The 70,114-nt window shown below is 47.9% G+C and overlaps 4 protein-coding genes across 4 annotated transcripts; 2 read left to right on the top strand and 2 right to left on the bottom strand.

Moving 5' to 3' along the window:
• The first annotated feature begins 14,347 nt into the window (after positions 1–14,347).
• On the top strand, positions 14,348–22,025 carry LOC120692258 (filament-like plant protein 4). Its single transcript, XM_039975518.1, has 6 exons — positions 14,348–15,024; positions 17,290–17,390; positions 18,001–18,196; positions 18,442–20,758; positions 20,834–20,894; positions 21,188–22,025. The coding sequence occupies exons 2-6, from the start codon at positions 17,304–17,306 to the stop codon at positions 21,614–21,616; spliced, it is 3,090 nt and encodes a 1,029-aa protein (XP_039831452.1). The 5' UTR covers positions 14,348–15,024; positions 17,290–17,303; the 3' UTR covers positions 21,617–22,025.
• Positions 22,026–22,469: 444 nt separating this feature from the next.
• Positions 22,470–39,490, top strand: LOC120692985 (homeobox-DDT domain protein RLT3-like). Its single transcript, XM_039976390.1, has 18 exons — positions 22,470–22,752; positions 23,517–23,607; positions 23,690–24,091; positions 24,811–24,863; positions 30,335–30,559; positions 30,657–30,719; positions 30,909–31,125; positions 31,209–31,309; positions 33,605–33,691; positions 33,773–33,904; positions 34,540–34,680; positions 34,810–34,932; positions 35,056–35,514; positions 35,981–36,355; positions 36,449–37,099; positions 37,925–38,029; positions 38,209–38,433; positions 38,788–39,490. The coding sequence occupies exons 1-18, from the start codon at positions 22,738–22,740 to the stop codon at positions 38,812–38,814; spliced, it is 3,492 nt and encodes a 1,163-aa protein (XP_039832324.1). The 5' UTR covers positions 22,470–22,737; the 3' UTR covers positions 38,815–39,490.
• A 1,046-nt stretch (positions 39,491–40,536) lies between these two features.
• Positions 40,537–49,616, bottom strand: LOC120690879 (brefeldin A-inhibited guanine nucleotide-exchange protein 2-like). Its single transcript, XM_039973745.1, has 11 exons — positions 48,173–49,616; positions 46,621–46,938; positions 46,174–46,519; positions 45,608–46,030; positions 45,249–45,535; positions 44,831–45,104; positions 43,871–44,349; positions 43,451–43,772; positions 42,968–43,343; positions 42,176–42,861; positions 40,537–41,491 (listed from the first exon to the last, which is right to left on the bottom strand). The coding sequence occupies exons 1-11, from the start codon at positions 49,438–49,440 to the stop codon at positions 40,880–40,882; spliced, it is 5,391 nt and encodes a 1,796-aa protein (XP_039829679.1). The 5' UTR covers positions 49,441–49,616; the 3' UTR covers positions 40,537–40,879.
• Positions 49,617–67,478: 17,862 nt separating this feature from the next.
• Positions 67,479–69,710, bottom strand: LOC120687832 (LOB domain-containing protein 18-like). Its single transcript, XM_039969872.1, has 2 exons — positions 69,056–69,710; positions 67,479–68,231 (listed from the first exon to the last, which is right to left on the bottom strand). The coding sequence occupies exons 1-2, from the start codon at positions 69,419–69,421 to the stop codon at positions 67,818–67,820; spliced, it is 780 nt and encodes a 259-aa protein (XP_039825806.1). The 5' UTR covers positions 69,422–69,710; the 3' UTR covers positions 67,479–67,817.
• Positions 69,711–70,114: the final 404 nt, after the last annotated feature.

The following is a 70,114-nucleotide window of genomic DNA, read 5'->3' as shown; positions in this document are numbered from 1 at the left end:
TCCTCGTGGCCCTCCCGCTACAGTAGTATTGCGAGATGGTGTATATAGTGACAACTCATTAGTTCGGCTAGGGGCAGCCGAACCTGGAATTATCTCGAGAGGCGTCGGTGACGGTACTGAGTAACTGGTCTGACCGGTCTATGGGACCGGTCCGGTAGGTGCAGTGTGCATGGTCGATGGTGATGGGGTTTGCCCTGCGAACGGGTTCGACGGCATACCATAGAGTGGTTCAGGTGTGAACTCAAGGGTAGCCGAACTCGGATCTGATGAATTAGGATCTGACATGGGTTGTTTACCTTTAAGCGCGTCAACATCACTGCTCAATTTAATTAAAACGTCACCCGCAACAGCTTGTGCAGCAATAATCTTTTGATCCATCATGGATAACATTCTATCAAATATATCAGAGGGAGAGGGACTTACATTGGGGATCTCCTCAATCTTATCCTTGATAAGCTTGAGAGATGGCAGTACGAACTCCTCCACCCTCTTGACGAGGCCACCACGATCCTTCTTGAAGCTCTTCAAGAATTGTGCCTTGACGTGCTCCTCCACAAGAAGGTAGGCCTTGCACTCCTCTTCGGTGAGCTCCTCCATTGTAGTCGTGATGATGTTTTCCTTGTCGATCTCTGAAGAGCCCATCTTCTTTAAGGAGTAGATTAGATCAGTTTTAAAACCAGATTAATCTTTCCCCAACGGAGTCGCCAAAAAGTGTGTTGACACAGAATCGCGCCAACACACTCGAATGCGCTAAAACGCGCAGGAGATTGTCAAAACGATCTGAACCAGCGATGCCCTGGCGGACCGGTCTGACCAGTTCCGCAGACCGTCTAACCGGTGTGGAGTAGAGAACCGCGAAGACCTAGAAACACGAGCTCGGGAGGGACCCCGTCGGAGCTTGCGCGGCTAGGGTTGCTCTGAGGTCGGCAGGCCACTCAGAACGTCGTCAAACGTCGTCGAGACGAAAGAAGAAAGCAATCTAGGGTTGGAAAAGTCTAGGGTTTGAGAGATAAAAAGTAATGCGATATTTTGATTGATTCGATTGGGAATACCTCAATCGGCCTTAGCCTTTACATTTATAGGCCAGGGAAATTGTACCCCTCTTCAAGTCGGTTTATACAAGAATTTCCAAAATAAAACGAAGCCTAATCGAATTACAACTGGACAGACCGGTCTGACCGGTCGACCCGACCGGTCAGACCGATTGGCCTCTGAACTATCAGAATTGGCTGTCAACAAGTATATTCTGCGACGAACGACACGAAGCGTTCACGTCCTTATCGTGCACCGCGGTGCACTGGCAGTCACGATGGGGGCGTCCCCAAATACTGGCCGTCCATTGCAAGCTTATTCCTCTCCGCAGGAGCTGTGCTGTACCTGTACAGCTGTGGGACAACTGGGAAAGAAATCGACATGGGCACACGTACGAGTACATCAATAGGAGCATGACGCAGACGCCTACATCTATCACATCATAAATACGAAATGATAGCTGTCGTACGCGTATACGGGTATCGAGCTCGTGTACGTACGAACACCGTTTTTTCGTCAGGATATATTCAGGACCACAGGGGATAACCTCAGGTAGCGCGGGCCGCGGGAGCGCGTCTCGTCCCGCACGGCCGCACCCGTGCCAGTTTCTGGTTCGTCCTTGTACGGTATGAATGCACGGCACCAAGCTAAAGAGACCCAGTGACCCACACGAAACTCTCCGTCGATTCCTCCCCGCTCGACCATGCAAACTAACCGACCGACCGACCCGGCGAGATCGATCGATCGCTAAACCGAACACAGCACACACAGAGTAGCGTCGGTCGAGCCATACCGTACCGGATCGCCAGCCACCCGTCACGTCCCCGTACAGACACACTGCCCGTTGCCTTCGCACCTGTGTCTGCGTATGCTTGGGCCGCGCGCGACTGGTGGTCCAGGCGCCCGGCGAGCGCACGGCGGTCGGCGTCGACGCCGAGGCGGAGAAACGACAGCAGGGAGGGAGGCGTGCTGGAGAGCTACCGGCGACCTAACGGCGGCGGCGCGCGCGCCAATGGTTGCGCGAGGAGGCGGGCCGGGGGAGGATCGTGGTGGTGTGACAAGTTAACAACGCGAGCGAGCGAGAGAATGGCCGGATAAAGGTGGCGGGGACGGCGACGCGGCAACCGACTCGCTCCATTTTCCTCTGCCTGCCAATGCGCCATGGCCGCGGTGCTGCGTCGCGGCCTCGCGGGGAATCTGAAAAGGGGAAAGGGACGCGGCCGCCGGGGGCGAGGGGAGGCCGGAGGGGACCCCCTCGCGCAGTCGCGCTCGTCTCCTTCGGCTCATTCCGCGCGCACGCATGCACGCCGTTGCTCCCGGCTTTGGGTGATGGCCTGATGGGCGTGAAGGGATAAAGGCTCATCAGCCGGGTAGCCGCGTAGGAGTGACTAGGACAAGGGTAGAGTAGTAGACTAGTAGGTTTCATTGGAGCGCTAGAGCTCTAGCTAAATTTCCTACTATTGCAGACGGGCTGATAGCCCGGTGGTGTGGTCGCCCGGCTGGGAACCCACCCGCCCGCGTTCGAATCCCATCGGGATCGACCGGGTGCTGCGCCGATCCCCAGTGGAGACTGAGCAGTGTGTGCGTGTGTTTAGGTGGGTTAGGGAGTGAATTGCTCAGTAGGCGCGTTCCAGACAGCTGGACAGCCTCACCTGCGTTCGAGCGTGCGGTCGGCGTGGGTGCTCATTGTCGAGTCTTATATGATGGGCCAGTGCTCCTGGCATAGTTCAAAAAAAAACAAAAAAAAATTTCCTACTATCCGGCTAGAGCAAAATGAAAACCAAAGAGTTGGAAAGATGGATCGACGTGTTCCAGAGAGGAGAGAACGCTGGAACGAAATGAAAGCAGAGAGCCAAGAGGAGGCGATAAAGCTGTAGACCTCACCTTCACGACGATGTACTACTAGTTGGCAAGCTGTTACATCGGGGAGCCATCCATGCCGGATTCTATTCTGAGACCGGCATCGACTCGAGCTCCTCATACGCACTAGTACACATCTACGAGAAATTTAGTAGGAGTGCCACCACCTATCACGGGGAGGCCATGCCGGGTACCCCACAGATTTGGCCATGCGTCATTCGGTCGAGCAACTCACCTTCGTGCCCAGGTTCCAAATCATCAGTGAGTGCGCGAGAGCGCAGTATGGTCATGCCTTCCGGTTTCAGCTAGACCAAGCTCTACGCGCACTACGCTTGACCACCGCAGACGCTCGTCAGTTTCGTGCCGTCGCTGTCGACACGCTGCCCTGTAGACTGTTCACGCATACCCTTCCGCTGCTTACACACAGCGTGCTCCCCAGGTTCAGGGCTATACTAGGAACTCACCCCTGCCGTCCAGATTCTTCACTCGTCAGCCATCCGTTCGCCTGTAGAGAGAAAGGTACGCCAAGGCCAAGCAACCGCCCACTGCAACGGTTTACTTACTGTTCGGTCTCAATCCTCGATGGTAGCTAGTGAATGGCGGAGGATGACAGCTAAAAAAAGCGCCGAAGCTGCTTGTGTGCGCGGTAGGCCGTAGTGCCTTGCTTGCATAAGTGCTTGCGGATGGAAGTGGCCACCCAACCAAAAGATATTCTTGTAAAAAAGACCAAAAATATTATATCAGCAAAGGACGAGCATGGCATAAATGGAGATGGAAAATAAAGCAATTGCCCTGGCCTCACATTCGATTTTGGAAATGATACAGACCCTTTACTTTTCTTCACGGATTCGGCACTTAGCTTTCGTTGGCTGGTATATATATCTTCACTCTTTATTTAGAAAAAAATCAATCTATTGACAATTGTTGCTTTTTTTAGTTGCCTTGCTATTTTAGTTAAGTCGACTTATTTGACACTCAAACATTATAATTGTGGAAACTGCAAGTGATGCAGTACCACTATGAATGCATAGTAACACATTATGAAATAAAAGTATCAATGGTACTACAGTTCAATAGTTTTCACTGTACCTTGGTTTAAATTCCTTTGGGGAACGATGTGATGAAATTCTGAAATATCTTGATTATAAGAAAACTCAATTTGGAATATACTAATACACCCCCACCCCCAACCCCCCAAAAGTAGAGGAATCTTGATTTTTAAAAGGCAATCTTCATGTATTTTGGCCAACAACTAGTCAAATTATATGCTTCTTAATCTATAAAGCAATAAAATTTTTGAATTCTGGTATCGTACAACATTTATTTAAGTGTACCGTACTATACTGTAAAAGAAATCTGTGAGCCTATCAAAGATGATACAATAATCCACATATTGTCCTTAGTTTCGACGTTCTCCGTCTAATTAATTAGGCTATGTCATATAAAAAATAATCAATATTTTTCAGAAATCGCTATACTTTTTGTATGGAAATGCAGATACTTCGTTGAAACAAGGCAACTAGCCAGTAGTATTGTTCCCTCATACTAAATCAGCATCAGCCACCAGCTACCAGCCAGTCAGCAGTACTGTTCTCTCATAACAAATCAGCACCAGTCATCAGCCACAGCTAAGCAAACACATGAGTACTCCCTCCGTCTCCAAATATAAAGTATTCTGAGATTTAAAATTTATCCACAAATATAAGACATCCTGAGTTAAGAGTGGATCCAATTTTAATTGTGCATTGTTTCTGAATCTTTTCCAACAGAAAAAACGTGCATGCCTCACTGTAGAAGGAGGTGCATGAAAAAAGGAATACTACTTTAATTAGCTTATATTTAGTTACTCAAATAGAGTTTCAATATTTAATAATTTAGGGTAGAAAAATCTTTTCTACACAACCATAATCTGTTTAAAAATTCCAAAACGCATTATATCTGGGGACGGATGGAGTATAGGAGTAATCTAAAGGGACTGCAGCGTGTATGTATTTAAAAAGAATTAGGCTTTGTTTAGATGCGAAAAGTTTTGAGTGTAAAATATTGTATCACTTTTGTTTGTATTTGGTAATTATTATCTCGCTATGGATTAATTAGGCTCAAAATATTCATCTCGCAAATTATAGATAAACTGTAATTAGTTATTTTATTTAATTATATTTAATATTTAATGCATGTGTTTAAATGTTCGATGTGACTGAGAATCTTGTAAAATTTTGGAATTTTAAGTGCATCTAGACAAAATCCCAGTATGAAAAAAAGTTAATTTAATCGGCGCTATATCATCACCGGACATTCATTCACGTCCGTTTGAAAGTCTGGGCTACTGCGAGTCTGCGATGCAGCTGTACACCGCTGCACATTCTGCCGCTTGTCCCCCACTAAAAATAGAGCGGTAAACTACTGGCCTTGCAGTCAAAGCCTGTCCTTGGCAGTTCTTTTAATCACTTGGTTTAATGAAGCTGACTACGGGCTTTTTACAGCTAAGCTTTTGATGCCCTGGCCGGTTGTCAGCAGTGGGCAGTGGCGGTGCGAAACTGTTTCTTGGGACCTCCTGGAAATCTTCTTTCTAGGACGCACGGAAAAAAAAACAATTATTCCGAATGTAGGTCGACCGCCCGGGCAACAGCGCGATGCCCGTGGCCGTGTTTGGTTTTTTTCACGGAATTACTGTAGCACGCTTTGACCGCTAATTTAGAGTATCAAATGAAGTCTAATTACAAAACCACCTCCACAACCCCCCGTGTAAATCGCGAGACGAATCTAATGAAGCCTTTGACCGCGTGATTCGAGGATGGTTACTGTAGTATCACTGTAGTAAATCATCGATTAATTACCGTCATTAGATTCGTCTCGGAAAGTTACACTCATCCCTGAAAAGTTTTTGCAAATAGACTTCATTTAGTACTTCATGCGGACGTTCGTCTTTTTGTGTAAAGTTGATTTGTGCAAAGGAGGTGAACTGAACGTGATATAGTAGCGCTTACTACGATTCAGAGAACAAAGCAGATCAGAGTTTTGTGTTGTTTTTTTTGCAGGGGTCTCACAAACGTGCCCATGATCAGAGTTCAGGGAAACTAACATGCTTACGATCAAGGAGCACACATGACAGAAGCAGACAAGGGGTGCAGGATAACATCTCATTCTCATCGAGTACCAGGCACTCCATTGCATTTGGCCAGGCTATAGAAAGGAGCAACAACACTTGGGGCGACCCCCGCGGTTTCCGCCCAATCGGCGCCAAATCTTTCGGCCGTAGCCCCACGAACGCACGCCCCCAGCCATGATTACGCAGGATGGCTTCGGGCACGGCCGGCCACGGAGTACCTCGCATCCTACAGCTCTGCTCATCTCCCACGGGCGGCGAGCAGATCGCCTCGGTTCGCCATGCTCTCGAGGCAGAAATCGTTGCGGCGTCGGGGCGGCGGTCGGGCGCACCGCTTGCGTCGGGGCCGTCGATTCCGCCGCGCAACGGCGCGGCAGGTGCGTCTCGGGCCCTGTTTGGTTTAGCGAGTAACATGATGGCAGTCTCAATGCAGACTCTATTTATAGACTCTAAGTCTCAAAGACTATCATAAAAAAATTATACTTCTCAATACAAAATGTGTTATTTTAATTTATATGGTCCACTTGCCTCTCTCACATTCATTCTTGATTTGCGTAAAGACTTGGAGTCTAAATAAAACTTGGAGTCTTGATTTCTCTTCCTCTCTCTTCCATAAATATACTGCCACGTCAGCAAAACACAATAAAAAAAGACTTAGACCGCGAATCCATTCTGGCCATCGTGCGTTACTTGGCTTCCCAACAATCGATCCGACAGGTGCGGGAGCCCTCCGCCTTCCCCTTCCTTCCGGTTCGTTTTTTATTCTTTTCGGCCTAGTTTGCTGCTCGTGGTGCGGCCCGTTATGCCAGGTGGCTCCTGGCGCGCGACGTGACCATGGAGAAGCTGTCTCCGGTCACCAACATGGACTACCCACGTATTCCATTGTTTTCTTTTTCTCATTTCTATTTTCCCATTACGTGGTGTAAGCGCTATTATTTTTTTCTTTTCAGATTTTTTAACGTTCTATTATGTGTTGAAGTTCTCTTGACAAATTTTTTCATAAAAATCTACCAAAAAAATATACCGACGATTTGTACTCCCAAGTTGTGTGATGAACTTGTGCGTAAAAAATTTGTACCATTTTTTTCTGATAAAGATAACATCATACAAGTTGTGGTAAAAAATTATCCTCCATATTTGTCTGAAAAATGTATGCATTAAAATTGTATGTATCACAAAAATTATGCTAAAAAGTTATTTTTTCAAAGAGTTGCTAAGAAAGAATTATCGGCAAAAGTTGTATGTATCGTAAAGTTATGATGCAAAGTTGTATGATGCAAAGTTATCTTTCAGAAGATGTGTGTAAAAATTTTTATGTAAAAGTTGTAATTAGAAATTATAATTTTCCAAAAAAATTAAAATATTTGCAGAAAAGGAAACAAACATGCTGTCTCAAATCCCGCGCTGGAAGTCTCTCCTGACGCGTGCTCTAATCAGCTGCCCCACAAGCGGGGCCTCTTGCGCAGACTATGCAGAAGACTAGTACGAGAATCCAATCGCGCAATCGCGCACTAATTGAGTTCTTAGCAATCGATCCAACAGGGGCTTCTCCTTCCTTTTATGATGCCGCGCACCCAAGTGAGTGACGTGACCGTCCATATATTTTTTTTCTCTTTTCATCTTTTTGTTTTCCCATTCTTTTTTAAGTGTTATCATGGCTGTCCTTTCCAGTTTTGTCCTTTTACTTTTTTTATGTCTGAAGTTTTAATGATAACTTTTATATAAAAATTATAATAAAAAGTTATATCGAGACTTGGGCTTAGAAGTTGCACGATACACTTTGTGCGTAAGATATTGTGTGAGAAATCTTCCACATAGTATCGTCATACAATTTGTGCTAAAAAAATTATCCGCTATAAGTTATTTGATTAAGTTTTGTATGTACCGTAAAAGTTATGATAAAAATTTATTATTTCAAGTTGTTAAGAAAGAGTTATGTGTAAAAGTTATGTACATTGTAAAAGTTATGATGAAAATTTATCTTTAGTGAAGATGTGCAAAAGTTATACTTAAAAATTATATTTACAAATCATAAATTTCCAAAATTAGAAAATTAGGTGGAATAAAAATTTACTTGAAAAGGAAAAAAACCTCCTATCGGAGATCGAGCGCCACGAAAGCTACTGGGGCGCGCGCGGACTAGCATGCCCCGGCTTAGACTCCATGGTAGAGTCTAGGTTGGGACTGTCCTGAGTAGCACAAATTTTGACCAATAATTAGAGGTATTAAATAAAGACAGTTTGCAAAACTAATTTCACAACCCCTGTGCTACTTCGCGAGACGAATCTAATAAGGTCTTTGACACACGATTAGAGGATGGTTACTGTAGCATCACTGTAGCCAATCATTAATTAATTACCGTCATTAGATTCATCGCGAAAAGTTACACCCATCCCTGAAAAGGTTTTGTAAATAGACTTTATTTAATAATTCATGCATGCAAAATTCTTTTGTTCGGAAAACGTGCTAGCACAATCCAAACACGGCCTCGCGCGCGTGGACGGCAGACCAGTAGCGCTCGCTGACTTGCTGGTAGCTCGGGTGGCGCTGTTAGCCGGTGGTAACACGCGCCACCTACTGCGACCGAGCCTTGTTTGCTTGCGCTTGGACAGTTGCCCGAGCCCGGCTAATCGTCGCCATCGCGGCTGTAGCCGTTCGCTCCAACCGCTACTAGTTCCTCTCCCCTATCCCCATCTGATGTGATTAGAAGATTGGGTAATTTTGCTCCTGGACATTCTACAATGTTGATTTTTGCCACAGGACATTACTCAATCTTCTATTTGATGATGGACACTATTTAAGTTTGCATATTTGCTCATGGACATTTTAGATAATATAATATTCATTTTTAGAAAAGAGGAGGGAGACAAAAATTCAAAATGCCCAAAACACCCCTTCCTCCTAACCGTATCTGTTCAACACAGTACCGATTCCCATGCCGTAAAAAAATCCTCTCAGCTCCTCCCACCCATCCGCCTCGCCAAACCCATCCCCATGCCGCCGCCGCCGGCCCTCCTGCCCGAACTCCCTCGGCGGCCGCGGCCCTCCTCCCTGGCCTTTCTCGCCGGCCGCAGCAGAGATGGCTCGCGCACGGCGGCTTCAGCAGGTGGTGCCCCTCCTCCTCCCACGCGGTACGGCGGCCATGAGCTCTGGCCATGGAGGCGACCTTGAGCTCCGGTGAAGGCCGCGCGGGGCCATTGTGGAGCAGAGTCTCCGGCGCCCATCCTCCTCCCTTGTCGGCCTCAGCCCTGGCCGGCGCGCCCCTCCTGCGCCGGATTTGTGAGCGGCGGCGACCGGATTCCCCTCCATCCTCCCTGTTCCTTCCCTCGTTGGCCATGGCGGCCTCAACGCGGGGTGGAGGCGCGGCCGTGGCGCCGGATCCCCCTCCTCCTCCCTCGATTTGCAACGGCGGCGGCCGGACCCCTCTCTCTTTCCCCGGCGGGCGGCCTCGGCGGCCAAGACGGCCCCGGAGGGCGGCGAGTTCGGCTCGGCTTCTATGCGCCCCGCACCTCCATCGTCCCTCTTCCCTCCTCCTGCCGTGGCGGCGGAGACCGCGGCTCGCAAGCGCCGGGCGCGGTGGCGGGCTCGAGCTCTCGCGCGCTGGCCGCAGCGGCGGGGCACCAGCATACTCGCACGCGTGGCGTGCGGGTGCTGGGCGAGCGCTGGCGTGCAGGGGGGAGGAGCGCGTCGCAGTTGGTCGGTGGCCGGTCGAGCGCCCTGACTAATCAGGCTCGCGGTGCGGTTTGATTCTTAGGTTGCCGGCAAGCTCTGCTCACGGGGAGAAAGAAACAGGGGAGAGACAAAAAGGAGAGAGAAAGAGAAAGGGAAGTCAAATAGCGTTTGGGTGTTGATTTTCTTGAGTTCTGTGAACAACCTGGTATTGCAGGGGTATTTTGGTCATGTTATTTGTTCTCTCTATTCTCTAAATCAGAAAATTATTATTTTAATTACTATAATGTTTTGTAGCAAAGATACATATTTAAAAAGTGTCCAGCAGCAAAGATAAAATTGAGTAGTGTTCACTAACAAAAATCAACATTATAAAGTGTCCAGAGCAAAATTACCGTAGAAGATTAGACGGACGCCGATAATGCTTGCCTCGCCACGAGTATTCTATGCGATGTGGCGGTGACATGTCAGTAAGAGCAACTCTAGTGAAATGACTAAATTTGTTCACTTTTAAAATTTAATTATTTAAAATATAGTCTCTACTCTAACAGCATCAATTAAATAAACTAAAAACTAATAGGCTCTACTTTTGGTAGCCTAATTAGAGGGTGACTAAATTGAGGAGGTGGGAGAAGAAATTTAGTCACCCCTCATTTTAGTCACTTAAATAGGAGCTTTACTGGAGATGGAAATTTAAACAAAATAACTAAAATGTGAGTTTAGTCACTTAAATAGAGACATGCTGGAGTTGCTCTAAACCCCTGTGCCACTGATGATGGACCCGCCGTCTGACACGAGTTGGAAACTTCTGAACTTGGCAGCAGCATACTGCATACGTGATCATAGTAAAATGTCATTAGGGTGTGTTTAGTTGGTAAAAAAATTTGAATTTGGTACTGTAGTACGTTTCGTTGTTACTTGATAATTAATATCCGATCATAGATTCATTAATATCGTTAGATTCATCTCGTGGGAATCAGTCAGATTGTGTAATTAGTTATTTTTTAACTACATTTAATATTTTATTCATGTGTCTAAAAATTCGATGTGATAGGTACTGTTAAAAAATTTAGAAACGAGGCCTTACGTGGTCATAGTAAAATGTCATGGGCACATGCGCAGGCCTAGAAGGCTAGTACACAGGCTATTGGAACAAGACCTTGTTTAGTTGCGTAAAAATTTGGGTGTAAAACACTGTAGCACTTTCGTTTGTATTTGATAATTATTGTCCCGTCATGAGTTAACTAGACTCAAAAGATTCGTCTCGCAAATTACAATCTAACTATGTAATTAGTTATTTTATTTAGCTATATTTAGTACCTCATGCATGCGTTGAAACATTCGATATGATGATGAATCTTGTAAAGTTTTGGAATTTTGAAAGGAACTAAACAGGGCCCAAGCTTGGTCCCGATGAGTGATGACGGAGGGAGAACGAGGGAGAGACGGAGAGTAGCTGTGCACTGTGCTGCCGCCGCCGCTGCCACTGGTGCCAGGAGCTGGATTTGATATGAACGAGCTTACCTTTCCATGGCATCCCCACATACCTAACCTTCCGGGCTCACACATGCGAAAAATAACCAAGGAACAGAGCAGTCAATGTAGAGGAAAAGCTCAACGGCGTTGTGGGCGGCGTCAAGTTGGAATCTTTGGCTGGTTTCCAAAGGAACCAAATGACAAGCCTGATTGAGGCGTTAGCGTTGCTTAAGAGGAAGATCTTCGCGGGCTGTCATGGTTTCTTCAGAAAAAAGGAGAAATCAGGAGGTGTGTTAGGGGGACTGAATTTTGCGGTCAGTCACTGTTTCATGGAAATGCCCTTGGGTGCGCCTACTAATTCCTCATTTTTCTAAAGCTTCTTTTCCTTCATATCCTTTTCGATCTACACACTCTAGAGGCCTTTCTGTTTACGACCATAGGTAGTAGTAGGTGGTGAGCTGTGCAAGTTCAACCGATCAGATTTGTAAAATGGTCCATTTTTTTTACCAGCAGCAGCGACCAGCAAGCGTCAAGAACCCTTGTTTTTTTTGGCTCCCAACAAAAGCAAGGCATCTGCCACGAATGCTAAGGCCTATACCAATCTTTTCCTTTTGAGATCGATAAACAATTGGGCAGGGCTGGTGCTGGTGGTACCGGCTGATTGGAAATTGCCAAGGATCGGACGAATGCGACAACAATGCATCAATTCGGCTTTCAGTTGAGTTCCGTGCATCATCCAATGCGCTTTCAAAAGCTGATGCTGAATGAGCCTTTGGAGGCTAGCGATGTTCCAACTGACCGCCCTTTTTGGTTATATTGGTCTTGTTTGGGTTGGCGCTAGAAAAGAATATTTCCCGCATAAAGAACTGAATGAAGTCTATTTGCAAAATCTTTTTAAGGATGGGTGTAACTTTTCGCGACGAATCTAATGACGGTAATTAATCGATGATTTGCTACAGTAACCATCCTGTAATCGCGCGGTCAAAAACTTCATTAGAATCTTTAGGGTCACTAATACGGAGGTTCTATAGTTGGTTTTGTAAACTGATTTTGTTTAACACCGTAATTAGCAGTCAAACTATCACTATTTACTGACATGCTGCAAACAGGCCATTCGCCTTGATTAGTGCTCTCCTGCCCCGTGCCAGGTTTTATAAGAAAAAAAAAATGGCTCGGTTGAGTTGTTGCTAGCAGATTGGAATGAATGATACAGATGTTAGAAGATCAGGGACAAGTGTCGTAGATGCATACTGAATGTGCACATCTCACCTACCGATTCGTTCCCAGCTGCTGTCTGCTACTCAGTATTAGTGGTCCTTTTTTTTTCCACACCAGACATGGGCATCGGAGATACGACCGGATGCGGAGAGGAGAGTAACCGTGTGAGGACGAAGCAGGCGGCGCGCCTTGTGGGCGGCGGTTTGCTCGCATGATTTGCATGGGCAATGTGGCGCTGCCCTCCGCGTCTCGGGCTCTCGGTTGTTGTGGACGCGGCGGCGGTGGCGCCGGGCTCCAGCCCCGTCAGCGCAACTCCGCAAGGAACCTTCCCGCGAACGCATAAGATCAGATTACTACGCATGCTAGCAGCACTGATAAAAAACTAACCGTCCCTTCATTTTACCATGGGTTTCAATTGAAAACCGCAGAACAGCAAATTACGTGTTTGTACAGAGTATACAACGCAGACTATAGCGAAGAACAGCTCATGTTAGCAGACAGCCCGAGCGGTGACGTGTGATCATTTAGTACCAGTTGTAGAGTACTGGTATGACTTTCAGTAGGCAAAATGATTCCGGACTACCGGTGCAGGATGGAAAAAATTTCCTGGTTTGAATCTCATGTGTTTGGTTGGAACAGTATGGAAAGTGGACCCAGGGGATGGGGCCGGAGCCGGGACCCATGGCCGAACGCATTAGGCGTCCCCGGTCGGCTGCCTCCAGCGCAAACGATGCGGCCTCCTCCCACCCGCAGAACTCATCCGCCAACGCCTCCCCCGGCCAAACTTCGCGTCCACGCTCCGCCGAAATCCGCCGTCGCCCGCCGCCGTATTGCCGGCCATTCGACGGATCCGGTGGCCGCCACCCTCCACGCCCTGGATCGGCGGTCGGCAGGCGTTCCGCCGCCTTAGAAGGAGCACGAGCGCCGCCGCACGGTCGGCGCCGGACCGGCGGGCGCCGGGCCGTGTTCGACCCCCCTCCGCCGTGCCGGCGGCCGGATCCGCCGACGTCCGCTCCCCATCGGTGTCCTCCCCTGCCGCGGCATCGTCCCCTCGGTTGCGAGGCCTCCTCCGCCCACGGTCCGAGCTCCCCTTTTCCACCGCCGCCACCTGCGTTGGTCTGATGTGCCGGCCGGCCTCGGTCCTTGACCCGTGCCACGGCGCGCGCCTCCCTCGGGGGATCCATCGTTGTGCGGGAAGGAGAAGGAATGAGGGCAGAAGACGACTGCTCCATGGGGCGCGGGCGCGGAGCCGAACACCGGCCGGGGGCCGGCGGTCCGGCCCCAATCTTGACGCCGCCCGCTCGCGACGCCGGCGGGAGGGGGGGCAAATCCGGCGTCTCCTGGCTCAAGGCCGGCGGATCCGTCGATTCGCGGGTCGGCGGCCGGCCGGCAGCGGCTCCTTGCGGCGGCGGGTCAGCGCGCAGCGGCGGTGCCCGTGCGAGCGGGGCATTTGCGCTTGCGGGATTGGGGGCGGGTTTGCCCTGGGGAGCCTCATGGGGCAGCGTAACGCGGTGGGCGTGGGTCCCGCCTGTCACCCCTCCACTTCCAACCAAACACATAGAAATGTTTCCATGAATTTTTTTCCCACCCCACAACCAAACAGGGCGCGAAAGGTAACCGTGTGTCCTGGAGCAAAAATTGATGCTCTTTTGAAAAAAACAAACAAACAATAATCTTGCTTGAAATAGTATATCTTAAAAACAGAACCCCTACAAAGTTAGTATTAAAACAAAACTCTGTTTTATCACTGTTCCAAGATAGTAGTGTTACTGTTGCTGTCAATTTCTCTCTCTCTTTTGAGGTGATGTGTAATTCTCTGCTGGCCTCGCTCCCTCCCATTTCCCCCCATCATCAGAGCAGCAGCAGTCAGCAGAACTCCCCTCCCAGCTTTTTTCCCCACCCCACTCCCCCCACTTTCTTCCCTCACCTCCTCCCCCCTGCCATCGCCCCCGCTTTTTAGCCCACCTACTGGCAGCAGCCGCAGGCCGCAGCGCCCCCATAACAAAAAGCACCCGCACCTCCATCCCCACCTCTCGCTGCCCCTCCCCTCCCTCCTCTCACCCCTTCAAACCAAAACCCAAACACCACCACCGCCTCCACCGCTCATCGCCGCGGCAGAGAGCCGAGAGGAGAACCGCATTGCCCAAACCAGGCGAGCCGCAGTGCCGCACGCGCCCGCCCCACACCGCGCACGCGACGGCCGCACCGAGCCGGGGTGAGGCGCCAGCGCCGCCAGCTACACCAGCCGCCTACGCGCTTTGGCCTGGCTCTAGCGCTCGCAAGTCCTAGCGGGGCTAGCAGCGGGGGGCGGGCGAGATTCCAAAGGGAAAAGGCCCCGGGAGCAAAAGGGAGGCGAGGTGCGGAGGGAGGGGGAAAAGCGGCGGGAGTGGCCAGTGTGGAGGGGAGGGAGTCCAGTCCAATCCAATCCAGCCGGACCCCGACCGACGCGGCTGCCGCACCGGTGACTGGCTGGAAGGGAAGTGTGCGCGGCAAGCGACGCACGCCACAGACACCGGCACCGACACCCCCGCGCCGATCGGAGCCGCGCGCCAGATCCGACGCCCCGCCGGAATCGCGGCGGGTTCCAGTGCCCGCGGCGCCGCCTCGGATCTGCATTCCGTTCAGGGCCTCCTCCTGATCGCCTTGCGCCCTCGCCTCCCCAAGTAAGCGCCCGCTTCCGTTCGCCTTGTGCCCTTGTGCTTGCTTGGTATGTTTTCTGTATTTTCCGTTCGTTGCTATGATGCAGTTGCTCTTCCCGTTCGTTCGTGCAATGCGTGCACCTATTTTTACTACGTCTTGTTCGTATTTTTTTTCATGATCACGACGGCAGAGCCTTAGCCTTGAAACGGAGTTCCTCTGTTCATGTCGAGGCCTCTCTGAAGTTTTACTGTGCAGTTTAAACCCAAAATTCTCCACAGTTTCTCAACATCCTTTCCACCGCGCCGCTCGCTTTGTTGTTGCTTCCGCGCTCCGGGCTTTCCGCTTCGTGTTTCCTTGTCCTTTCGAACTCTTAATTCAGTTGCAGCGAGGATCACTCATGCTGCGTCGGTTGCACTGGGGCAAGTCCGCAACTCTGCTTCATCTCTCCCTGTCTCACGCTTGTCTGCACTCTACTTCTGAGACATGGAACATTCCGATCTCAATTTTACCGTGATTTTATTTTTGTTGTCCGTAAAAAGAATGCACTGGTACGGCGGCTTACTCACTCCTCCGTGGACCGTGGGGGCGGCTTCTAGTACTGCTGCTGCTGCTGCTGCTGCTGCTGCCAAGATTAGGAAGAATGAAGACGGAGATGAGAGGACGCACGCCGCAAGACGCGCAAGGACAATGATGCAACGAGGCATCTGGTTAAAAGCCAAATCCACCGAGCGGAGACCGCCATCAATGTCCGATCGACTTTGGGGTAGTAGTAGCTCCGAGCTTTTAAGCCGGGTCACGCGCGCCTTCCATACGGCCGGATCCACCGGTTCTTTCACCGGAACGGATGAGAACGCAGACTTTTTTTTTTGATCATATGAGAACGCAGACTTGCTAGAACTGGCAGCTGCAGCGGTGTAACCACTGATTTTTGATTCGTCACCTGCGGCTGGGGAGCAGCAGGCGTCCGGTCAGGTCCCCACGCCGCAATTACTTCCGCGGGCGTCTTTGGTGCCCGTCTTAACTGCGATTCTTGCCGGGCGGGCCTGCCTGCTTCCGTTCGCGCTGAGCTCTACAGCCTGTGCGCTTTGCAGCTGCAACCAACGCGCGATGATGGTCCATGCGGAGAAGATACCGCGTCAATTGAGCTCAGTTAGGTGCGCACACATGAGTGATAGAGTAGGACAATAATGCTTTCTCCAACCATTCCCCCATCCAACTCCCCCCAAATGTACTATTTACTATATTTTACTATCTCCCTCCAAAATATTCCTCTCCCTATAACTCCTTCTCTCCAACTATTCCCCCTGTATCTATTCCCCATATATACTATCACTCCTTAACTAACTATTTATTTAACGTTTTTGAATTTAAAAAAAATCATACAGTATTTGTACTGTTATAATACACATTATCATCGTGTTACGGGAATCAAACGGAATTAATATAGCAAAGAAATAATGTGATTAAAGATATAGAGGGAGTTGAAACTCCCCCTACACAAGGGGCGCTTTAGGGGGAGCTGTTGGAGCGCTGCTCCCCCCCCCAAGCCCCCCTACGTAGGGTGGGGGGAGCTGTCCGGTGAACCGTTGGAGGTCGCCTAAGCTTGCTTGCCCGCGTCAATGCCCTGGCCTAGTTCTGGCATGACGGTGATCGGATCGGGTGTCCTGTGCAGTGCTCGCAACTTGGCCTCGCGTGGGGCCCGCCCCAACAACGCTTGCTGACTGTACCGGGTGTTCTTGCTTGAAGGATTGGTTTCGCAGGGATTCGATTCTTTTGGCCTGCCTTGACCCTGAGCCTGTCCTGTCCTGTATAGGCTATAGCTGTGGCTCCACCGTGGATGAAGCTTCTACCTTTTGATAATTGGATTGGATTACATGGCCACACTGTTGACTGATTGGAGTTGTTGATTGGATTATTGGGATTATTTTATAGCTATATATAGTAGAATGATTGTGAACTTTGTGGGTAACACTTGCCCAACAACCGTTGTTCCACTAGTTTCTTATCTGTGATATACAAACTGGGGGTCGTGCCGGCTGTGCCAATTATGGAAGTTGTATGTAGTACCTGATTTGTCTGATGGCTGGAGCCATACATTAGTTTCCTGTCTAAATTCTTCACAGTTGTTATAGTATAATTCAGGTTCACTTACTTTTTAGTTTTGACGTTTCCAGTCTCCAAAAGTGTATATTGGTTTAATGTGTCCTGCAAGGTTATTTTCTTAAAATTCGATACCTGATCTCAGGTAAACTTTGTACTGATTGTGCCTTTGTGGTCTTGCTGATTAGATACTCTGCAACCGATGGATCGACGCAGCTGGCCTTGGAAGAAGAAATCATCTGATAAATCATCAAACGGAGAAGTGTTGCAGAATTCCAATCAAGAACAGGTTGGCCAAGCTTTCTTGTTTATTATTATTTTAGATTGGCCTAAGTATCAGTGTTTTAAGAGTATCAACCTTTCTTTTTTTCTGCTTTACACGGCCAGAAGCCCAGAAGAAAGATTTGATAGGTGCAATACCATAGGGACCATTCTGAATTAACTGATGTCACGATCCTTAATTGCTAGTCCATGCAGACATGTCTCCTCCTTTAGCCATAAGGTTTATTGTCTTGACTGTGCCTTCAAAACTATGCCAATATGTCCCTTGTGATCTTTTCACATGATTCTTTTTATCATTTTCTTTCATGCACCTGGGTGGTGTGGCAAAAGGGTCACATACCACTTGTCAAAGCAACAGTCAGCACTAGTTGCTCATTGTGTTTTATTTTAAAACCCAGAAGCTGGTTGGGCAGTAAATTTATCCATTAATTATGTAATACTCTCTCCATTCTTGAATATGTGATGGTTACTACAAACATATTAGTTCATTTTTTAACTAGTTTGCTTGTCCTAAACAACATGAACTTAAGAACGGAGGTAATATACAAACATGATTTTAAAGATTTAACTTATCTTTAACGTATACTTCTGTTGAAATAACATTTCCTTCTTTGCAGGAAGATAAAGGTCCAAAATTTGTGCAAATTGCACCGGAAACATATGCACATCTTACAGAGTCAGAGGAAAAAGTAAAAGTTTTAGAAGAAAATGTGAAGGTCTTAAATGAACAACTCTCTGCGGCACAATCTGAGATCACAACTAAAGATGCACTAGTGAAACAACATGCAAAAGTTGCTGAAGAAGCCGTATCAGGTGTGCATAAGTTGAACTTTAGTTTTTTTTTGAAACATATTTAATAAATCCTTTTCTTGTTTAGATTTAGATAGAATAATTAGTATGCATCATATTTGGTCTGTTAGTGACTCATGAAAGTAGGCTGGCTTCTCTAGACAAACTTTCTGAGGATAGTGTCATCTGTTTTCTACAAGATACTGCCTACTTTATGAGATCACTATACTGAACGAATTGGTGACATGATTTATGTTTTGTCATGCTAGGTTGGGAGAAAGCTGAAGCAGAGGCCTCCGCACTGAAGCTTCAGCTAGAAACTGTTACATTGTCTAAGCTCGCAGCTGAAGAAAAAGCTGCCCATTTAGATGGTGCTTTGAAAGAATGCATGAAGCAAGTAAGAACTGTCAAGGAAGAAAGTGAGCAGAAACTGCATGATGTAGTCTTTGCAAAAACCAAACAGTGGGAGAAGATAAAGGCCGAGTTCGAAGCAAAATTAGTTGAATTCGAACAGGAACTCATAAGGGCTGGTGCTGAGAATGATGCACTCACAAGATCCCTCCAAGAACGGGCAGAATTGCTGATGAAAATTGATGAGGAAAAAGCTCAAGCAGAAGCCGAGATTGAAGTCTTGAAAAGCACAATCCAGTCAGACGAAAGGGAGATAAATTCCCTCAAATATGAACTGCATGTTGTCTCCAAAGAGCTTGAAATCCGCAATGAAGAAAAGAACATGAGCGTGCGCTCAGCTGATGTAGCAACTAAACAGCATCAGGAAGATGTCAAGAAAATATCAAAACTTGAAGCTGAATGCCAAAGATTACGTGGCCTTGTTCGGAAGAAGTTACCTGGTCCAGCTGCACTAGCTCAAATGAAAATGGAGGTGGAGAGCTTGGGCAGAGAGTATGGAGACCACAGAGTACGACGATCCCCTGCAAAGAATTCTAGTTTCCATCGTCCTATGTCTCCTGTTCCTGATTATGCCATAGAGAACTTACAACACATGCAGAGAGGGAATGAGTTTCTAACTGCTCGTCTATTAACAATGGAAGAAGAAACCAAGATGCTAAAAGAGGCACTGACAAAGCGAAACGGTGAGCTACAGTCATCAAGAAGCATGTATGCTAAAACAGCAGGCAAGCTCCGTAGCTTGGAGGTTCAAATGTTGACTGGAAACCAACATAAGAGTCCAACTCCAAACATGGATATTCAGTTTGATGGTGCACTGAGCCAAAATGGAAGCAACCCACCTAGCATGACTTCAATGTCTGAAGATGGTGTTGATGATGAAGGAAGTTGCACGGAATCTTGGGCCAATGCTCTAGTATTAGAGCTCTCTCAGTTCAAGAAAGAGAAAGCGGCCAAGAGCAGGGCGATAGAAGACTCCAATAGGTTGGAACTCATGGATGACTTCTTAGAGATGGAGAGATTAGCATGTTTGTCTTCTGAGGCTAATGGCAATGGCAGTGCCATCAACAAAATGAAGATAGATGAAGTTGGGGCTACTTTGTCTGGTATTACTGAAGGAGACGGTGTTAAAGATTTGCAGTCAACTTCACCAATGTCAGAAACTCCATCAAGTAAACAGCAGCTATCCGAGAAATCTTCACTTTTGAAATTGCAATCAAGAATATCTTCCTTACTGGATTCTGAATCACCAGAGAACAATGCAGGAAAGATGATTGATAGCATTAGAAATATTTTGAAGGATATTGAAGATGAGGCAGATTCGATCAATGCAAATGGCACTCATCACTTGGATGGGACCTTAAGTTCAGGTAGCGAATGTGCCATGGATCAAGAACTAAAGACTGCCATATTGAGGATTCAAGACTTTGTCATGTTGCTTGATCAAGAACTCTCCAAGTTCCAAGGCCAGTCATCTGATTATGATGGGCTATTTGAAAAAACACAACAATTCTCTGCATTAATTGACAAAGTTTTGTCAAATGATAATGGCCTAAATGACTTTGTCATGGCACTATCTGTTATCTTGTCAGAAACCAGTCAGATTAAGTTCACAATGTCGAGAGACAACAGCAATGAAGCAGAAAGTAATAACTTAGCTTGTGTTGATAAAGTGACTCTACTTGAAAATAAGGTTCAGCCTGAGCCAGTAAAAGACAGTGTTTCTGATCTCTGTCCACTACTTCCTCGTTCATCTTCTGATCCTGAGTTTGAGGGGCCTGCTGATGCTGGATTTGATGCTAAGACTGCTCTGAAGATATGCTCACCAGAGGAATATGAACAACTTAAATCTGAGAAGACCAATCTGGAGGAAGAACTAGCGAAGTGCAATGACATAATAGAAGAAACAAAGGTTAGATTGAGTGATATGGAGAAAAACTTGGAAGACCTTACAGCCAAGTTGGCTGACAGTGAGAAATCAAATAGCTTGAGTGAGACACAGTTGAAATGTATGGCCGAATCCTACAAGTCACTTGAATCGAGAAAAGTTGAATTAGAAAATGAGATAGAAGTACTGCAGTCCAAAATAGATACTTTGACAGCTGAACTCACCGATGAAAGACAAAGTCATCAGGAGAACTTAGCCAAATACAAAGACCTCGAGGAGAAGATGGAAAGGTGAAAATCAAATCCTTTGTCATATAAATTACCATCTGCTTGATTTTTCTTCTGACTTGGTTTTATGATTTGAAGGTATGAGTTGGAGAGGAGGTCAATGTTTGTAGATGAGGGTCCAGATACCAATTCAAAGCAGGTACAATAGTTCAAAAACTTCTAGTTTCAAAAGTTTGTCACATTGCTATTGCCTACCTTCTATTCATTTGTAGCTTCTTGATGAAAAAAACTGGCAGTACCCTTCTGAATTATGAATAAAAGGCTTCCAAATCATTAAACACGCCAGCATGAAATCACATAATATACGCGAGAGCTAAACCCATTTGAACATTTTCAAGATAACTCTGAGCTGTAGGTTTTTAGGCTGAACTACATAACATTGCTTGATATGGAATACTTTAACATCTAATTTTTGTATTTAAATGATGACAGGAGAAAGAGATAGCGGCTGCAGCGGAGAAGCTTGCAGAGTGCCAGGAAACAATACTGATTCTCGGCCGTCAGCTGCAAGCTATGCGTCCTTCAGCTGAGTCTTTAGGTTCTTCACCTAACCGGCAACGTATGGAGGACTTTCTGCAGGATGCTGTAGGAACAACTGCAGGAGAGTCTTCCCAGAAGCCGGGAGGCCAACCTGATACAGACCAGGAAATTCTTGGGGCAGGAAATGAGTCTCCTGTCAATAGATTCAAGACGCACATAACCCCTTCTGACGCTGACGAGAGCCCTTTCCCTTCTCCGAACAACTCCAAGCGTCCGAAGCATCGATCGAGATCCTCTTCATCTTCGTCGTTTGCTAACCACCAGTTGCCAGAGAAACAGAGCCGCGGATTCAGTCGTTTCTTCACAAAGGGCAAAGAGTGAAAATTTCTCCTTGTTGCCTCATCAGATTTGTTGATTAGTGACGCTGAATGGGTGGGATGGTGAAGGCCGTGAATTTCTGTAGAGCTAGTGGGGCAAGCCTGCTTGTGTATTCTCACAGGTGACGCCTTGGGTTGCTGGAATAATACTCAGCTTGCAGTCCAGCAGGTTGTGGGCGTGGCGAGAGTGTGTGTGGAAATGTAAGGCATCGGTATCTTCTGCTAGAGCTTCTCCGGGTTGCTGTGTGTTTGAAACCTCACTAAACCTCACTGTACATGTGCTTACTTGCCTGAAGAAGAGGTTGTTGGTTTTTGTTGAATCCGCTTGTGAAGTAGCCTGTGTATTGGCCTTGGACTGGTTTGTTGTACAGTTAACCTGGGTTAATTACTTAAGTGTCAAGGGTGTCGATGTATATTTGTTGATCAGTCTGAAATCCTGATGGCGCTATGCAATGCTAGAGATTGTGCCCTGTGCATGCCCAGCGGCGCCACGTCCGCGTTAGACATATATCATGCTGCTCACTGGCATTTTGGCATCATGAAACTTCGCTCAATTTCAATCGCATGGAGTCTGGTAGGAACAAACATCTCCTAAAAAATTAGTAGGAACAAACATAGGAGGTGTGGTTAAATAAGGAAAGAAAGAAGAAGAAGAAATGGGCTCCGTTGGGCTACTCTTGGCCACTTGGGCCGAATAGCCACTACTGAATGAAGGCGGCCCGGTTGCCACCCCGTAGTAGGGTTTCCGCGACCACGTAGGATTTATTACAATGCTTAAATTAAGCAATCTACAAGGACTGACACGCAAAAAAGCACAAAGATATTTCCACCTCCCCAAAGTACTCCGTAGTCTAGTCGCCATTCGCGTAATCTCCCCGGCCCGCGAGGGTTTAAGGGCCGAAAAAAGGCAGCGCAGCCACGAGCAGCAGAAATGGCCGCTCGTTGGTAGGGTTTTGGCCCCCTCCGCCCATCTCCGCCGTCCCCCACCCAGTAACACCCGCCGCGCACCATTTCCGCCGCACTAAAGTCGCCGGGCAGCCTGCCGTCTCCACCGCCGCCTCCATCCCCCGCTCGCGGCCGCCCATGGTGCCCGCCTGCTGAAACCTCCGCGCCGCCACCACCGCCATGCCTCCCGCGCAGGTATGAGTGTGCGGTTCGCTGATCCAGCATCTGGGCTCTCGGCGATTGGAACGGTCTTTGTTGGAATCGGGGTTTGATTCGAGGAATTTGGCCAGCGGGGATATTTGAGGGCGTGATCAGTGTAGGGGTTACGGATGGGGGATGTGGTGTAAGGAATGAAGCGTTCGGTTTTTGGTTGAATTGGTTGATTTGCTAGCTCCTGCTTGCGAGGCCTGAGCGCATCGGTCGTAGCCTTGTAGGGATCATGGTTTTGGGCGGTAGAGATGGCAGTGCCCCCTGTTTTGCTGCCACCTTCTTTCACACTGCAATTTGCTCGAACTGGTTCTATTGGACTGTATTAAATAGAAAAATTACTGTGCTTTTGTTTTGAGCTATGATTGCTGCAATTGCGGAGGATTATAGGCGTGATCTAGCTGGGTTTGATTTTTATAGTTTATGCTGGGAACATAAAAAAAACAGTTTGAACCATGTAGGTTTGGGATGTATCATTTTGATATCGGTCATTGCCTTACTGGGCATGTGATTTCGCTTGATCCACTCATTTGTCAAAATAAATTTGTTATCAAGAGTCATAAATGTTTGCAGTGTTTGTTCTAGCATTAGTAGTTGTGGTACTTGCTGATCAGTTGCAGCCAGTTTTTATGGGCAAGGTATTCAAGCTCATAACATGAATTGCAGAGTTATTATATGCTGTAGCTGGGGTTCTGGGTAGTTGTGTATTTCTATTGCTTATCTTGTTGAGCACTAATTATGGCTTTGTTCAGATGATGACCAATAGCCTTGGGGCAAAAAGGGAGAATGCAGGGACAAAAAAATCGCCCCAGCAAATCCAGATGCTGGAGAAATTTTACTCTGGTAATTATATGCTAGTGTTTGGAAATCTTTTCCTTCGACTGTGCTATACATTTCATTGTTGCTGATATCTCTTTCTATCCAGATGTGCAATATCCAAAGCCAGAGGAAATGGGGCAGTATGCAACCTGTGTTGGTTTGACTTACAATCAAGTTCGTATATGGTTCAAAGAGCGGAGGAGGAAAGAGAGGAGGGAGATGGAAGCCATTAGGTCTCACATGGAAAGGCAACTTAGTGCACAATCAAGTGGACCTAGATCAAGCAGCAGTTCGTCGTCTTGTGACCAAGATCCCATGTATGGTACTTCGTGTTCACGACCAGAGTTTGGCAGTAGGAGTACCAGCATTGTAGGAGAGGAAAGTACAGTTCTGTCACAAATTCTGTTCCCCAAGGATTATATCCTGAGGAAAATCTTTCGCAAAGATGGTCCACCTCTTGGGAGTGAATTTGATCCACTCCCCCAAAGTGAACGTGATTGTATCAGAGGTATGCCAGTAGAAAAGGAAGATCATTATATGTTATTTAGATAATTATATATTGCTTCCACCAATGGCTGGAGGTGGATGTGCCAGTTCTATTAAAAGTTATTGTCCTTTCTTATTTTTGCTGGAGATAATAAATATGGTTTCATATATGTGCTCATGCCACCTCAATGACTACTGTTCAATGTGAACTGTTTTTTGTTGGTGAGCTGTTGACTCTCTACACATATGACGAACCATTCATTTACTCATGCTGCTATTGTGTCAGAAGTTAAAGTCAGTCCTGTGCTCCTGAGCTTGATTTAATTCGCTACTGTTCACCAGTTCTGCACAGTTGCAGTTTATTGTTTCCGGTGCAGAACTTTTACTATAGTCCTATTATATTTTTAAAAAACTCAACCATGGGGGGAGACTCCTCCCACACTTTGTTCTATAGTTTGAACCTGGATTGAGAGTTTCAATGACTCCCGGAGTTCCATACTGACCAATCCACATCAAGAAGCTTGGCTGCTATACTATTTTGTTAACAATGAAAACAACCGTGATTTGATTTGCCAGTTACATTGTCCTAGTTTGCAGTTAATGTTTTCTAACGCTACTGCTGCTAACATTCCCCTCCTCTTTCACGTATAAGTTTCATATTTCTCTTGAAGATGCATTTAATATCCTAATGGTGCTGTGTGCAACTGATACAAATGCTCCTTTTGTTACATATATTTACAGATACTACATGCCATCATTCCTCTCAAAACCAAAGAGCTGTGAAGAAGAGAAAGGTACAATAACTCTGTAGGAGAGAATAATGGCTTGTTTTTTCCTCCAAACCCTAGAAGGGTGGGATATATAGATCCTATACATGGGCCTCTAGATGGGCCTCTATACATGGACTCACATATACACCAACCCCCCTCCCCCGCAGTCTGAACTACCGGCGCAGCGGTGTTCAAGACTGGACAACAAGAAAGCCAACACCTTCCCGCAGTCTAAACTACCGGCGCAGCGGTGTTCAAGACTAGATGAAAATAGAGTACAAATAGAGTACAAAGGGCAAATACCCCCCCCCCCCCCCCCCGCAGCCACAACTAGCCACCGGCTACGTTGAGGCTGGAGCGAAACTCCGAGAATGTCGAGGAGGGCAGTCCCTTGGTGAAGATGTCAGCAAACTGAGGGGTAGTCGGGACATGGAGTACCGAACATCGCCGATGGCGATTCTGCCGCGCACGAAGTGTAGGTCGATCTCCACATGCTTCGTCCGCTGATGCTGGACAGGGTTGGTGGAGAGATACACGACGCTAACATTGTCGCAGTAGACGAGCGTGCTCTTGGCGAGCGGGCTGTGGAGCTCCGCCAAGAGCTGTCGTAGCCAGGACGCCTCCGCCACGCCGTTAGCGACAGCTCGGTACTCCGCCTCAGCACTGGAGCGGGAGATAACCGGCTGCTGCTTGGACGACCAGGAGACCAGGTTGCCGCCCAGGAAGACGGCGTAGCCGGAAGTGGAGCGACGAGTGTCCAGGCAGCCAGCCCAGTCAGCGTCGGTGTAGACCACCAGCTCCGCAGAAGACGAGCGGTGAAGCACCAGGCCGAGGTCGACAGTGCCACAGACTTAGCGGAGGAGACGCTTCAGCGCAGTGAGGTGTGACTCCCGGGGATCATGCATATGGAGACAGACCTGCTGAACATCGTAGGTGAGGTCCGGCCTGGTGAAGGTGAGGTACTGCAAAGCACCAGCCAGACTCCGGTAGGCAGTAGGATCAGCCACCGGATCACCCAGATCAGCAGACAGTTTCATCTGAGTGTCGACAGGAGTGGAGCAGGGCTTGCAATCAGTCATCCCAGCCCGCTCTAGAATATCGAGTGCGTACTGCCGCTGGTGAAGGAGAAGACCAGACGAGCGAGGCTCAACAGTGACGCCCAAGAAGTGGAGCTGACCTAGATCCTTCATAGCAAACTCCTGCTGCAGAGAGGAGATGACACTCGGAAGCAACTGCTGACTGGAGGCTGTGAGCACAATGTCATCGACATAGAGCAGCAGATATGTAGTCTCATCCCCACGCCGGTAGATGAAGAGAGACGTGTCAGACTTAGCCTCGGTGAACCCCAAAGTCAGCAAGAACGTGGCGAACCGAGAGTACCAAGCCCGAGGAGCCTGCTTTAGACCATAGAGGGACTTGTTGAGCCGGCAGACCATATCTGGACGACTCGAGTCCACAAATCTCGCCGGCTGAGAGCAGTACACTGTCTCCGACAGAGTCTCGTGAAGAAAGGCATTCTTCACGTCCAGCTGGTGTACAGGCCAGGAGCGCGAGAGCGCAAGCGAGAGGACCGTGCGCACAGTAGCAGGCTTCACCACTGGGCTGAAGGTCTCATCATAGTCCACGCTAGGCCGCTGAGGGAAACCCCGGAGAACCCAGCGAGCCTTGTAGCGCTCCAGTGTGCCATCAGCCCGACGCTTATGCGTCCATATCCACTTGCCGGTGACAACATTGCAACCAGACGAACGCGGCACGAGGTCCCACGTCTGGTTGGCAAGGAGAGCTGCGTACTCCTCTTCCATTGTGCGACTCCAGTGAGGATCCGCCAGGGCGTCGCGGACAGAGGAGGGTACCGGAGAGACCCGCAGCTCGCCCTCGGTGGCGGAGAGAGTCGTGGCCTGAGACGCCATTCGCCGAGTCACCATGGGATGGATATGCCGAGGATCCCGATGGACGACGGGTGGGTGGTACACCTCCGGCTCGACTCGAGAGCGAGTCGGCGGAGGCGGAGGCGGAGGCAGCGGCAGCTCCGGTGTAGATGGCGGCGGCGACGACTCCGGTGTAGGCGTCGGAGGAGCCTCTAGAGCCAGAGTCGGCGCCGGTGCCGGCACCGAACGACGCCGGTACACCTGCACCAGCTGAGCGTACCGCGGCGGCGCCGGAGTTGGCGCTGGATGACGTTGGTACACCTGCACCGGCTGAGCGTACCGCGCAGGCGCAGCAGGAGGCACCGGGGCCGCGCGTGGCGCAGCAGGAGACACCGGGTCCAAGCGCGGCACGACCGGAGGTCCGGGGGCCGCGTGTGGCGCAACCGCGGGCACCGGGGCCGCGCGTGGCGCAGCAGGGATCACCGGCAGCGGTGCTGGTGTGCCGGGAAAACCTGCAGGGAAAGGAAAGACAGGTACAAGTGGCTGAACCACCGGGTCAGTCGGAAACAGGGACTCCAACTCGGGGTAAGGAGAAGGTGTGGAGGAGGTGAAGTAGGGGAAATCCGACTCGTCAAAGACGACGTGTCGGGAGATCAGGACGCGGCGAGAGGTGAGGTCAAAGCATCGGTACCCCTTGTGGTCAGGGGAGTAACCAAGGAACACACAACGAGTCGAGCGGGGCGCCAGCTTGCGAGGAGCAGTGGCAGTGGTGTTAGGATAACACGCACACCTGAAGACCCGAAGGTGGTCGTAGTGAGGAGGGGTACCGAAAAGAGCGTGGTGTGGAGTGGGAGCAGGAGAAGCAGTGGACGGAAGACGGTTGAGCAAGTAGGTGGCAGTGTGGAGGCTCTCAGCCCAGAAGCGCGGGGGCAGAGAGGCCTGGATCAGAAGGGTGCGCACGACGTCGTTCGTCGTGCGAATCATCCGCTCAGCCTTGCCGTTCTGAGGAGAGGTATACGGACAAGACATACGCAGCTGAACACCCCGAGAGAGGAAGAAAGAACGGGAGGTGGAGTTGTCGAACTCCCGCCCATTGTCACACTGGACGGCCTTAACGGTGAGGCCGAACTGAGTGGACACCCAGGCAAAGAAGTGGAGGAGGGTGGGGAAGGTCTCAGACTTGGTGCTCAAAGGAAACGTCCAAGAGTAGTGCGAGAAGTCATCGACCACCACCAGATAGTACTTATAACCAGAAAGGCTAAGTACAGGAGAGGTCCACAGGTCACAGTGAACAAGATCAAATGCATGCGCAGCATGCGGAGAAGAAGAAGAAAAAGGGAGCCGAACATGACGACCGAACCCTAGTGCCAGGAACATCGGCACTACGACTGAACTGAGCCAGAACGTCGCGGCCAGGGTGACCAAGACGGCGGTGCCAGGTGGTGGAAGACGGCGTCACGGCAAAAGCGGCAGACCAGGACGGCCAGGGCGAAGAAGAAGGCGAGAGTGGTGCAGCGGAAGAAGGAAGGCGAAGGGTGTAAAGGGGCCCCGTGCTGTCACACCGGAGTAGCGGACGCCGGGAGGCCGAATCCTTTACAGTGAGGCCAGAAGAATCAAACTCGATGGAACAAGAATTGTCAGTTGTAAACTGACAAATGGAAAGAAGGTTATGAATCATCTGAGGAGCAACAAGGACATTGGGAAGACGAAAAGAACCAGGAGCAGAACCCACGCCGGTGACAGGAAGGCAAGACCCGTCACCAACCATGATAAAGGAAGGACAAGAGGGGTGTGGGGGTCGGACAGAAGAGAGGATACCGGCATCTGGGGTGGTGTGGAAGGAGACACCCGAGTCGGCGATCCACTCGGTGCTGACCGGCGGCGTCCGCCCCATGGCGCTGAAGGACGGCGCCAGTGCGGCTGGTCCCACCCCCCCAGGCCAGGTCGGCTGCTGGCTGGGTGGAGCGGACGGGATCCAGAACGGCGCGAACAGGGGAGCAGCAGCGGCGAGCATGGCCGCCGGCTGGGGCTGAGAACGAGGGCCTCCCCCCTGACCCGGAACCGGCCACATCGGGATGCGCCCTGGAGTAGGAGTGGGAGCCGGAGTCGGGTCCGGAGTGCCCCGAGCACCACCACCACATCCCCTTTGCCGACGACGCCCTCGGCCTCCCCCACCCCCGGTCTGGCCGGTGAGAGGAGCACCAAGGAGGGGGTCGGGTGGGTCTATCTGAGGTCCAGATCCAGAGGGCGGAGCCTGGTGGGAGGACGAAGCGTCGTGCTCGGTGAAGGGGACGACGGGCGGGACAAGGAAGTAGGGCTTCTCCGCGGCGACCCGACGAGTGAGAGCATCGATCGCGGAGCGCTCGCGCTCCCAAGCGAGGGCAGCCGCGCGGGCCCGCTCCTGAGCCGCCGCAGCCTCGGACTTGCGGCGAGGAAAGCGAGGGCAGCCGCGCGGGCCCGCTCCTGATCTGCCGCAGCCTCGGACTTGGCGGCGAGGAGGGCCGCGGCGAGAGCCGCGTCGGCCGTAGCAGCATTGGCGGCCATTGCGGGTAGAGGCAGCGCAAGCGCGGCCACGGGCGCGGCAACGGGCGGCGCGGGCGCTGGAAGAGGCGCCGCGGGCGCAGCCATGGGTGGCGGGGGCGCAGCGTCAGGCATGCCCGCGCCAGTGGCCCGCGCGCCTTGGGCTGCGGCGAGAGCAGCGCAGAGGGCGGCGGTGGCGGCGGTGTGGGCGCCGGGAGGGACGGCCACGCGCCGGCCACGCAAGGCGCAGGCGCGTACGCACCTGGGGCCGCGGCCACGCTGGCGCGGCGGCGGGAGGCCGAGCAGAGGAGTCGGCAACGCCCTGGATCCACGCAGGAACAAGGGAGTGGCCGCCGGGAAAGGAAGAGAAGCCGGCCACGGTTGCCAGATCCGGAAGCAGGAAGAGGAGGGAAGGAGAGGGGAGGGAAGGAGGAGAACGCCGGCGGCGGCGGCGGCCAGCCAGCCATGGTGGCGGCGGCGGCGGCGCACAAGGACCCGGCGGCTGGAGAGAGAGAGCTAGGCTACTGATACCATGTAGGAGAGAATAATGGCTTGTTTTTTCCTCCAAACCCTAGAAGGGTGCGATATATAGATCCTATACATGGGCCTCTAGATGGGCCTCTATACATGGGCTCACATATACACCAACAAACTCAATGTTCTTGATTCCAAATGAACTACTGGTCAAGTTGAAGTATTTCTTCATTTCCTGTGTTTCAATTTTTTTGGGTGTAGCAGTTAGAGGTATAAATGTAAGCTCTGGCCTGTGAAATCAAGTGTCTGCGCAGTTTGTTCAGTTACCACAGTAGGAAATCCTATTTACTATGTGGATGCATAGGGAGTTGTTAACTTCCAGCTTTTTTACGATCAAATGTAAGATTAGGCTCTACTATATCCTCTATAAAAACATTATTTTTCTGTTTAAAATTTTCTTATATTTGGTGTGAGCTGAAAACACGTTCCACCACCTTATCAATTTATCCCATTTTTGTTTCTCTCAGAAGTTCCTTATTGTCTCCCTAAGCCACAAATCTCTGTTAGTTTTGATTTTCCATATTGATCTTTCTAATGCGGCACCATTTGTGTTCTCAAACTGTTCATCTGTAGATCATGAAGTCTACCAGCCAGAGGTACGATGTGCCATGTGAGGATACTGTTCCTGTGAGGAAACATGGAATTGGGAAAGGTCTGATGACAGTGTGGCATGCAATGTATTCCCACAACATGGAATGTCAAAGCGGCCCAAATTTCATTGATGAAACTGGTTGTTTGCGGTCCCTGAGACCGTTTGATGATTGTGATGGGTTAGAAGATAATGGAAAGACTACTCAAGTAAAGTTTCAGTTATTTGATCTGATTTAATGAAGACTATGTTACTCTGTATATAGAATTAGCCACTTACAAATCTTCTCTGGTTCCCTATATGCAGAACCAAAGTATGGTGCAGAAGAAGGTTGACAAAAGGAGTAAACGTCCAGCAAACAAAAGAAAGGTATTCTTTTTTCTTGCTTGGCATTATAAATGAAGAAAAAGAAAGCTTCGACAGTAGTACTACCTTATCTACTATGTTGGACATTTGGAGGAAAAGCAAAACCGTCCAATTTGGACTGTTTTCTGATTCAGAATAGTAGATTATAAATTTCTTTTATGTCGAACAATAATGATGATTTTTTTTCTATAGGTGCCATGTAAGATAGTTACTAGTCCAAAGGAGCATCCTCCAATGGATTGCCATCTTTCAGTTGACAAATCAGAATCTTCAGAACTACTGACTGAGCCGGTGACTTTAGTGGACGATGAGGAGCTTGAGCTCAGTGAATTACAATCAGGTCCTAATCCATTAAGATGTTCAGCTCATCTTACTTCAAGTGGGAGGCATGGCTGCCCCCTTTGTAAAGGTTTGTAGTGACGTCTCATATCGCGCTGTACTCATATTATGTAGATAATTATTATTTACATAGATTACACCTTTATTATGCAGATTTACTTGCCAAGTTTCCTCCGCAGAGTGTCAAGATGAAACAGCCATTCTCCGCAAAACCTTGGGACTCATCACCGGAAATGGTGAAAAAGCTTTTTCAGGTCATATGAAATGCCACTATTTTTGCATCATCATTGTTATCTTGATGGACCTGATCAGCTGTTCATGCATTAAAAACATTATACCACCTCCGTCCCAGAATATAGCCATTTTTAGGTTTTCTCCAAGTCAAACCTTTTAAACTTTGATTGTAGATGGTAAAAAAACCATAGCAACATAAAAATGATATTAGTTTATTCATAATGAAACCAACTATCATAATATGTAAGCTTTTCTATTTAAAAGTAATTACTTTTGGATATATTTTTGATCAAAGATGAAAATGTTTGACTTTGACCAAGTCTAAAAGTTGCTATATTTTGAGACACAGGTAGTATTTCTTTTGTCCATCCTAAGTTTCTTGTGAATTAGTAGGCAACACTTGTTTTTGTCTCGAACACACATGATAATGTTTAAAGATTACATCTACATGACTGCCCCCTGCAGTTCGTAGATTTTAGGCAGCCCATTTTCAATAAAAGCATGTTGGACATTATGTTAAACATTATTCTGGTTCAGCTTCAAGAAGCCAGGCTAAGCTAGAACTGAATGTCTGAATCTCTCTGAATCTCACATGAAGTTGGAATATACTTACTCTTTCTTACCCAGATACTTCTTTTGTAATTTTATAGTTTGCTTTGGAAATCAATACATGGACATGTAAGTTAAACATTGCTTTATTGAAAGCAAAATGTATCACAGAGTACTAACTGTGGACCCTGTATACTAGGAGTACAAAGTTCATAAGTGAAGCATGTCTACCACTCCAACTGACCTCTTCCTACCTGCTCGACTTCACAGATCCTTTCTGCATGCATTTGTTGTGCGCGCGGATCTTGTTGCTCCATGGGCACTAGAACTTTTTGGGTATAATCATTTAGGTGGTGTTTGGGAGAACTTTGCTCCACCAAATATAGCTCCACTCCAAGGAAAAAAAAACCCAAACAGGTCAGCCAACTCCATTCCACTCCACCTCTAATTAGCTCCACTCCACCTTTTTTTGGGAGCTCCTCAAGAGGTGCTCCACCAATTTGTGGAGCTGGTGGAGTTGTAGATAATTACCCACCTACCACTAGTTACAATCCTCTCGTACCGGTTTGCTCCGGAAAAAAGAAAAGTCAACTGTCTCGTCTCCCACACGCGCTCCTTTTCCCCCACCGAGGCACGAGACCTCCAACGCTGCCTTCGGACATCCCCGCCGCCGCCGAAAGCGCCTCCGCCGCCGCATCTGGTTCCTCACCGCTGTTGGCACCTCACGTTCCCATGCCACCGCCGCCGCCTCGGAGAGCTCGACCGGCATCGAGAGCTCAACCACGCGCTCGCTCGGCAAGGTGCGCACGCGCGGCCGGAGGGGAATCGAGAGGGGGCAGGACCGCCGGATTCTGCCTCGACGACGGCAGCGGGGTGGCGGCCTCGGGCTATGGCGACGGGGGAGGAATAGGCTGCGGCGGCGGGGGAGGCATGGGCTGCGAGGGAAGGCGCCACGGGTTGGGAAGGAGTCAAAGGTATGAGAACGACCTGACGAGCGGGACCCGCATGGAAGTGAGAAGGGCAGTTGGTCAAGGTGGAGTGGAGCTCTCCCAAATAGAATGGTATAAAAATGATGGAGTGGAGCTGATTTTTTTGAGGTGGAGTGCTCCCAAACAGGCTCTTAATTTTGTAAGGACAATAACTCCCAAGCAAGCATAACACTGCTTCTATCTGGGTTTCAGTCCCTCCCTCCCTCCCTTATTGTCGCCACCTTGCAGTTTTTGGCTAGCGTCTATCCCCTCCTTTGTAATATCTTAATCAGCAACTTCTCCAAGAATTCCCTTGCAAGGCAAGAAACAATCAATAGTTCATCTAATGCCACTTGTTCTATAACTTATTAACTTGGCAAGAAATGAAGTCGATCGTTTCCTATGGTGATATGCATGGAAGCATGGGCTCATGCTATAGGACGTTGCATAGACTTGAATCTTGCATGTTAATAGACTCATCGTGCAGGTATCTGTGCTGTTGAAAGTATTATGTGACCTAGTGATGTCCTTTTGCTGTTGGAAGTGTATGTGTATGTGAACTTGGATCACTTAAAAATCAAAATCTTACTCAGAAGAAGGCTTTTAGCCCAAAATTCACCCAAGGTTGTAGGATAATCAATGTCATAGCCACAAGAGCCAAGAAGTTTGTGATTAAACACCAAGCACCTGGATACTGTGGTTATATTGTATTTGCCCCTTATGCAGTCCTATTCCTCTATCTTATCTTTATTTTCTGATAATTGGTACACATATTAATTGGTGAATTATTGTTTACAGGTTGTCCGGTTTGTGTACACTCATTTTGGCAGTGTTGATGTTCACCCCTTCACATTTGATGAGTTTGCTCAAGCATTCCATGAAAAGGTGCAAAATTTTAATCAATTTTCTCTAGAAGTTAGCATGACTTCTTGTATCACATTCCCATAACCCTAATATAATTTGCAGGACTCTTTGTTGTTGGGGGAAGTACATATTGGTCTTCTGAAACTGCTGTTGTTAAATGCTGAGATGGGCAGTGGTGGTGTATTTGCTCCACGATCTTCTAAAGACTGCAGATTTCTTAGCTTCCTGAACTTTGTAAGTTTCCTAAAGTGTTTGTTGTACTTCAGTCCAATAATTAAATTAATCATTGCCCTGAAGAGGCCGTATAGGACAGTGTCTAATAGATTAAATCTGCAGTCTTTTGGAGGAATTTAACATTATCCAGTAGTTGATTTTATTGTCACCGAAAATATTCTGCAAGAAGCACAGCATAACACTTTTTATGTCAATTTGATCAGTTTTACTCTCCTAGGGCCTGGTGAAACTATACTAGATCCAGGGAATAAAGTATGCTATTTATATTATGAAGCCAAACATCTGTTAGGGTTTGAGGTATCTGTTCATCTCAAAGAATGGCAGATAAGTGATTGATTTTTTGCGAGTTGTAAATTTCCTTGAATTGCTTTCCTTAGGAGATGCTAGGTGGCTCGACTATTTATTTTAGATCACCTGAGTTGGTTCTTTGTTTAGATAAAATATAACATGAGAATTGCAAAAAAAGTCTTTGAAACAGGCCTACAAAGTGGGAAACGAGAGAGTTTCTTACTTTTCAAAGAGTATATTGAAATAATAGAATAGTTCAAAATACTATGTAACTGAAATCGCAATCTTTAAAAATATGTGATGTCCTTGCACGATGCATTATCCCCCCTGAAGATGGTTCCTTCCAGGTTAGGGAGCAAGAATTCGATGTTAATTTCTGGATCAGATCCCTGAATTCTCTTACTTGGGTTGAAATACTACGACAAGTCCTTGTTGCTTCAGGCTTTGGGTCAAAACAGCATATGCTGAATCGGGATTTCTTTAACAAGGTATTATGGATACCTCCACATTCTTTTTTTTTGTCAATTTATGTTGCAACTGTAGATTTTCATCTGCCACTTCAGTTGTAATTCATGTATGCTTTAGAAGTAAAACACTTTCCTCTACCTTTTTTCCAGGAGAAAAATCAAATGGTTAAATATGGTTTGCATCCCCGTACACTGAAAGGTGAATTATTTGCACTATTGTCTAAGGCAGGAAGTGGTGGTTTAAAGGTTTCAGTACTAGCAAAATCATCTGAGGTATTTATCTTGTTAATATTGGAAATAAATCATTGGTATTGATGACAACTGATGTTCTCTCTGACTCTGTATATTTAACCGAGTTTGTCTTTGACATTTCCCTTATTTTTTTTCTCTTTTCAGATTGTTGATCTTAATATCTCAAGCACATTAGAACTAGAGCAGTTGATATGTTTAACTCTCTCTAGTGACATCACATTATTTGAGAAGATTGCACCTTCTGCATACCGTCTCCGCATTGATCCCCAAATTAAAGGGAAGGAAGATGCTAAATCAGATAGTGAGGAATCTGGAAGTGTGGATGATGATGAGGATGCTAGCAGTAGTGATGATGAATCTATTGGTTCACAAAAAATGAAGTTATTTGAGCATGATAATAGAATTGCTCCAAGGAAGAAGCAGCAAAACGCAATTGGAAGTCCAAATAAATGTTGTGAAATTGATGAGAGTTATCCAGGTGAGCGTTGGCTTCTTGGATTGATGGAAGGCGAGTATTCAGATCTAAGCATTGATGAGAAGTTGGATTGTTTGGTTGCCTTAATAGATATTGTTTGTGGTGCTGGTTCTGTTCCAAGGCTTGAGGTAATCTTCTGTGACTGTTCCAGTACTCAGTTTGCACCGTGCCATCTTTGTTCTTGAAAAAGTTGGTTTAACTTCCCTTCCAAATTAAACAATTTAAACCTGATGTTTGACTTCCAAATACTAGGGGATTAATTCTAGACTAATGCAGTTGCATGTACTAACTGTATCTTAGTGTATTCCTTTTGCACGTCAAAGATGCAAATATCTTTTCAGTTGAATGGGTGATGGGTCATTTCAGTCTAGAATTCTTGTAATTGGGACTGCTCTAAAATGTCTCTTGAAGTCTGAAGTGAATGTACATACCATTCATTTCCTAGGGAGCTTTGTTCTGTGTAACTACTAACTATGGATCTGTTTTAACTCAACTCCAATGCTTGCCATGTGTATTTCACCACTACTTTCTGAAAACATCTTATATTCCTATTGAATAATTTGAGAAGCTTATGCTGTTATGTTTGACTTCTAGGAACCACACAGAGTCTTGCATAACATGCCAAGAGTGCAGCCACACCAATCAGGTGGGAAAATAAAGAAATCAACAAAAAATCTGTATCAATCTAGTGATGAGTCCTTAAATGGACCACGAAACTTGTACAGTTTGGATTGTTCTCAGCAAGGTAGATCATCAAGCCGAAGAAATCAGAGTCACATCATTGACTCTGGAAGGAACGATCTGTCTGGAGTTGCACATGGACCACAGGTTGTTCTCTTAGGATCAGACAGGAGGTATAATAGTTATTGGCTTTTCCTTGGCCCTTGTAGGGCAGACGATCCAGGGCATCGTAGGGTCTACTTCGAGTCCTCAGAGGATGGTCACTGGGAGGTGGTTGATTCACCACAGGTTGCCCATTTGCTAACCCTGCTCAGATTGTACCATTCTTATTTTTTAGTTTTGTCGACAAATTTACCTCACCATTTATTTTGCTGAGTGCAGGAATTGCTTTCCTTGCTCTCTGTCCTAGATAGCCGGGGTACTAGGGAAGCACATCTCCTTGCATCAATGGAGAAGAGACAGGCCTGCCTTTTTGAAGCCATGAAAAAGCATGTGGAAGGAGGGAATGCAGTCGGGCTTCCAGCCTCATCTGATTCACTTCGCTCTGAGACAAGTATTGGAGATGGAGCTTCACCCAAGACTAGTAGTGTATCTGGAGCTTCACCTGTATCAGATGTTGAGAATGCCTCTGTTCCTACAGACCTTGAAGATAGTAACTTGGATTCATCATCTGCCATAGTAATTGAAAATGGGAGAAGAGGTGATGAAAGAATATTTATGTGGGATAGGTCGCAAGCATTTGATAAGTGGATCTGGACTTCTTTCTATTCTGCTCTAACTGCTGTTAAATGTGGCAAGAAATCATTTAAGGAGTCACTAGTTCATTGTGAAAGGTGTCATGATCTATATTGGAGAGATGAGAAGCATTGCAGAATATGCCATTCAACTTTTGAGGTTGGTTTTGATCTTGAAGAAAGGTATGCTGTACATGTGGCAACATGCCGGGAGCCTGATGATGCGCATGAGGTGCCAAATCATAAAGTTCTGCCTTCACAGCTACAGGCACTTAAAGCAGCCATTCATGCTATTGAGGTGAGTATTTCAGAACATGCTACTCTGATGCAATTTGATCGTCAGGATCAACTTGTCCAAACATTCAGTGTCTGTGTGTGCTGAAGGGAACTTAAGTGTAGCTATGCATGATTATTGTTAGTATAATCTTTGTGGCATGTTAGTGTGGTGTAGGTCAAGTCTTTTCTAGGTGCAAGTCAAGTCTTTGCCTGAGTGTGTCAGTCAAGACTAGAGTCTTCATAAGCAAGCTACTAGGTCTGTTTTGTACTCCTGTTATATAAAATGAGATGTGGTGCAGCAAGTGAAGTGAAGTGGGTGGAGAACAGTGGTGTAGAGTTCATCAGTTTGTGAATGAAGCAAGTTTATTAGTTTTTGAAGCATGGAGTGTGTGCATAGTTGACCCTTTGGAATGTCTGTTAGTGGAGCTAGTGGCATGAGTGTTTTGGCCGAGTTATGACCCTGAATTGCAGCATAGCGTGTGTGAGTAAAATCATTGTAATCATCGGGTTGGAACTGTGGGGGTGCTATTGTGCAGTTAGGGGTGGTAAAGGGCCTTAAAATTTAACTTAGATAATCTAAGGGCCGGGCCGTAATCTTATACAATTTTGAGCTAAAAAGGGCCAAGTTGGAATGTTGGATTGTGAAGAGACCACTAGGGCCATGATCCGTTATCACCCCTATGTGTAGTGCCCCAGAAGTGTGTATATTTCTCATCCGTGAGCCTTTTCTTCAGAGGTAAACACCGTGTGTGTGATCCTGGGAACTAGGGGCTGATAATCATAAAAGTTTATACAAATGTCTTATGAAACACATGTTTCATAATTTGTTCAATTTTCGCTTGTGTAGGCATCGATGCCTGAGGTAGCTTTTACTGGTTCTTGGATGAAGTCTGCTCACAAGCTGTGGGTTAAGCGGCTGCGGCGAACATCATCACTGCCAGAACTTTTACAGGTCAATAAAAGCTTTTCATATCTTCTAATTTTATATGTTGATATCTAAACCTTCTATGCATTTTTAAGCTTTTCAGATCTTCTAATTTTATATGTTGATATCTGAGCCTTCTATGCATTTTTAAGCGTGTAATTTGGTTTCTACTGCCTTTTCTTTTACAATGTGGCCGTCCCCTGCAGGTTCTTGTCGATTTTGTTGGGGCGATGGATGAGGATTGGTTGTACAAAAGTTCCGCATCTGTTAGTTTTAGCTCGTATCTGGATGATATCATTGTCTACTTTCAGACAATGCCACAAACAACATCAGCAGTTGCACTTTGGGTTGTCAAGTTGGATGCCCTCATCGCACCTTATGTGGACAAAGCTGATACCTCAAGAGCATTGGCCATCAAAGAACCAGCACAGGCAAGTATTTTTTTTTTGACATTCACAATAGCTAATTCTATTGGGGTCTGTAGATTCACAATAGCTAATATCATAGTGTCTTATCAATCACAATTAGAGCTCTGTAGCTTCACAATTGTTCATGCTGCCTGAAAAATATCCATGGTCGTATTTGGCTTACTGGAGTAGGCTTGAATATATTTTTCTTGCATGGTATTATTAATAGTAAAGTTTAAATGAGGGATTTGATTATTGTAACTTTATCTTTTTTTTGTAGTGGTAGGTTGTGCCTTCATTTGCTCTGTTATTTGATCAATTTATGTTTCCTTTGCTCTCTTATTCATCAATTTACATTTTGTCAAGTTTATGATACAGGATCACAGGCTTGTGCAAGGTAGCTAGGAAGAATGGAAGATGGATTCTTTTGCATGATGCTCCAGCATGCACCCAGCTGACTTCTTTTCTAGTATCATTTGCAAGACTTTGCTTGATGTTCGAGCATTTCCTCTAGACACGACAGAATGTGACATTAGCTTTGAGCTTGAGAACTAGGTCTTGCACCTATGCTAGCCTGCTGTACCTCCCAGCTGAGCATTGTGCACCTATGTACAATATTAGGCAGTAGGGAAGTTTTTGTCAATAATCATTGCTTCGGATATGTGAAAGTTTTGGCTTTCCTTAGCGATGTGCGGCAAAACGCACAAATGAGATATAGGCAATTTCTGAAACAATTATATGTAGGTGGTTGTTGGACTTGGCTACTAGCTGCACCCCCTTCTTTTTAATGAAATATAAGCGGGGTTAGACACATTTTATCCGTAGTTCAGTATGCTGTGTAGCTTGTTTGCTTCCAGCGGTTTAATGAAATATAAGCGGTGTTAGACACATTTTATCCGTAGTTCAGTATGCTGTGTAGCTTGTTTGCTTCCAGCGGTTTTGGTGGAAGGTAATTTAGTTTGGTTCCCACTGGTTTGCTGGCAGTGTACAGTGGTGTTTCCGTGGCCTTACATTTTCATTTTGTACTTGTAAAACTACTTCCCCGTATATATTGTTCCAACAGCAGTGCATATGTTCTACTCATTGAAACTATGACGTGGTCTGTACTGCTGTGTTTATTGCTTTCGAACAAGTTTTCTGGAGATCCATTTGTAAGACGAGTATACGTTTTTCTCCCCTGTACAGTTGACCTTTAATAATGTAAAAAGAACGTTAGGTTCTGTAATCTTGGAGACTTTACGGGCGTGTCAGGTTTTAGTATGTTGGTTTCATGGCATTAGCTCAAGGGTGCGGTCGCTGCCTACAGAACTGATTGTAATCAGGGGCGCACACAGTGCTCTTTCGCTGTACCTCACCTGCACCTGTAACTCTGTAAGAGGCTAATCTAGTGCGCCAACCAGAACCGACGAGAAGCAAGGCAAATTCTATTATAGACCAAAATTTAAAGGAAGAAGTATTACTCGCCTAGAAATAGGTAAATGTTATTTTAACATGTCATAACATGAGTAGGAAAACAGTCAAATTAAACTAATGATACTCAATTCTCGTATTAATTAGTTATAAACTTGAGTATTCTTAGTCATGTTTTTTTAAACCACTCAATTGTAAAAGCTCCAAGCCTAAACACATTAATTATTATACTATTTATCATATAAAAAAATGCATAGACTGATGAAGCTCAACTTATATTTGCAAAGTTTAGATGTCGACAACATGTGTTGTCGCTTCGTAAGGATAGGATCGTTGCTATTAGGATACACTACGTGATCACAATCATTTCTACTTCTTGGGATATAATTAGAGTATCATGATCGTAAAGGATAATGCCACATGCAACAATTAGTTACCACTGAATTAGCAATACGGCCTTTCACACAAGTTTCAAATGATCGTTACTGGGGCTTCTCCCCAACTTACGGAGGTGCATATTCTAGAGCATCCTTCGCCTAGACGGAACCTTAAGCCTAGCGTCTTGAGCTCTAGATGGAATTGATGTGCTATTGGACCGCCTGGCTACTAAGCAGTTTCTTCTGAATTTGCATAATAATATATATCTGGTCCACGTCCAACTTCTAAACCAAAAATGGTATGTTCAAAATGTCTTGCACGGCACCACAAGCAAAGAAGTGGTAAGTGGTATTTTCAATAAAAGGCTTGGAAAACATGTCTACAGAAACTATGGGATGCAGTACCTTGCGAACAGGATGGACACAATTTTTAACTAAACTACCATACATAATTCAGTCCTCTATAGCAACATACACTCCTCCCGAGGCGAACAAGAAAAGAACGTAAAGAAAAAAAATGATCTGCAAGATCAGTTTGGCGCAACAATATAGCCCCCAGCAACTAAATCATGAACAGAGCAAAATGGGGGAGAGGAGGAACACAATGGGATTCCACTGAAACAAAGAATAACTTACATGTGGATGTATACTACTATGTATCACATGGTGCTCACTGCTCAGCATCAGCATGACTGAAGAACGAGCGGTCCAACCCAAGTGCTGAACATGTCGCTCAAGGCCACCTGCACTTTGCTTGAGCCATGCTCGCAGCTTATGAGGCCAGCAAGGAGGGGGAAGAACTGGCCAAGGTTCTTCTCGAAAGATGAGTCACCTAGACCACTGATAGCTTGCAGGGTTGCAACAACCAGGGGTGCTCGGGCTGCGAGCTCTCTCCGCTTTGATGAACCGACAGGGATAAGCCAGTGGCCCAGTGGCTGGGTGCCACTGGAAAGCTGGGCAGGCCGCGCTGTGGTCAAGTATACCTGAAGGACCTCCTTGCACAAGCCAATAAGGTGACTCTCCACCACCTCTGTGCTTCCATGGTTAGGGGCGCTGTCCAGGAATATGTTCTGGAGGATAGTAAGGCACAGCTGGTAAGACTCATTCTCAAGGCGCAACAATGGCGGATCCTGCATTTGGGTCATGGAGCCCAACTCTTGCAACTTGGACCGCAGGTCGTTATCACTGTTTATTTTGTGGGCATGGGTAGCAACAGCGTGCAAGGCCTCAAAGAGGATAACTGTGTTCTGTGCAGACAGTTGTGCTCTGTACATGTTATATACCTCCATCACAGCCTACACAAAGGAAATGCGTATGGGTAAGCACAACATGCATCATATATTACCACCCCCATCTTTGAGAAGCTAAAGCACATACCATATAGAGATTACTACAGTTAATGAAACTCCAATTCTATTTTCTCAGTTACCAGAGAAAGATTAAGTGAAAATAGGCTTTTGCATGAGGAAATAAGAAATGGCTGAGAAAGGTTCTAAAGTTGCAGGGAATATTCTAGATAACCTGAAACATTCAATTTGTCTAATAATATAATGCAACTAGGAAGATCATCAACATCATCAGGAACCCAAAAAATCTAAAATCTACCACACAATAGGATAAGACGATTTAGAAAATTTAAATTGTATGTTACTTTTCGTTTGTCCAGTAGAATTATTTTTGGGTTAAGAAGACTTTCTATATACCCCCTCCTTCCTTTTTTTTTTCTCGAACGCTACTCCCTCCTTCCTTTATATACGACGTTGGACTGTTCAAAATTGTACTAATCAAAGTCATATATAAAAGGAAGCCGGGGCTATATGTTATTTAAACTATCGAACCCAACTCAGACATGATGTTGATACCAATCTAGATTACTCCATAAAAGGTGTTGATACCAGATTCAAACTCAAGAAAATCAGAAGAATGGGAAAACAATATGCTTCCAGACATAAGAGCGAATAAAAGAAGATATTATATACCTGGATCAATAGGAGTTGCACAGCAGCTCGACACTTGGCATCACCAATTGCAAAATATAGGTTCCTTGATCTAGCGGATTCTTCATTGTCATTCTCTAATGGTTGAGATTCGTCTTCCCTTTGTTCAGAAGAGCCTCCATTTTCTGTTGGTACATTTTGCAGGTAAGCTCCAGACGAAATATAAGTGAAGTCAGGAAGCGTCTCGGTGGCAGCTTCTTTCAAGGACAATACGACCTCTAGCCATTTTTCATCCACAAACATAGATCCAGCGCTGCTCATTAAACGGACAAATGCAGCAATACCTATACCAGCAAGACTCTGATGAGGACGCTTTATGAAACTAGTCAGGAGCGAGAGAACCTTCTTTAGAAGTGGATTAACTGTGCTATAGAACCTAACAAAGAGATCTACAACTAGCTGAAGTGCCAAAGTGCATGTCTCGTACAGCCAAGCATCTTGATCAAGTTCCGCAGGATCGTTTTCCACACTTTGTCCTTGTGGAGAACTACCGGATGGATCAATAGCATGACGTACATAATCAAATATTGGGAAAAGCACTGAATCAAACACCTTCTCCCATAAAGGCAAAGAGAAAAGATGGCCATGATTTCTTAATGTGTCAAATAACACCTGCAAAGCACTTTTTCTGATTTCTGGTCTTAAGTCAAAGGTAAGTTCAGACAACCCTGCAATGTTTAAGAAAAACAAAGATTACCTCAAGCTGTAAATATAATAATACCAACTAAAAGCAGTAGAAGAATCACCAGAATAAAAAAAGATAAACGCAGTTACCTGCTAGTAAAGGAAACCAAAAGTGTATGTGGTCATCCTTGTCAGCAAGAACTGCGCCTTCCTGCTTTCCATCACTGGCCAAATGAGGTGAGGGTGGGTTACTGTTCGAAGTGGGATTGTCCTTCAACCTTGAGGATCCAATATCACCTTCGGCCAACTTTGCCGCGCAGAATCGAAGAAAGCCAATTGCATTAAGGCTTATATCTTTGTTAAACCTACTGTTAGTAAATGCGATGAGACAGTTCACACAATCATTGAAAGTCGTCGACTCAGTCTCAGTTATGTACGGAAAGTACTCCCGCAAAATCTTTTCTATAATTTCAAAGGCCAAAAGTACAATATTTTTGTGATCATCATATGAAGCTGTCGCAAAGACCTGCAAGATGTACAACAGCAACCAATATTCAGGAATGAGAACAAGAATGCTCCAGATAGTCTTCAGATAAAAGTTATGGTACATGAAGGCAAGTAGAGGTGCCATACCATAAACATGCTCTTCCACCCTGACTTTACATGATTAACACGCGCTAATACCATTTGAGAGACACACCTAATGATAAGTTCTCTGATCTCAACAGCCCGGCTCTTCCTCATTACAACAACAAAAGGCTTCATAAATTCATTTTGGAAATTGTAGTTAGCCAGCTCTTCTCGCTCCAGGAACTTCATAGACAACTGTCGTAAGGAGTCCATAGCAAATATTGCAATTGAAAGATTTTCTGAGCAGCCAATGGTCACAAAAAAATCAGACAAGACATGCCATATGCTTGACCAGACAAGCCTGATGCGGTTCATATTGTAATGCCTACAGGGGGGAAGAGTAATCACAGTGTTTATAGACAGAATATAAGTGTAAAGAAACCATTGCAATGTAGTAATGCTATGAAGCCTTAGATTCCTTACGCTATCTCGACTATTTTAGTCAGACTAAAAACTCGTGGATCAGATGCAGACTGTAATTCCTCCATAGAAACCTTGCAGAGAGCCTTTACAAAATCAATTATACCCTCACTGTTGAGCTTTTGACTTCTTACAAATACACGGTTCATTTCAGCAATTCCAACTTGCTCCAAGAGGCTTGTCACCTCATTATTCATTTGGTCGACACCAGAAGCTTTACCACCCACACCAGCACTGTCATAGGAACCCCTTTTAGAAGCTGAAGCAGCATTAGGAGCCTTCTTTTTCAGAACAGGAAGAATTGATGACTTGGCCTGTTTTGATTTATCAAGGTCTGGCTGCTGCAGTGCAAAAAATGTAGCATCTGGAGGCGCTCCTTCTCCAACAAGATGAAGATTTTCAAAACGAGAAACGCAAGTCAATATATGCTCCCATGCTTCTTGCAAGTAATTTCCATCTTCATCTGCAATTAATAGAATTGCCTGTAAGGCAATCCACCACAACAACAGAAGACATGAGAAGTATTTTATCATGATACAAACTAAGATATGGGCATATGGCAAACTGCAACTAGCACCATGACATATGATCTAGGCATCTCCAAAAAATGAACAATCAAATGACAGAAAAAGAGGCGAAGGATAGAGTCTGAAGGCAGTAAACTTCGACATTTGCTCCATTATTAGAGGTCAATAATATTGAGTCAGCCCAATATCAAACCAAGCAGCCTAAATCACAACAAACTCCAGTCTCATCCTCACGTCACTACATTGAACTATAAAAAAAATGACATTCCCAAGATTTAGCAAAAGTATAAATCAGTTCATTTTAACATTTCTGTAGTCATCAAAACAAAACAAACCTCTAACTACGAAGCATTATGGTTTCAATTGATACCTTTTATAATAACTTTGACAAATACTAGGAAGAGGGATAATGCTCATCTCAATATACAAAACAAACCTTAATGGCTTCAACATTTTTCTGCCTGATATCAGCAGCAGAGTGAAGTGACGTAAACTTAGCAAGTGAAGTGATAAATGCATCCCTTTGAGTCTTCATTGACATTGCTGCAGTAACATGGATTGCAGAGCGAAACCCTTCAAGGCACTGGGATATGACAATCTCATCATCACTCTGGTCCAGTGGAACACTGAAGGCAGCAAGCATAGGAGCCCAGCAAACCTCAACCATGAACTTCAAAACAACTACATCTGTGGCTGGATAAAATACTGACCTGATTGTTCAAAAAAAAATCCTAGGTCAGCCATTTATATGATAAAATAAACCGCAAAAAACAACAAAAGAGCATAAACATATGGGTAGCAAAATAGAAAAATATTCAAACAAATTGATAGATGATACAACTAATATAACTTACTCGGACATGCGGGCCTTTTCTTTAAATTGCTCCTGCATATGCTTAATGAGGTCATCACTTGTCTCCATAGATGAACCTCGCTTGCGTACAACAATGTTGAGAATGTTATCCAACCCAAGAATTTTGTTAGAACTTGTTGATTGTTGCTGCTGGGGATCAAATTCATCTTCTTTCATCTTAATCTCCTTTTTCCAAATCCTTTCATACAAGGATCTCATAAATTCTTCAGGCAAATCTTTCCCATCATCAATACCGCGATTGTTCCTAATGAAATCTTCTGGTGACATCTGCATCAATTTACACGTTATAAATTGTGCGAAGTAGAACTAAATGAAAGAACTTTCAACACAAGAAAGTACCTTGTTTTTGACCATCGGGTTATGTGCATCAGTGTTAAGCATTATGACTGAATAAGCAAGGACGTAGGCTGTATCTGCACTGGAAAATGCCTTTGGGTTACATTTGCAGTAACGCTCTGCAAACTTTTCCATAATCCGATCGATCTTCTGAGCTTCTCCAGGCAACCTGAAGCCTTGAAGGAAAGCTCTAATCGCTTCGTCAAACTCCATTCCTTGAAACTCAAACGAGTCAACATATGCATGCATGACTTTGAGTGATAAATCTTCCCTTTCCCCTAAATAATCACCAATCATAGTCTTGTTCAAGCCAGAAGCACTTTTTAGGAAAGCAGCTATTTCCTCTGGTGACTCCCCAACCTTGCTCGCTTTTACTAGGAACTCAATTCCCTTCTTTGGCTTCCGATTAAACAAAGAGATACCCTCCTGTTATTGAGATATCAATCAATCAAACACGTAAGGACAAGGAACATACAATGGAAATGGAGATGCAGACAACAAAGAACAGTAACTAGCACATCCCCACCAAGCAGTACAAGCGAAATAACTTATAGTACAGTATCATCCACCTGAAGCTCCATCTTGTAAGCTCGACGTTGCTCCAAAGATGCAGCCTCTGAAATTCCATTTGATAGTTCAGAATGTGAATCGGATGCTTCACTAGACTCATCTCCATTATTATCCGTCTGGGGAAGCTCGTTGCCACCATCGTTATCATTTTTCTCTGATTCTACAATAGGAGAAGCAGGATCAGGAATACGTAGCTGCTTATTCATCCAATCCCCCATGGATCTGAGAATAGCAACTAAGCATTTCATTGCTTCGCTTTTCATTGTGGTATCCTGAGGTGGTACCAATGTGGTAGGGACACCAGCAGGAGGCCCTTGAGCTGTCTTTAGGAGACCATTCACCATCCTGTTGGTCAAAATAAAGAAAAATTCACAACAAGAATAGCAGATACAACTAATTCTAAAGTTGCTAAACTAGATTACTAAGAAAACTGAATGGCCCGGTACCTCTCAAATATGTTTGATGAGTGTACATCACAATCGTAATTGAGGAAAATGTCAACTAAAATTTGAGAATCACCACAGAGCTTCTCCAGAAAACGAAGAACAATCATCTTTGCCTGATAATTTGGCTGTGCAATATTCTCCAAAACTCTCAAAATGATCATGGGAAAGAAAACTCCAATTTCTGCCTTTAATCCTGGTCTGAATCTTGACACTAAGCTAATAAAAATAGAACAAGATAGCTGAAAAACAATCAAATGTGATGAGGCACAGTTCTTCAAAAGTGATAGGCATAGATACTGCTTGATAGCACCGAGAAACCTAGACATATTGAGAAAAAAATTTGATCAAACAGGGATCATCTGAAAAACATAAAAAGGAATAAAGAAAATGGGTTACACCTCTACTGTTGCTATTCAATCCGAGAGAAGAAATGATCGCGCATTAGTGTACTGTAGACTTATAGCATGTTCCCTAGTGGCAATTGAAACAAAATTCTTATAGCTACTGATTATTTTCCCCTCAAGTAATTTCAATTTAAATGTCAGTCCTAATTATTAGAGTACAACAAAGCCTGCTCGAGCATGATTGCAATAAATTAAGGTAACAGAAGTCAATAAAGATCAAAAGCCATAGTGGGGGAACTGAGACTGGATTTCAGTATACATTCTCATAACAGTCCAAAGTAACACAAAACTTCTAACCAACACAAGACATTTTGTAACCACATAACCATTACGGGAGTAGCTGTCTACATATCTCTTATGTAATAGTAAAATTAATAACTCCATTTAAATTCTATCGGCACTAGATAAACATATTCTATAGATAATACCTATGGAAACAAAGTGGACACCACATAGGCCTACAGTTCATTCTGGTAAATGCAAAATCCCAATAAAGTAATCCACAATGTAATTCATGTTTACAGTGGTGAGGTTAGTAGGTACATCTCAATAAATTCATGGTGTCACACGTTTAAAACTGTTGGAACCCTTTCTTAGCACCATTTAACCTGGCAATCACAAATGTTATGACGTATAGTTGTAACCTGAAATCTAAAATTGATTTGATGATTGGATCCTTGCCTCATGCATACTGCCTGGCTAGGGCACACTGCTTTTCAAAACAATGGTCAAGAATTGGTAATACCGAATAGAACACAATGATTTATTTCCAGGACATCAAGTACAATTTAACATGTTTCTATTTCAACATCTAAGCAATAAGCAGTGTGCGTATCAGTCTAATCCTGCCAAACAGTTAGGAATTTCGATACTTTAAGCAACAGTTTATTCACATTGACATAGAAACACTGTCTACATATCAATCCAACAGTATCACCATAATCAATTAAAAGCGTAATTCCTTTAGGGGTTATTGGTTAAAAACATCCACTCCTCACCTCACCATCACTATGCCACCTTTTCAATTTTCATGCAATAAAATGGTACAAAAATTATCGTTCAAAACTGTTAACGAATTTTGAACAAATTCTGAAGATATGTTGCACTACAAAGTTGCAAATCAGAAGTTTCTGTAAGGGCATATGTACCTCTCACTGGTCCGGAACACAGCACCAGCATTTTCAAGTAAGATCTTGAGAAGCTCAAGAGCAAGGATCTTCCCCCTCATCACTATGGGATCTGCTGGAGCATCCTTGGGTGGTGTCTTCATGGAAAGCTTACACAAAGCCCGGAAAACTAAGAAAGCATCCCTCCGCAGCTTATTTCCAATCCTCACATCAGCATCATCATCCAAGGTGCCCACCACCGCTCCCTCTACACCAAGCTCATCCTTGCGACCCTCAATAGCTGTTTTATACATGCTGATCTCCCAGTATTTGGCATCAAGCATGTCTTTATCTGTTGAATCAAGCAGATCTGCTGGGTTCGCCCCTTCCTCTGCTGCTGCTGTCGTCTCAAACGCACCATCATGGGCTACAGTTGCCCCTGCCCCTGTTGATGAAGTTGTCCGTGCTAGAGGTGTGAGTGCACCATCAAAGTCCCCAATGATCTTCGAAATGAATCCCTGTACAACATTGGGGTCGGCAGTTGGTGAGGAGCCAGGACCAGCGTCAGGCAGCTCAATCATGTCAGCCACGACTATGGGCTGCACAGGCACCGTCGACGAGTCAGCCTCCATGCGGCGGAACACGATCACCAGCATCTGCACGAGCGACGCCTTGGCAGTGGCCTGGTTGACAGCACTGCGGCTCCCCAGGTACATATCATAACACGCGCGCACAGCACGTAGCAGGCAATCCCCGTGGAGGCGCACGGACGTGGAGGTGACCGCCGAGAGGAGCGTCTTGAGGAGGAGGAGCTCAATGTGCTCGTCGTCGAGGCCGAGCGCGTTGCAGGCGGCGTCGAGGAGCGAGGCGACGAGCTGCGCCGAGGGGTCAGCGGATGGGTCGGCCTCCCCATGGATGTACGAGTGCGCGATCAGCCTGTGGAGGAGCTCGAGCGCAGCCTCGGCGAGCTTGGCGCTACCCGAGCCGAGCGCGGAGGTCACAGGCGCGAGGAGCAGCTCCGAGTCCGCGAGCGACAGGCTACGCAGCGGACCAGGCTGCGCGGACGAGGAGGTCGGTGTGGAGGGGGCGGAGGTCGGGGTGGACGGCGACTGCGCCTCGGCGGCGGGCGGCGGCGGCGGCTTCTGGAGGCGGTCGAGGATGGACTTGGCTGTGTGCGAGAGCTTGGAGTGCGCCTTGTTACGCCACGAGGCGTTTTTGATGAGCTTCTCGAGGAAGGGTGTGAAGACCTCGACGAGGCGCGGGTCGCACTCCGGCGGGGTCGGCGGCGGCGCGGCGGCCGCGGAGGCCATTATTCCTCTGCGGGATCCGGTGGCCGCGGCCGCGCCGCGCCGGGTGGATCTGGATCTGGGCGGGGCTTGGCGGGGGTTTGAGGTGGTTTGGATCGGGGAGTGGGGCGTTGGGGAGAAAGGCACAGGGAGAGGAGGAGAGGGGTGCTGGTCGTGCGCGTCGTAGATTTGCGTGGGGAGCTTCGAATTGACGGATCTGTCAGCCGTGCATGACAGGTGGGGGAAAGCTTACGTGGGGCCAACGTGTCGGTGAGTTAATAGCGGGGTGGCCGCTTGCAAGTGTGCATCCTGCACGCAGGGCGGCGGCGATCGACGGGCGAAGACGATGCGAGTGAATGGAAGAGAAGGGCAGGGGAACCGGGTGATGAGCACGCGGGACCCTGGTGACAGAGGCACGGAGTTAAATGGGCCGGATAGTGGGCCACTCAGGAAGGTTGTGGAATGGGCCACATATTGTTTACTGCCTACTCCTGCCAGGAAGTATTGTAAGGGCCTGTTTGGCGGGAGGAATTTCAGAATATTGGTTTCAATACGCATGCTTCACTCAATTTGGGACTTAGTTCGGGCGCCTTTTAAAATTTGACACTCTTACTACGAATTATTCTATTTTAGAACCTTCTCATTTTCTCTCTTTTCAATCATTTTTTTCTTTTCTTTTTCCAGGGCACCTGAAATGACCAAAATACCCTTGTGCCTCATTTCAACACGACGTCGATCCCGCCGGCGACTAGCCGCCGCAGACCCCGTCGCAGCGGCCTGGGGCCAGTCGCGGGTGGAGGGCACGAGCACGCCTCCCGTTGGGGGCCGCTGCAGCGCGGCGGCTTGGGCCCAGTCGCGGCTGGCACTGGGCTGGGGCGGGAGCGGCCATCGTCGGTGCTTGGCTGGGGGCGGTGGCCGGGCGGCCGTCACCGGCGCTGGGTTGGGGGCGGGAGTGGGCGGCGCCGCCTCTCCTTCCTGCGAGAGCAGAGAGCGCCGTGCCCTGGGCTCCCGTGAGTCTTTTTTTTTTTTGATGGGAGGCTCCCGTGAGTCTTGGCTCTCGTGAATCAGAGGATAAGCAGGGTTAGTTTGGTCACTTTAGGTGCTCTGAAAAAAAGGGAAATTAAGTGAAAAGAGAAGAAACACCTGAAATAGAACAATTCGCAGCAAGAGTGTCAAATTCTGAAAGACGCGCGAATTGAGTCCCTAGTTCAGTGAGGCGCGCGTATTGGAACCCATATTATGAAATTCCTCGTTTGGCAGGGCTCCGGTTCCTCCAAAAATGACACTGGCTCTGACTCCTCTAGTGGAGCGGCTTCTCTGGTGGAGCTGGAGCCATTTTACAAAATATTTGGCAAAACAGCTTCACTTGTTGGAGTGGGATTGTAAAATGTCTAATTTGCCCTTCTCTACATTTTTCTTTTACTTTTTTTCTTTTTTTTCTCATTTTTTCCTTTTTTCTTTTTTATCTCCTCTCCATTTCTTTTTCTTTCTCTTTTATTTTTTTCTCCTCTCCTCTTATCCATTCGGCCACCCTTCCCCATCGTCTTCCTCGCACCTCCTCCCGTCCACGGCATCCTGCGCCTCCTCCTCGCATCGTCTGCGCCTCCTCCCGCAGGCCGCCGGCGCGAGCTCCCGCTGGTCGTGCACCTGCGGATCCGCCGGCCCCTGCACCCGCGGCTCCGCCGGCCTCCACCCCCGCCTCGTCCTTCAGCTCCGCCCGCGCCTCCGACCTCCGACTGCCGCCGTGAGACCTCGACGCCCCAAGCTTCCGCCGGCCCCATCGCACAGCAGCGACGCGCCAGCCGCGCCGCCCGCCCATTCGCTCCATCTGCTGACGCGAAGTTCGCGGCCGTCGCAGAGGCCGACATGCTCCGCGCCACCGCCCATCCGCTCCATCCGCCGATGCAAAGTTTGCCGGCCGCCGCATCTGCGTGTCGCCGGAGCTCGGCCGCCGCCGCACGCATGCGTCAAGGGGCGGAGCTCGGCCACCACGAGGTGCTGCGTGCGGGGGCAAAAGGGGCACCGACATGGAGAAGCTCCACGGAGCCGGACGAAGCCACGGTTTTGGGGCTTCTCCTCTCCAGTGTAAGCCGCGAGGGGCTCCAACCGCGGCTTCAGATTTGGAGCCGGTGCCAAAACCACCGTTTGGCCGGGCCTAAGTATACATTCCTTCCCCAAAAAAGTTGAACATTCTACATTATCCTTAAAATATATTAAGTGTTTGAACTTTGGGCGCTTTGAATGCTCCTATTTAGAATTTATCTGCGTCGATAGTTTATTTCCATTTGTTAGGCAATTAAGCCCCTTAGGTAAAAGTGTGATTGTAATTCATTATCCCTCGCCCATAATGATTTTCATGGCAAATAAAAATGAGATATGGCCGTGGGAGGTAGGAGTAGGAGTGTAGAATCTTAAAAAGGAACGGGTAATATATTACTAGGCACGAATGGTAAAGGATCGTGTGTTAATTGGTGACCCTTAATGCCCCTTCAACCCTCTTTAATTCAAAATTTTATACTATTTCTTCAAAATGAGATTTGATTTTGAAAAATTAATACAAAATTTTGAACCAAAGAGAATTGGAGGAGCACCTAAGAGTCACTAATTAATGCCCCTAGCAAAGAACAGGGATAAGCTATGAGGGAAACAAACATGAAGCGATTACCATGGCAGCGAGTGTCAAAGGCAGATATCCGGTGGTGATGAATACAAACTATTTAGTTGATGTTTTATCTTAGACCAGTCTCAATAAGGGTTTTATGGAGGATTTTATGATATTAAATATTGGTGTGGGACACCCTTCGGGACGAAGAGGTCACAACAGCTTGAATGATAGAAGGCGAAGGCTTGGGGGAAATGGCAATGGACACAATAATGACACGAAAATCAAAGCAACAACGAATTTGCTCTGTATTCCATAATGATTTGCACAGTTACAAGGGGGTATTTATAGTCCAATGGCTCATCTACCCACTTGCTAGAATTCCTACAATGCCCCCTAACTGCCCCAAATACAGAATATTCCGTGGGCTTTCAGGTAATATCAAATATACAAAATTCTCATTGGATTATAGCTGGCCTGACAAGCGGGTCCTAGCATTGATCCAGATCCATCGCCGCTGGATGCCTTCGACCAAGGCTTCGGAACTAGGCCTTCGCCGAGCGAGTCCGCCACTCCTCTTCCGTTCAGTTTCGTCCTGTCCTTGTACCTTCGCTTCGGACCCTTCGCGATAATGCAGAACGGAGGTCGACCGCCGCACCGGTGGGCAAGACCTTCGTCGAGGCAACTTCGCTCTGAGGCCTTCGCTCCGGGGCCTTCACTCTCGGCCGCTGGCGCCTTGTCGTGAACTGGCGTCTTTGCACACCGCCGAAGGTGGCTTCCCCAACAGCAGCCCCTCGAGGCTTCGGTTGCTCCTCGGGGCACTCGAAGGCTCGATCATCCGGCGCGTGAAACGCAGCCTCAAGCGCCACCCTTCGGGTGTGCGAGCGTGCGAGGACGTCCTGAACCTGTGTAGTCAATAGAAAAGGTAAAAAGAAAACCTGTTGGCGAAGTGAGGTTTTGGTTCTGTCCTTTCCATAAAATTGATTAGATTAAATAAAATGGAAAAGGACATGGAAAAGTTTTTCGACAAAAGACGCCGCTATCCCGCGACTCTTCGGATTCTTTCTGTTTGGTGCGTGGGAAAAATCGTCATTTACACTGGCGGCGCGCTCTCCCACGCGTCGCGGCTGGGGGCCGGCACTATATAAACTGACCCCGGGGAGGGGGGGCGAGAGCTCACCTCCCCCACTCTTCAGCCCCCAGCCCCTGGCCGTTCTTTTGTTCTTGCTCTCCGAGACCTTCGCGAAGAACTAATTGACTGGTTTGCTTCGGCTTCCTTCTTCGGGCGCGACGGATTCTTCCGAGGACATGGCGTCCCGCGACAGAGCTCGTTTTCCTCCGACAAAGATTCTCGGCAAAAGCTACATGACTCAAGCCATGATCAAAGACCTGGAGAGGCGAGGTGTCCTCGGAGCTGGTATGGCGCGGCCTCCTCCATATGGAGAGATTGAAGTGAAGCCCCAGCCTGACGAAGTAGTTGTCTTTCGTGACTTTTTCATTGCGGGCCTTCGCTTCCCGCTGGATCCGATTATGGTGGAGATTTTCAAGCTATTCGATGTCTACACTCATCAGATGACGCCGACAAGCTTCGTTCGGCTGAACCTGTATATGTGGCTGTCGAAGACCTACAAACTGAAACCTACTTCCACAGGCTTCGCCCGTCTCTTCAAAATTCACTTTCAGCCGAAGACGGTGTTTGTGAAGGCGAGCGAAGACGCTGAAGCCTCGGAGGCGGACCCTCAATTCGGGAAATACACCTTCGCTTTCCATACCCATGTTTCGAGCCTGGTCGTTGCTTATCGCAACAGGTGGGTCGCGTGGACAACGATGTGGTTTTACCACAAGGTCCCCCTCGATGGATCCTCGCAGACCCATCCTTTGGTGGTTAAAGAGTTTGGATTGCTTCCGGAGCAGCCTCAGTCCGTGGAGGTTGACGAAGGGACGGAGGAGGCGAAGGCTCACGTCGCGATGCTCCGCGAGGTGTCGAAGTTGTTTTCGACAAGAGATATTGTGGAAGAATATGTTGCTTGCAAGTGTTTTCCCGTTCGCGAAGGGTGGTCCATCACTTCGTGGGCGGGAAAGGAGAAACGTGTGAGTGGTCTTCCGATGCCCAACTTCTCCACGTCTTTCAGGATTACAAAGGATGGTAAGCTCATGGCCTTGACTTTGTGTTTTTTAATTGCTCCTTCGCATATTTTGCGCAGGTGTTGATCCCGTCGCCGTAGAGATACTTGCGGCCGAAGCCATTGGGGCAGAAACTGCAAAGGAGCGGACTCTTCTTGAGTCCCGGCTGGGGGGCACTCGGAACAACTGGGCGTTCGCATTTTTTGAGATCAAGGCCCCTCGGCGCGCCACCGACGCTCAATTTGCTGAGGCTGAGGAGAAGAAAAAAGCGAAAGCGGAGCCTTCGGGTGCTGCGGGGGCCAAGCGCAAGAAGTCCAAGGGCGGCGGCAACACCGGGGCCCTGGAAAAGAAAAAACGCAAGACTGCAGGCGAGGGGGCGCTTCCGAAGAAGCGTTCCCGCCTTATCGATGTTGTCCTCGCGCCGTCCCCAATTCGCAGCAAGGGGGATTCGGAGGACAAGGTGGAGTCGAGCGGTGACAGCGCGCCGGCGATGCGAAGTCCCGCCGCTCCAGCTAATGTTGCTCTGGAGCGGGCGATGCCCGCCTTTTCCCTTCAATTCAGCGAGCCGGAGCCAGAGAGCGACGATGAAGTTTTCCCGAAGACTCACGATGCTGCCGGTTCGGCTTCGGAAGTTGAGAAACGTGCCAAGAAGACGGCATTGTCCTCTTCGGGCGGAGAAGAGGAGGAGGAGGCTGTTAATGTCGTGGAATATGACGCGGCCGCGAAGGGGAAGCAGGTTGCCACCGAGGGTAACTCGGATGACTCTGACTCCTCAGACAGCAGCACATATTTGATCTGTCTGTCTGTCCCCTCTGAAATTGCAGAGGCCCTCGGAATGAGTCACGCGAAGTTGATTGGCGGCCAAGTTGTTGGAAAAATTCACTTCGAGAGCGGGCAGCACGAGCAGGACTACCTTGCCGAAGCTGGTGGATCATTTTGCTTCCCGCTCATGGAGCGAAGGCTCATGCTGACCGGTGCCAAGAATGCTTTACAGTGTGCCGAGGACCTCGCTCTAAAGTCGTATGTTGCGGCAAGGTGCGCCAGCCGTCTGTTGGATGCGGAGCGTGGTCAGCCTCTCCGCATCGCTAGTCTGGAGCAGAAAGCTCGTGGCCTGGAGGAGGAGAAAACTTCGCTTAAAGCTGAACTTGCAACTGCCAGCGCCAGCGCGGAGACGGAACTACAGGCCGCCCGCCTCGAAGTCGAGACCGCCAAAGCTGAGGCAGCAGAGCTTCGCCGGTCACTGGAGACGAAGGCCAAAGAGCTAAAGGACGCGGAGTGTCGCGAGCAGGCTGCTACGCAAGCGGTTAACGCCTATCGCGAAGCTGTTCGTGCTGGTGCCAAGCCCCTGCAATGCGACATTGCCTCCTTCCTTGAGATTATGGGCCTGTCACCCCCTGATCTCTCTCCGACAGCTAATTCTATTTCGATATCTGAGCTTTTCCGGTGGCTTCGCACCTTTGTGTCCATGGCTACCTGCGGCAATCGCGCGATGGGTGACCTGAGCGCCGCGGTGGCAGTGCAGTCCCTTAGCGTTGCCGTCTACAAATTGCTCCCCGAAGGCAGCGACACCGAAGCTTCTGTGACGAAGAGCCAGCTGCGCACAATGCGCGACCCAACCTTTGTGTGGCCTTCGCCAGATGAAGTTCGACCCGAAGCTCTGCCTCCCCTTCCGAAGAATATTGCGAAGAACTTTACTTCAAGCTTTTTCAAGACACACAGGAAGGACCTTGTCCGGGGCGAAGCAGAACGACTTCGGAAATAGGTTAGTTTGCAGCCTTTTTTCGCAAAGTGCCATTTTGTTTCGATTTGTTGTTTAATTTGGTTTCTACCTCAGCTTCAAGACAACACAGAAGCCTTCGCCCGCGCCTTCCTAGGACCTGCCAGCGCGGGGAATCTTTGCGGTGCTTCGACGAGTGGCGCTGCAGCGTCTGGCGAAGGCGAAGGTGGACATGATGATCATCCCACAGACGAAGTAAACGCCGCTGAAGAGTGATTTCTGGATGTAATATTGTTTTGGAGAACAAATGTTTTTGTAAGAAACTAATGCCTTCAGTGTCTGCGCAGGACCCTGTGGTGGAACCTGCGTGGATCACCGAAGGTACCCTGCCTTTATGGATGCAATTTGGTTCTTTTCATGTTGCCAGTCAGGCCTGGGCTAAGTATCATTATGAGCATCCCTAGGGTTCTTTTGCCGAATGGTTGGAGCGATTGGAACGAAGATACGATAGGGATAATGCGGAGTCCAAACAATTTTGGGCCGAGTTTTCGTGTGATCCGGAAAAACAAGCAAAGATTCTTGCTGATAGGTCACTTCATCGCGAGACGAAGCGTATTTTAGACACGGAGCGCCCCTACGCGCCTGCGAGGGGTCTTCTTGAACCTAAGCCGGAGCCCGTCGGTGAAGTTTCTGGCGTTGGGTGCTTTGCATATCATCTGCGAGGGGACATTATGTTCGAATGAGACTTATGGCGGGCTTCGCTCGTTTTCAAGCCCTGAATTTGAAGAATATTTGCAGAGGATGGCCGAAGAAATAATTGATCGTGTGGTCCGCATGGTCATCGAAGATGTGGAACACACTGTTTTTGAAGAGGAGATGTCGAGTGTGACTGTGTAATTTATTTGATGGGCGAAGCCCCTTTTTCGTAGATGTCTGTAAGTGTTGAATTTTGTTGTTCGATTGGAAAGTGGGTCCCTTCGAGGACAATGTTGAATTTGTAAGCGAAGCGCCACCCCCCCTTTGTTGTGATCGGAGGGTGATACTTTCCGATTTGTGTATGTGGGTCTCTGGCTGCGCGAAGCCCCACTTTTTTTTCTTATTTTGCAAGGCGCTGCCCCTATTGAGGTGATTTTTTGATTTGTGCGAAGCCAACGTGGCTCGATTGTCTCTTCGAGGACGGTTTTCATTTTCGAAACGCCACCCCCTCTTTTTGCAAATGAAGCGCCACCCCTCGTTTTTGGTTCTTGGTGCGACACACGACTGCACGCACGCAACATGTTTGATTGCGAAGCGCCACCCTCCCCCTCTTGCATTCTTGGAGGTGTGGGGCGCGCTATGCTTCTAGGTGCCTTGGGAACAATGTTCCGAAGGGTTTTTGTAGGGGGACCTTCGGCACTTTTGGCCACTTAGGTGCGCCTAGCCTTCGGCTTTTGCGCGATAGGACTTTCTATGCCCTCAGCGCTTTGGCGCGGAGGGTCTTCTTATGGTGGCCTACGACTCTTTAGCACGTGTAGGTCGGCCCAGGGCCTTCGGCTTTCGCATGATAGGTCTTTTTCATGCCCTCAGCGCTTCGGCGCGGAGGGTCTTTCGATGCTTTCGGCGCTCTGCGCGGAAGGTCTTTTCCATGCCCTCGGCACTTCGGCGCTCTGAGCGGAAAGTCTTTTCCATGCCCTCGGCGCTTCGGTGCGGAGGGTCTTTCGATGCCTTCGGCGTTCTGCGCGGAAGGTCTTTTCCATGCCCTCGGCGCTTTGGCGCGGAGGGTCTTTAGTTGCCTTCGGCGCTCTGCGCGGAAGGTCTTTTCCGACTGAGAAATAGTAAGAACTGAGGCCCAGGGGTGCTGCGGGCCGTTAAGCTCCGCGAGGCCAGAGCTCATTTCTAGAAGTGTTAACCACGCACAACGCACCAATGGCTCCACCCTTCGCTTCGACGAAGGGGGATAGATGCTTCGGTGCTTTCTCATAGGCTAGCTTTTTATGGGGACCTTGTTTATATTTCACAAGGGGTTACACAGGGTTGCCGCCTCGTTAAAAACCTCACACCTTCGGCGATCATAGCAATTACGCGAAGGCTTCCCCTGTGAGGAAAAGAGTACAGGCCCTTGAATACATTGTTCAAACCAACTGTTATAATATTACACTTATTTACAAAAAAGAAAACAAAGTGAAACTAGACATAGTAACGCTGGAGCATGTCTTTGTTCCAGGAGTACGACTCTTCAATTCCTTCAAGCGTGCGATGCCTGCAGGCTTCAGATCTTGCCATCGACGTGACCAGAAATGGTCCTTCCCATTTGCTGTGCATTTTTCCTTGTTGCTTACTCTTCGGTATACGGCGAAGGACGAGATCGCCCTCCTTGATTTCCCGTGGTCTTACCTTCTTGTTATGCCACCTTCGGGTTTCCTCTTGGTATCTTCCAAGGTTGATTGCCGCTTGAGTCTTGATAGCTTCGATTGTATCGATTGTTGGCTTGATGTCTTTGTCAGGTGATTCGGTCCTATAAGACCCGTGGCGAAGTTCTTCTGGAGTCATGGCCTCTTCGCCATAGAGGAGTTTGAAAGGGGTGAACTTTGTGGCCCTTGACTCTGTCGTATTATGGGACCAAATCACTTTTGGTAGCTCATCAACCCACTTCCCCTTCGACTGTTCTGTGATGTTCTTTTTGATTCCGGAGAAGATGATTCCGTTTGCTCTTTCTACTGCCCCATTTGACTGCGGATGGTACACTGAGGTGAAGCACAGCTTGGTGCCCAATTGTTGACAGAACTCTCTGAATGTTGTGCAATCAAACTGTTTGCCATTGTCTACTGTAACTTCTTTGGGTATGCCGAAGTGGCATACGATATTGTGCCAAAAGAATTTCTGCAAGGTGGCGGCCGTGATATCGCGAAGAGCTTTGGCTTCTATCCATTTCGAGAAATACTCTACTGCGACTGCTGCGTACTTGAAGTTGCCTGGCGCTGTCGGCAGGGGCCCCACAATATCGATGCCCCATCGTGCGAGGGGCTAGACCGGTGGTATGAGATGGACTTCTTCGGGTGGGAACTTACTATAATGGGCATGCTTCTGGCAATTTGCGCAAGTGCGCACGATTTTTTTGAAGCCTCCCTCTCTGGGTACAGATGTAGTATCTGTTCTTATACGTGTATAGAAGTGCACCACACACTCACACCCCTACACACATACGCAGACCTACATCTACACACAAAAAAATATGATCACGTCCTTCATGATATCGGTAGAGCCAGCTTGGTTCTGCAGACGACGGGCACGTCATACTGACCATTGTGGCATCACGCGAGGGAAGCGACATGAAGCTTCACCGACGACAGTCTCCTGTACAAAAAAAACTCACGGACCCAACGCTGCCGCCGGAGCACACGACAGCAAAGAAAAGAGAAGCTCGGAGTACTTTATTCCACGAATGTGACGCCGACTCCCTCATCCGAGCACCGCCGGGAAACCATCTAACCTCGCGAGCATAGACCTCCGGCCGCCATCACCAAAGACGCCGGCACCAGCTCGGAGGAGAGGAGCTCGCACCATAACCCACTCGCTGGAGAACTACGCGACGAAGGGCACGGGGAGCTGAAGCCGCCCCAGATCTGCCCCGCTCCGGTCCTCCCCAGCCACTCCACCATCACGAAGAGCAGCAAGAAGAATAGCAGCGACGAAGACGAACCAGGAGGCAAACAAAATCCGCGGCAACCACATCGCCGGGAAGAAAGCAACACACCTGTAGCTCACGCCCATCCGAGAATAAAGGAGGGAGCAGCAGGAGAGCAGGGCGCCGTCTCCATAGCACAACAGCCACAGCAAGCTCGCAGACGAGATCCCCATGGGAGCTGCGACGGAGCAAAAGCTTCGACCGGCGGCATGCCTACGCCATCAAAAAGGCGGTATAGCCGTAGGACTACTAGCTAAGCTATACAAGTTTGCCGGACGTCGATACACCGACCCTCCACCACGCACGGCGCCGGAGAGGCCGCCGGCGGAGGAGAATTGACGAAATCGACTCCAGATTTGAGGATCGCTCTGAGTTCGCCTCTTCCTCCTGTAGCAGGGGAAAGGGGAACGCTAGAAGCCTCTCGTGTTAGCAAGTGCGCACGATTTCGTGGGCGTCTGCCACGGCCGAAGGCCAGTAAAACTCTTTGCGGAAAGCTTTTCCCACCAGAGTCCTTGTTCCGATGTGCGAAGAGCACATTCCTATGTGAATTTCCTACAGTAACTGCCTGCCTTCGACTTGCGAGTTGCATTTCAGCAATGGTGCACAGACACCCCCTCGATACAATGTGTCATTGAGTATTGAATAGCTTCACGCCCGAAGGGCAAGTTGTTTTTCCTATTTCTCGTCCTCTGGTACAAAATGTCCCCGAAGGTAAGCCATAATTTTGGACCTCCAGTCTTTGCTTGAAATTGCATTGACAAACTTTGCTGGCTCTTCGGCTCAATTTACCGAACCACTCTTGATTGTTTCAAAGAACACATCCGGAGGCAATGGGTCATTCTCTGCTGCTGCCTTCGCCAGGACATCTGCTTGCTTGTTCTGTATTCTAGGGAAGCTTCGCACACTGAAACCCAAAAAATATTTTTCCATGTTGCGGACAGCTGCCAGATACTTCGCTAGTTCTGGTTTGAGTGCTCTGTATGTCTTGCCAATGTGGTTTGTGATGAGTTCGGAGTCAGACTTGATGGACAGTCTCCTCGCGCCAAGTGCTCTTGCCTTGCGAAGGCCTAGGAGCAAACCTTCATACTCTGCGACATTGTTTGTGCATCCTAGAAAATCCAGCCTCACTGCATACTTGAGTTGAGTCCCCGAAGGTGCTATGAGAATTGCTGAAGCACCTAAGCCATTCTTGCAATAGGCTCCGTCACATTCTAACTGCCAAATTGCTTCAATGACCAGAGGTTTCTGCGAAGGTGCTGACGGTGTCCAGTCAGCAACGAAATCTGCCAAGACTTGGGACTTGATTGCGCTTCGTGGGATAAAATCAATGGTGTGCGAAGCCAACAGCGTTGCGCATTTTCCGATTCTACCTGAGGCCTCTCTGTTCTCAAACATGTCCCGTAGAGGAAAAGATGTTGGGACTTTTATCTTGAAACTCTGGAAATAATGGTGAAGCTTCCTGGCTACCATTACCACTGCATAGGCCATCTTCTCCATTTCAGAATATAGCAACTTCGATCCGTTTAAGGCTTCGGATACGAAGTAGATTGGTAACTGCTTCAAGGTGCCTTTGACCATTCTCTCTTCGACTAACGCAGCACTCACAGCGGAGCTTGAAGTTGCGATGTAAACAAGAGCTCTGCTCCAGGCGAAGGGCATGTCATAACCGCCAGGTTTTCCAAGTACTTTTTCAGATCTTCGAAGGCTTTGGCTTGCTCATCACCCCAGTGAAAATTTTCTGTCCCCTTCAGCACCTTGAAAAAAGGTAGTGATTTTTCTGGGGATCGCGAAATGAATCTGTTTAGCGAAGCCAGGCGGCCTGTCAACTTTTGTACCTCCTTCTTGGTCGAAGGCGGTCGCATTCTTCTGATGGCTTCGATCTTTACCAGATTTGCCTCAATGCCCCTCTCTGTGATCATGCATCCCAGAAGCTTTCCCCTTCTGACTCCGAAAACACACTTTTCTGGGTTCAGTTTGAGCCCATGCTTGCGAAGGTTGGCGAAGGTTTCTCGAAGGTCCGCAATGTGGTCTTCGCATTTTTTGCTTTGCACGACGACATCGTCGATGTATGCGGAGATATTCCTGTCCAGCTGAGTGTCAAGTACTGCTGCGATAGTTCTATTAAACGTGCACCCTGCGTTGCGAAGACCCTCAGGCACTCTTACATAGCAGTAAGTGCCGAAGGGCGTGGTAAAGCTTGTCTTTTCCTCATCTGACTTCTTCATGAAAATTTGATGATAACCGGAGAAGCAATCTAACATGCTTAACATCTCCGACCCTGCCGCCGCATCTACCAAAGTATCGATGCGAGGCAAAGGAAACTCATCTTTTGGGCAGAACTTGTTGAGTGTGGTGAAATCGATACACATCCTCTAGCTTCCATTCTTCTTTGGGACCATAATCACATTAGCCAGCCATTCTGGGTATTGTACTTCGTGGATTACACCCGCATCAAGTAACTTCTGAACTTTGCTTTGTGCGGCTTTCTTTCGGTCTTCGGACATTGTGCGAAGACGCTGTTTGCGCGGCTTGACCTTTGGATCGACTTTCAGTTCGTGCTCCATGACCTCCCGACTGACTCCTCGCAGGTCCGAAGATGACCATGCGAAGACATCTTGGTTGTTTCTTAGGAACTGGATCAACCTGGACTCTTTGGCCTTCTCTAGGCCTCTGCCTATCGTTATTGTGCGATCTGGGACATCTTCGCATAGCAGAACTTTTTTGGTGTGCTCGGCCGGCATGACGCCGTCTTTGTCGTGCTGCTCAGAATTGAGTGGCTTTGCTTTCTCATCTTCGTCGTCATTGTTGTCGGCTTCGATTGCGTGCACGTTTTTCATGGCACACGCTGCATTGTCTTCGCACCTCCTGGCTTCTTCTTGGTTGCCGAGGATCGTGGTGACTCCTTCGGCTGTTGGGATTTTCAAGCATAGGAAGGCTTGATTGATAACTGCCGCGAATTTGATGATGCTGTTGCGGCCGAAGATGGCATTGTATGGGTAGGCGATGTCTACCACATCGAAGGTTACGAGCTCTGTTCTCTGGGTGTTGCCTTCGCCGAAGGTCACATTCAACTCTATTTTGCCGAGGGCTTCAATTTTTTTTTGCCTCCGAAGCCAATAAGTGGGTACTGAGACTTGTGCAGGTTCTTCTCTGTGAACCCCATCTTTAAGAAGCATTGCCAGGCGAGGACATCCGTGGAGCTGCCGTTATCGACGAGGATCCGACCAACGTCATTTCCCACGAAGTGTACAGAATTTCTTCCGATGTTTGCTCGAATAACGAGGGGATCATTGTGCGGGTAGTGCTGAAGCCTTAGGTTGGCTTCGGAGAAGGTAATTGGGACATGGGACCAGGGGTGTGGAAATGTTTTCCTTCGCAGACATGCGAGATTGTGCGGAGGTATTATTTCCTCTGACGCTTTGTCTCGTGCACTGGCTCATTTGATCCGCCGGAGATGGCGCTGATGACATTCACCGTGCCTCCGACGGGATCATTGGCTCTTTCTGGGATCGTACCAGGTTCTAGCTTCGGCGGTGGAGGGAGGTAGTTGGATGCCTGTGGTTGGGGTTGTGGGGGCCACCCTTGATGTGGTGCCGATGGAGTTTGGATTTGCGGGAAATGGGGGGCCGAAGGTGCTGGGAGGGCCGGAGGGTTGTATGTGGGATTGTAATGGAAGGTTGGGGAGGATGGTGAGAGGGTGGGGTACACTGAAGTCCAATGGGATTGATGCGAAGGCTGCCACTGAATCTGCGGTGGCGGGCCTTGTGGCTGGGTGGAATGGGTTTAATTGACGGGCTTCGGCGGCTGTTCGGTGTTTGCGGCTCGATCTAGCTCTTCTTTTTTCTCCTTGACGAGGGGGCACTCACTCGTCCAATGGCCTTTGTCTCTGTCATGAATGCAGCAATAAGGAATTTTTTTTGCTTTCGGCCGGAGTTTTCTCTCCGACCATGATTGGAGTTGCTTCGGTCGCTCCTCCCTCCTCTGTTGTTCTGAGGCTGGGAGTCGCGGGCTTCGTCACCGGAGACCATGTTCATGGCCTTTGGGGTCTTCGCTTGCTCGGCCTGATGTGGCTTTGGTCGGTCGCGATTGCGCGACCTGTTCTCATTCATCTCTTCGATTCTCCGGCGCTTTCCTCTGTCTGAGATGCAATATTCTTGCATAATCTTGAAGAGCCTGTTCAGGGTCTTCGGCTTGCGGCGCTCGAGGTATTCCCCACATGGGCCAAAGTTTAAGCCGGCGATGGCGGCTTCGATGACAGTCTTTTCTGCCACATCTAGAGCCCTCGCGCGAAGCCTAACGAGGCGATGCAAGTATTCTTGCAGAGTGGATCCCTCTTGCTTCAAGTTGTGGAAGTCACATGAGTTGATTTCTTCTGGCTTCGGCGGTCTGAAGGCAGCTGTGAGATCTCTTCGGAGCTAGTCCCAAGTGTGGATGTGACCACCTGGGAGGTTGGAGTACCAGTGCTGAGCGAGGCCCTTCAGCGAGAGGACAAATGCTTTTACTTTGCATGCCGCGCCACCCCCGGATGCTTCGATGGCCGCTTCGTACTTGAGTAGGAAATCTTTTGGGTCAGATTCCCCATCGAATTGTGGAAGAATGGTGGGGTTGAAGCGTGGTGGCCACGGGAGCTCTTCGAATTCTACGGAGAGAGGCGTGGTGAGGTCTTGCTGTGGATGGAACTGTTGCGGACGAAGCTGATGTGGCATCCTATACTCGCCTTCCTCTTCGTCTAAGTACCGTTCTTCATCAATGAAAATGGGTTGCTGACGAAGCCTATGTGGCTGAGGCACCTGCTGTACGGGCCTGGGGTCTTGGCGAAGAGGCTTCATCATTATCAGACGATCTCGGAGTGACTGCTGCATGGCCTTGCAGCGAAGCTCTTCTTCTTTTAGCTTGTTGAGTTGTACCTCTAGGTCTTCGGTAGTGAGCTCCTGCCTTTTCCCTTCGCTCTTGTCGCTATTGCATTTGAGGTGTTGGCTTGAGTTTGCTTAGCTTGCTGTACTTGCGGAGGCGCTCGGATAAGCGAGTGTCGATTCTTCTCATGGTTTGGATGTCTTCGGCGGAGATACCGAGGTCGTGGAGATCGACCTCGAAGTCCCCATCAGCGAGGTCTTCGACACCGAGGTCTTCGCCGTTGTCTTCAGTGTTGTCGCCGTTTGAAGTGTCGAGGGTGTTGTCATTCGTAGGAAGGGCGTCGGTTGAGGCATTGGCCTCCGAAGTGACGGGGTTTGGTTTCTTCTTCGCTGCCATGTGGTCGTGTCGAGGACGAACCGCGGGTGGGCGCCAAAACTGTTGGTGTAGGACACCCTTCGGGACGAAGAGGTCACAACAGTTTGAATGATAGAAGGCGAAGGCTTGGGGGAAATGGCAATGGACACAATAATGACACGAAAATCAAAGCAACAGCGAATTTGCTCTGTATTCCATAATGATTTGCATAGTTAAAGGGGGGTATTTATAGCCCAATGGCTCACCTACCCACTTGCTAGAATTCCTACAATGCCCCATAACTGCCCCAAATACAGAATATTCGGTGGGCTTTCAGGTAATATCAAATATACAAAATTCTCATTGGATTACAGCTGGCCTGACAAGCGGGTCCTAGCATTGATCCAGATCCATCGCCGCTGGACGCCTTCGACCAAGGCTTCGGAACTGGGCCTTCGCCGAGCGAGTCCGCCACTCCTCTTCCGTTCAATTTCCTCCCGTCCTTGTACCTTCACTTCGGACCCTTCGCGATAATGCAGGACGGAGGTCGACCGCCGCACCGGTGGGCATGACCTTCGTCGAGGCTCCTTCGCTCCGAGGCCTTCACTCTCGGCCGCCGGCGCCTTGTCATGAACTGGCAACTTCACACACCGCCGAGGGTGGCCTCCCCAATATTAAATATCATCAATTTTGTTGACATGGTAATGAGAAAGAAGGATCGAGTTTCAAAGGATATGAGGAGATCAAGTTTCATCACTATGAAATTCATCTGGTACAGTTACTTAGTTCCCAGTCTAGCTAAGTGTACCATGAAACTTTGCATTGAGACTGGCCTATGATTAACCTTAGTCAAGTTGTGGCTGCCAAGGAAGTATGACCAATAAAATCGAAGCCATACTTGAGGTAAGGTTTGGCAAAAAAAAAAAAAACTGTGACATGTGTGAGCTAGGTGACTAAGAAACTGTCGGAAGCAAATGAACCAAACAACACAGTCCAAGTAATTGTGGCACGTCTAACCTCAGACATGGCGATGTTAGGAATAAACCAAACAAATCCTCGCGCAAGAAGGGCACGATTAGAAATGGCAAAGCCAGTGGAGGTGTCATAAGTGTCATGAGCATTAAATTTGCTGACATGACAGATAAGAGATAAGGAGTGTCAAAAGATGTGAGAGGAGTGTCAATATCATGACACTTCTCTGGCTCGGTTGTCTAGTTCACAGTCTTGGTAACTATGCGATGACACTCCCCATTGAAACTGGTTTAAACAAGATGACTTTCATTCATAGGGAAGAATTCATCTGTGTCAGACAATTATTATTAGACATGCGTGCAACAAGTCAACAATGAACTATAAGGCATCTGACCTGCATGAAGAGTCTCAAGCAAATCTTAGAGATTTTACTTAAATTAGTGTGCCATGTCATGCTCTGCTGAATAGGCATCGTTAATATTGGCTCGACCTAACTGTGTGTTATTAGAAGCCACAATAAATAGCATAAAAATACAATGGAAGGGCTTGCCGCAGCTGTTGGGTATTACTAAAAGAAAATGAGTTACACTTTTGTATAGCTCATTTATAACGATCGCGTACCGACGTTTGTGAACAACGCGTAGCTCATTGTAGAGTCCTACACGCTATTGTTAGTATATAAATGTCCAGGCTTAATTTCTTTTTTTCATAGCAGCAATAATCCAGACTGGTTAATTAATTAGTAGAAGTCATTTATTTTGTTTTCTAGGGCCTTTGCTTTTATTTGGGATTACACAAAAAGCTGCACGTTGCTCTCTCTGTTGGCTGAGATAGCATTGGCTGATGACACCAACATTTTTATTGTTTTTAGTAGGTAACCAAAATATAACCAACATATATAGATAACTAAATGCGGATCCATGAACTAGAGATGCACATGAAATCACACACGGTTTATTCGCTAGAGCACTATATATGCAAAATTAAAAATCAATACCCCGGTCTTCAAAAACTCGATTCTCCTAAATTTATTTGGAAACTGAGTTTTAAGAGTTGCAGCACAACATCCACTTTCAACGACACAGTGGAAACCGCCCCCAGGAAACAGGGGCATACGTAGGTCTACAAGCTAAGCAACATCAACTGCAGTCGTAGTAACATGTAAATTATTGTCCAGTCAAAGAAATGCTTGACTGACTGACCAAAACAATATGCCTTTTCCATCTCATCAGCTCAAACCGAGGAGCCAGTCATTTGGCCACATGCATGCACCCTTCTAGAGGAATGGAGTTCATATATACGAGTCCCGTTAGAAATTAAATGACCCTTTCATACACTGTACTGTAGTGTTGCACCCATATAGCAAACTAACATGACCGGCAACCATCTGCCAAAATATTCAATTAATTCTGCTATTTGAATTTATAGGTTATCTTACTCGATCTGTACAGTTGAATTGATTGACTTTGATATATATTTATGTGTACATTATTTGAGACGCTGATTCAGAAATCTGACCTACCCTTAGAAGATATTTCTTATTAGCACATTCTATTTTTAGCATATACAAATTAGTTTCATTTATCATAATGTACAATAATCACTGCTTGTTAAATATAATGCTACTGCCGTTACGTTAAAAAAATATATAATGCTACTATACTTTCAAAAAAATATATAATGCTACTACTGCAGTTTCGATGCATTATTTAGACTAGGAAAGCAAGATTATTAGTAGCTTCTGAAAGCAGCATATATAGAACCATGGGGTTTTCATAAAATCTTGCAATTAATATGGAACGGTAACAAAGGTAATACTGTTCCTACTACATGTCAATTCTAGCACTACTCTCGATCGATCCCCAGCACTCTTGTTTGTCTTGGAGACAATCCAAACCGGAGCATATATCAAGCAAGTGGGCACGCCATTGCACCCCAGCTGGTTAACAACAAGATGGATACGCGAAAACCGGCCAATGCTGCTTACCTACTCCCTGCTCGCCATCGCCCGTCACCGACCCCAATCTCCCTCGTTATTGCCGCGCGCCAACTCTCTCCATGCCACTCATCATCAACTTGTTCTCCGCAACATTTGATTGCTCCCTCCATCCAGCTCATCTTGAGTGTGGCGGCGGCGGCGGCGGATGCTCGAGCTTCACGCCGCCGGACCGGTGGCGGTCCACGAGCTCCCTCGCCAGCGCCTGCAGGTCACCGCTGCCGGCGCCCGAGGTCTCTGCCATGCCGGAGCCGCCCCTGACGGGCGCGCCATACGGCGTCGGTTGCCGAAGCTGGTGGTGGTGCTGCTGCTGCTGGACCGCCCACTGCGGCGGCTGCGCATGCGGCGGTGGGTCGAAGAGCGCGGACAGGTCGACGGTGGTGGGGACGCTGGTCGACGACGGCAGGTCCGCGATGGAAAAGGGCCCCGGCATCGGCATCTGCGGCGGGGCCGGCAGCGGCGGCGGGGACGGCAGCTCCAGCGTGGCGAGGTGGGCTTGCAGGTAGGTCAGCTCGGCCTGGAGATTCACCACCTGGGGAATGATCACCGGACGTGACATTCATGCACCAACAGTAAATTGTTACGTGCAAACTTCAAACCACACAATCATGTACAGATACATACATATATAAAAATTGCAAAAGGACGCGTCACGCAAACAATGCAGAAACGCAATGAACTGAAAGGTGTCAAAAGATGGCAAGATTGGCAAAAAGAATGCAGGTTTTGGATCTTCTAGGAGGACTGGAGATCGGCGCTGGAGCTATTCTTTTCAGGGCCTCAGGGGTCAGATCGAGAACTAACCCAATGCAAGCTGGTACCAGTAGTAGTATGTACTAGTAGCAGTGTACTTGCTTGTTGGTTCGTGCCAAGCCCAAGATACACAGGTACACACAAACACATGCGGCATACGCATGCGGTGTATACACACTACGTGGCTAGCTTTGACGGGTGGTGGGATCGGACGGCCCGGATAGATGCGACGGATGAGACGTGCATATCATTCACCGCCGGGTGCAGGCAGGCCTCCCGGATTAGCGCTTGGCGTGCCTCTTTTTGCACTGCCGTTGCTTGGCTTGGCAGTGTTGATTTCCTCATGAAAGGGGACTTGCCTTCCTCGAGAAAGAAACACGCCCGGCTGCTCCAGAATCTTAATAATTATCTCCGGGCCGGGCGAATTCAGAAAAAAAAAACACCCAGATCCACACGCAAATGATACCAAGGAAATCTGTCTACTAGGCATCCGTGATCGATCGATCATGCATGCAAGGTTCGTTTCCAAACTGGCGAGCGAGCGAGCGATCGAAAGATCCAATCAGAAGCAGCAGCTAGGTAGCTAGCGGCATCACATCCTACCTGCTGCTGGAGCGCGAAGATGTGGGCGACGCAGCCGTAGACGGGGTCGCGGAGGCGCGCCTGGGCCTCGTAGCAGATGGTGACGACGGCGTCGAGGCGCTTGTGCGCCGGGATCTGGAGCAGCAGCTTGGAGACGTTGCTGGCGCCGAACACCTTGTGCACCGCCGCGAAGTGCGCCGCGCCCTGCTCCGAGTCGAAGTAGGGCGCGAAGATGCAGCCGCTCACGCACTTGCGCCGGAGGAACTTGCACGCGCCGCAGGGCCCGCCGCCGCCGCCGCTTCCCCCGCTGCCGCTGCCGCTCGGCCCCCCGCCGCCGCCGCCGCCGCCGCCGCCGCCAAGCGTGCTGGTGCCGCCTCCCGCGCTCATTGCCCTCAGGTGCCCTGCCCTCGAGGACCTTTTATCTATCTCCCCGCGCCGCCCGCCTGCCTGCTCCACTGGCCGGGGGTCGGGTCGGGCTTACTAGTTATAGGGATAAAACAATGGCGAGGGCAGGCAAGGCAGAGAGAGAAAGAGAGCCAGAGAGGGGAGGAAGAATAGGGGAGGGCTTGGCAATATAGAAGCCTAGCGAGGGCATATGTGTAAACGTGGAAAAACTCTCTCTCGGTCTCTCCCTCCTCTCTCCCTTCCCTTCTGGTGTTTGTCCTATTGGTGGAAGGTCATAGGGGTTCCAACTCCATTTCCTTTCCGTTCCATTCCGTTTTTATTTCTGCTGATTAATCCCTTCTTCCATAGAAGCATATATTCTTCTCGAAGTGGCTTTACGAGCTCGTGTATGTGCCGCTTTGTTTCCGTGGTATTGGTTGATGAGACTTTAAGGACACGGCATGGAGGAGGCCTAGCAGCAGCGGCTGCTACTGGTGCTGGTACCTCCCCTTTCCCTCCCAACACACTTCCCTTTCTGCACCTTTCGCTCTCTCGAGGGCTAGAAGATTGAGTGAAGCAAACATGTATGCGCCACGCGAGAGACCTCCATCTCTCTCTCCCTCCCTCTCCCTCTCCCTATTTGCATCGACGATGTCTCCATCCCTCTCTCTAGAAAAACATTCACTGGAGCATGGG

This window comes from Panicum virgatum, chromosome 9N, assembly GCF_016808335.1.
Source record: "Panicum virgatum strain AP13 chromosome 9N, P.virgatum_v5, whole genome shotgun sequence".
Classification (NCBI taxonomy): Eukaryota; Viridiplantae; Streptophyta; class Magnoliopsida; order Poales; family Poaceae; genus Panicum; species Panicum virgatum.
This window is presented reverse-complemented; position numbering and strand designations above follow the sequence as displayed.

Excerpts from the sequence above, each read along its gene's own strand:
- LOC120687832 (XM_039969872.1), bottom strand. The coding sequence starts at position 69,421 with ATGAGCGCGGGAGGCGGCACCAGCACGCTTGGCGGCGGCGGCGGCGGC. Across the intron at positions 68,232-69,055 it reads TCTTCGCGCTCCAGCAGCAG|GTGGTGAATCTCCAGGCCGA; the intron begins GTAGGATGTGAT and ends ATCATTCCCCAG.
- LOC120692258 (XM_039975518.1), top strand. The coding sequence starts at position 17,304 with ATGGATCGACGCAGCTGGCCTTGGAAGAAGAAATCATCTGATAAATCA. Across the intron at positions 20,759-20,833 it reads CTCGAGGAGAAGATGGAAAG|GTATGAGTTGGAGAGGAGGT; the intron begins GTGAAAATCAAA and ends TATGATTTGAAG. Across the intron at positions 20,895-21,187 it reads CAGATACCAATTCAAAGCAG|GAGAAAGAGATAGCGGCTGC; the intron begins GTACAATAGTTC and ends AAATGATGACAG.
- LOC120692985 (XM_039976390.1), top strand. Across the intron at positions 23,608-23,689 it reads GCTGGAGAAATTTTACTCTG|ATGTGCAATATCCAAAGCCA; the intron begins GTAATTATATGC and ends CTTTCTATCCAG. Across the intron at positions 30,720-30,908 it reads GTCCAGCAAACAAAAGAAAG|GTGCCATGTAAGATAGTTAC; the intron begins GTATTCTTTTTT and ends TTTTTTCTATAG.
- LOC120690879 (XM_039973745.1), bottom strand. The coding sequence starts at position 49,440 with ATGGCCTCCGCGGCCGCCGCGCCGCCGCCGACCCCGCCGGAGTGCGAC. Across the intron at positions 43,344-43,450 it reads GGTGGAAGAGCATGTTTATG|GTCTTTGCGACAGCTTCATA; the intron begins GTATGGCACCTC and ends TACATCTTGCAG. Across the intron at positions 41,492-42,175 it reads TGCAACTCCTATTGATCCAG|GCTGTGATGGAGGTATATAA; the intron begins GTATATAATATC and ends TCCTTTGTGTAG.